This window comes from Lupinus angustifolius, chromosome LG10 (genome assembly GCF_001865875.1).
Source record: "Lupinus angustifolius cultivar Tanjil chromosome LG10, LupAngTanjil_v1.0, whole genome shotgun sequence".
Taxonomy (NCBI): domain Eukaryota; kingdom Viridiplantae; phylum Streptophyta; class Magnoliopsida; order Fabales; family Fabaceae; genus Lupinus; species Lupinus angustifolius.
The window spans coordinates 12743739-12806211 of record NC_032018.1 but is presented as its reverse complement, the minus strand read 5'-3'; the positions used below and the strand labels follow the sequence as shown (position 1 = coordinate 12806211).

The window sequence follows — 62473 nt, the reverse complement described above, 5'->3', positions numbered from 1 at the left end:
TATATATATATCCTTACTCGATTATTTTTAACATGAGTCCAACCTATTTCTTAGAGGAACATGTTAGCAGTGTGTATTTAATTATTTTGACACAAATATCCTTACTTGGTTAAGTCAAGTTAAGTTTTCTAGCAGGACTATTTTAATAAATAGCTTTAAATTAGACTATCATTCCACCCTAACCCTCCAAACCCATCTCTTCCTCCACATAGTGCATAAGAAGTCGTCCACCCAATCCCAAACCTCTCCATCCTCCTACATAGATCCTGGTCATTATCAACTCCTTCCACCTTCAAATCCCAAATTGTCCACCAAGTTCCAGGTTGTCATCTGTTGGAAGAAAAGAAAGAAAGTATGATTTTAACAAATTAAGGGAAAAAGTAATCAATTATCGAGAGATGAAAAAAAGGAGAAAATGAAAAATACTTCATATTATGTTATTTCATGTACAATGTCTTTTATAACAGGAATAATTGTATGTTTAACTGATTATACACACTATTAATCGAGTAACAAAACTAGATAAATGAATTACACTATTATAAACACTCTCCCTTAATTCATACTAGCTAGACTAATGACTCCAATCTTGTGTCTAAGTTCTTCAAACCTTCCCTTCTTCAATGGTTTGGTAAACACATGAGCCAATTGGTTTTCTAAAGTTGAGAATTCCAACTTTATCTTTCATTTGGTTACTTAATCTCTAATGTAGTAAAATCTAGTCTCTATGTCTTTGATTCTTCCATGAGCCACAAGATTTATTCCCAAGTTAATGGCAGATTTGTTGTCCATCATCATTTGCATTGCTTCTTCTATTTTTAGTCTTAGATCTTCCATCAAGGCATCTAACCACACAGTTAGGCAAGCACTCATTCTAGCTGCAATATACTCAGGTTCATATGAGGATAAGGCAACTACATCCTGCTTCTTAGAACATCAACTCACAAGAGCATTGCCTACATGGAATAAGTAACCAATTGTGCTCTTCCCATCTGATTTGTCACCACACCAATCTGCATCAAAGTAGCCAATCAACCTGTTGATGCTTCTGTTTGAACTTGCAGGATACATAATCCCATAGCCAGTTCCTTTCAAGTACCTTAACAATCTCTTCACTACACCTAAGGGTTAGTTTGGGAGTTGGATTTTGGAGGGGAAGGAAGGGAAAATGAAGGCTTGAGAGCCATGAAATACAATTGAGACTCCATAAACCTGCTTACTAATCCAACTCCATATGTGATGTCAGGCCTTAAATGGCACACATACCTCAATGACCCTATCATTTTCCTAAACAATGTCTTATTCACTTCTTGATCTGTTTCTCCTTGGCATACCCAATTCCAGCCTCAGCAGGGATTGCTACTGGATTGCAGTTCATCATTTGAAACCTCTGCAATACATCAAAAGTATACTTACTTTGGTGCATGAAGATTCCCTGCTTAGTTCTATTGAATTCTATTCCTAGGAAATAAGACAATTCTCCTAGATATGTTATCTCAAATTCAACCTACATCTCATGCTTGAAGTTTTGGATATTCTTGAGTTCTCCACCAGTTATGAGAATGTCATTAACATATAGGCATAGTATGGGAAGGTCTGTTGTGTAATGCCTCAAAAATCACTTCATAAATAATGTAATTAATATCTTATAAAGAACGATAAAATTTTCTTCTTCTTTTATGTAATATATAAATCACAAATTGTTTTCCTTATATCCGTTCCTTTTTCAAGACTTCAAATTTTTATAAACTGCGGAAAGTAAATAATTGATACCTAATGGTAATTGAAAATGGTACTACACTTTTCTCAATGCTTTTCATTAAAAAAAGACTTGACCCCACAACACACAACAAGGTGCTGCTTGGTCCAGTACAATGTGGTTACAAAATACAAGGTGAAATCTAATCATCGCCTAAACTGAAAACTGTAAAGTAAAAGTAAGCTGATGGCGTCAATATTACAAAAGTACCCTAATGTTGAAAGATGTTTTTTCTACTGTTTGTTTTATTGATGCAACAAGTTTTTGATTTATTTATTTAATGACAGGTCGATTTTATACTCGCCATCTCAGCTTTGTTGGAATGAAAAACTTAGCTTTATTGAAAAACTTAGCTTTATTGAATTATTAACAATTTCATATCAGCTTGGCTTTGTTGGAATAAATTCCAACACTGACATAATAATATGAATTTAGCAATTTAACACAAATGATAATGATTGATATTTATTTTTGTTTTCCTTTATTAACCAAACTACTTCCTTATGGAAGTTGGTAAAGAAGAAATAAATAAAGCAATAAAATTATAATTTAACCGTACCACTTCTTTCAAAGGGTTGGTATAAAGAATAAAGAATAAAACAATAAATAAATGTTAGTTGTGGAAATGTAAATGATAGAAAATAAATGTTAATTGCGGAAAGTAATTGACAGAAAGTAAAAGTTAGTAGTTAGATCACTCATTATAATTGTGTATCTTTTCGTTTCACAAAGATACAATTTATGAATTAAATTGCACTTTGATTCAAGGTTTCTTTCTTTGTCAACAAATAAAATTTAAAAGTTAACATTTTATTATTTTACATTTGCATCTCTTTCAAAATTCAATTGTAGTATAGTATAGGGTGAAGTCGAACCACAAGGAATTGCCTAATAGAAACGTACTAATACTTTGTATCTTTTATCAAAAGTAATAAACTAACACCTAAAAGTTTGTTTTGTGATTTTATGAACTAAGAAACATGAAAAAGTAAAGAACTAACTATTTACAAATTCAAGAAGTGAAAATTGATTTACAAGATGAAATTATTTCTTGACTCAAATGATTTTGAAAACATTACAAGTTATGTGTTATACTTTCGGTTAATTCCACACACCATTTCTAAATCCTTCATCTAGTGTCCTAGAATGATAAGATGACATTCAAACCTTATCAAATACACTAAATGATAGTTAAGTGCCACTCGTCGGAGTAGGTTGTCACACCCAACTTCAGGCTCCATTAACATCAATTAGCCTTCAACATAAGTTGCTTAAAATAGATGCTTGATGTGGCAAGTGAACTAAGGTGTAGGTTATAATTTTTAGTTCACTTGTCAACACTTTAAGAAGAAGCATTTTTTGTAAAGAACTTCTTAAAGAATCTAAACTTAACCAAAAATTAATAACGTGAATGCATTAAAATCAAAATACGATACAAATGAAAAGAAGAAATAACCTTACACCATAATCCAAATCAATATGTAGGAGCATGAGCCATCTATCTAAGGATGAGATGCTTTTGATTTCAAATGACGTTACAAAATCATGCTTTTGTACCTCATTGGCCAACTCCATTCCCTTTGAATTTCTATGAACTAAAAGCCTAAAAACAGCCTAAGAACACTTTCAACTGAGAGAGAACAAAAAATGAGAAGAAAAATGGGATGTACAATGATTCTTCTTTCCTTTGAGGTGCATCCTTTTTATAGGCCTTCTTGGACCTTGCTGAGCTGCTTGTTTCCACCACCAAGCTGCTGACCAAACCCTTCAGCATGGGTTTGGTCACTTGGCCAAGCAGCTTAGTCACCTGGTTGAGCTAACTCATCGAAGCTATGGTGGGCTACTTGGCTCAGGTATTGTGAGCTATCTCTAAAAAGCCTATGGAGGATACTAGGATTGAGGTCATGCATGATGTCATAGTTACTTGATGGCTAAGTCAACTTGACTAAGTTGCTGGGTGCACACCGCTAAGTGCCCATGTGGCACCGCTAAGCTGTCTGCTTGAGCAACTTTGACCGTGCTGGTGGTGATTTGGCTTGGTGCTTGCTGACCTGGTCATGTGTGTGGTTCCACGCATGGCGATCCAGGTGCTCTGCTAAGCTGTCTGCTTAAGCAGGTTGGCTTGTGCCAGGCTTATGTTCTGACCGTGCCAAGTTGGTTCTAACCGTGTAATTTTGGTCTGACCGTGCCAAGTTGGTTCTAACCATGTAATTTTGGTCTGACCGTGCCAAGTTGGTTCTAACCGTGTAATTTTGGTCTAACCGTGCCAGGTTGGTATCCAGGTCACGCTAGGCGTGGGTTTGGTCCAAGCCAAGCTGTTTAGTGAGTAGCTTCATGTTGACTCCACATAGGCTAAATTTTGATGAGTCATGCTTATGTGTTGAGCATTTTGGCCTATTTTGAGCACTTTGTATGCCTTTGATAAATTCTACTCTTTGCTATCTAAATCCTACAAAATATAGTACAAAAAATATAAAAAGCATATATACAAGATTGTGATATTTTATCCACAACGTGTTGAATTAAGTTGATTTTACATTTTTTGCATAGGATAAGTGCCATGAAAAATGTATGCAAATTAGTTATTTTTGGCACTTATCACCTACATAGGTATCACTATTCCAAAAAGAAAAAGAAAAGAAGCAACTCATAGCGGCTAGCTCCAAGAATAGCGGGGTACTAGAGCACTCGCTCGGATCCTCCTCAAACTCTGAGTCCGATGAGAGGTCTACTACCTTCATAGAGTCCTCTATGTAGACTAACTCCACACAGTCGTCGTCATCATTAACCTCACCCTATCAAATGGTAGCTGCTCTGGCAGGGCACCTCAAATCGTCCCTCCTTGATCCCATAGAGCTTGCCTCATCCTTCCAACTCATTCGCCTTCATGACAGTCCTGCAACATTGCTAGCCCTGATGGCCTCTTCAACATATTCCGACGATCGCCTCCCCTTTCACGGAGCCGGGGAGGAATGGTCATCACAAGATCCCTCAGAGAACCAAGGTCCGACAACAGCTGGTCTATACAAAGTCATAGACTGGATAGATGGATCAGCAGGTACGAGCCTCATGCCCAGTAAGGTGAAGGAAGTCTCTCTAACGACATGGTGTGCTAGAAAGCGCATAATAGAGTCCTCACACACAAGCTCCAGCTATAGGTCACATGGGCCGGTGTAGGTGTATCGCTCTTCATCAACTCTCCAAGTCCCCTATTGGGACATCGTGAATCGGTAATTCCAAATTATTACCGATCGGTCTATCTGAACAATGATGTATTCAAGTACACAAGAAAGAAAGAGAGGGAGTAAAACATCTAATAAATACTCTTCACTGACGAAAAACAAATACAAATATAACATGTTATCATACACGTATGTGCCGATGATGAATGATGCTTGTAACTCAAGATTTGGGAATAAATATCCACGAGTACAATATATGAATGCTATGTTTGGTTCATCCATCCTTACGCCAATATCCTCCCAATAAACTATTCGGAAATAACCGAGTGTACTGGTCCCATAACAACCCGATTTGAACGCACCAAATTCTTTCCTTGCAATGATATGTGATTGATCTGTTCCAACAGAAATGTCCATTTCAGGACAGTGTCGTATCAAACATTTTTTGAGCATCCTTCTCATCGATCCTGATTGCAAAGAGGTTTGTTAGAGATTGTCTAGTTGGCGATGTAAGAACTGTCTGATCCAACAAAATACCTCATCCAGGAATACAGGGGACTCGTCTCACCTAGACCCTCCCTCAAGGCTTTGCTAACGCATCACCGCCATCACAGACCTTCTCAAAATCTCAGGGCTCGTTCGTCTCCCGAAATTTTATTCTCCATTACTTCATTATTCATAATGAATATGCACACTAATCGAGGTTAGCAGATTATATATTTTAAGCATTCTTTTATAACGATCGACCTAGCCTAGGACATCTCCCATCACGAATGCTTCTAGTGGGACTTGATCTTAACATTTTATGCAACAGAGAAAAACCTCATCTCCACTACGAACCATCTCTGAATCACCCTGGACGGCCCAATGGTCAAGTCTCTTACGATCAGACGGTCTCGCTGCGTTGGAATAACATAACACTTTTGGGCCTAGCCCTTAACGATGTAACTTTTAGAACTTATTAGTTTGGTTAGACAAATTTCTTGTCCAAACTCCAAAGAATCTAGTGTAATTGTTCTTTCTTACGAAGTTTGTATATTTGAGGTGCATTATCCCTAATGAAGGAGTTTTATAGGTTTCATTGAAGAGGAATGCGATTGAGGAAATTGGAAATTGAAGAAAAATGAAACCTTGATAGAAAAGTTATCATTGGACTCTCGCCCAAGCGAGAGCTAGCGCTCAAGCGATAAAACAAGCCAATCCTCATGGAGACCTCTCGTCCAAGCAAGGTCTAGCGCTGAAGCGATAAAAATAAAACAATCCTCTTGGAGACCTCTCGCTCGAGTGAGGTCTGGCACTCAAGCAATGAAAATAAGCAATCCTCTTGGAGACCTCTCGTCCAAGCGAGAGCTGTCGCTCAAGCGATAAAAATAAGCCAATCCTCTTGACAACCTTTCACTTAAGCGAGAGCTGACGCTTAAGCGACACAAGATTGAAAACAATATAATTCTCCTATCTTACGGAAAGGTTTCCTCACACAAATTCTCACTCCTATTGAGGGGAATCCTAGATTTCAAGATCACTTCCCCATTGCTAGCACATGTTTTGAGGTCTTGAGATCAAACAAACAGTTCATACATATAAGCAACTAGAATAGTTATTTGATAATGTTCATCCATGGATAACCATAGCATTACTCCACACATAGACATAACTTAAATGATATAGCTTAAGAAACCACACATACTTAATCCAAACAAACAAACAATTGATTAAGTACATGATTTCTTAGTACCTAAGACAACTCCTTAACTTGTGAGGGAGATTAGGAGATCCTGATGTCATATCCTGACACCATTGTGTCACAGTGTTTTATGCCTCACCTGAGTATTTCGTGCAAATTGTTTCCTCGACATCAAGTGAAAGTAAGGTGTTCGGTCTCGTCTCAAAATCTTCATCACGACAACAACCAATATATACACTAATTAAAATACTTGATAATTACAATTCTTACATAGTGACACTTTATAAAAAAACAGAACTTTTAATCTAATATGAATTTAATCACTTTCATCCATCCGATTCAAGATTAAATATTCTTAAATCATCATTTATTATTGAAAGTCTTAAAAAAACACTTTAAAATAAAACTCTAAAAAAACTTTTACTTTTGAATTAAGACGTTCTTACTAAGATCAACATCTTAAAGTAAGATTATTAAGTTAAACTTACCCTTTTAAAGTAAGTCAACTTAAATAAAAATCAACACGTTAATTAAGACTTTTTAGGTCACACTTATCACTTCAATGTAAGCTAATTTAGCCAAAGTCAATACTTTTAAATCAAAACTTTATAAGTCAAACTTACTACTTTAAAGTAAGCTTATCTTAACAACGTCCACACTTTAACTAATTTACTATCCATGACTTCATAACACTCTAAGTTTATAATGTCAAGATTTTAATAAGTCATCTTTTATCCCAAATCATTACTTTAACTTGAAAATCAAAGGATAAAATTTACTAATTAAATCCTTAACACATAATACTTTAAAACAACACCTTTTCAACAAAAAACTCATCATTTTCCTTAATATGGTTCACAACTTCACCAATGTGTCCAAGGGATGTCATCAGTCAACATTACATTCTAGGTAATCACATGGCTTTTTAGTGTTAATAACACATCCATTAAGCACACTAACAACACTATTTTAACACTTTAAAACACACTTAAACTCATAAACATTTTGGATTTCAAAAATAGAAAATAAACTCTTCCCAGACATTCAAACACATTAAATGTTCATTTGATGTACAAATTATCACCTTTAAACACATTCAAACACCAATATTAATTTTTTCCAGCATTAAAACAGAAAAATAAACTATTCTAAACTTGTCCAAGAATATAGTTTTTCAATCCAAAAACAAGGGAAAAGATTCAAGTTTTACATAATTCAAAAATCTTTAAAGGTTCACTTGATTTCATTATCATTCCCTTTAACGATGACCAACAAAAATACTTAAAAAATACATAAACTCAATCCCATGAACAACATACTAAGAGATGATAAGTATCTCATGGTGTATGTGTGAGATATTGAGAAGAAAAGAAGAGAAAATTCCCTGAAATTTCCTTAAGGATGCTTATGGTCAAAGAGAGATAACGAGGAGAGAAAATTGAGCTCCCAGAAGGTCAATGGGTTCTCATTTTAAGGATGGAAAACCTGAATTGGGATTGTCAAGGTGGATGAGTCAAAGCATGATGGTGTAAGAGGTTAGGGTGAGTGAATAGTGAGATATGAAACAATTTGCTTTTACTTGATTGACAAACAATTGACTCATGATGTGACCAATACTCCAACTTGATTGATATGACGAGATTTCATGATTAATGTCGTTCCCAAGTATTGTTGGGTAACTTCGTCTGGGGATGCATGATCTCCCGATTTAAGCTTTTCTCTCGCAACGCCTAAACTTGAATTTGAAGGTGAAAAATATCAAGAGAAGATAGGTTACGGACAAAATCGGTGTCTATTTTGACTCTAAATAAGATTTCAAAGTCAAAGAAAAAAATCGGAATTTGACTCCAAGTTACGGAACTCAAAATCACGTTTTCTCTGGTCGAAACTCAGCAAAACGGCCCGAAATCATCTCAGCGTCTTTTATTCTCCAAAAATCTTGAAAAGTTAAGGTAAGCAAGAAAACCATAATACAAGACTAAAACACAACTGAGGTTTAGCCTAAAACAATGCCGATTAATTTCTAGAATTAATCCGTTAATAGTTAATTAGTGAATTAAACGTGAACATAAAAAACACGGTGTTACATGTGGTGTGCTTTCCCTTCAGATATACACCATGTTCATTTATGCAATTTTTGAATCCTAGTTGTAACAAGAAAGCATATATTCTTTTGATCCATGCTCTCAGAGCTTGCTTCAACTCATAGAGAGCCTTATGCAACTTGTACACCATTTTCTCTTTGCCTTTAGCTTCAAAACCTAGCGGTTGAGTCAAACATATATTCTTATCTGTGGTTCCATTATGAAATGATGACTTCAAATCCATTTGATAGATCTCCTAACCATTGTAGATAGCTAGGCTGATCATAAGTATTATTGTCTTATTCCTAGCAACAAGTGCAAATACCTCATCATAGTTAAATCCATGCTTTTAAAAGAAACCATTTGCTACCAAACTGGCTTTATGTTTGGAGACTTCACCATTTGGATTCAGTTTGGTCTTAAAAACCTTTTTCACAACTATAGCCTTCTTTCCACTTGGTTGATTTGTTAAGGTCCATGATTTGTTTCTCTCAATCGATCTTAACTCATCTTCCATAGCTTCAATCCAGTGTGATTGTCTTAGAGCATCCTCCAAGCTTAGTGGTTCCATTTATGCCAAAAAGGCCATGCATACAAAATCACCTGCTGTTGTGATTATAGAGTCTGAAAAACTTCATAGTCCTTGAGCCTGGATGATGGTTGTCTCATCCTTTGAGATGTCATTGTGGTGCTTGAATGTTGAACCTCAATAAGGTCATCTCCTCCAACTAAGTCATCTTCACCAATGTTATCCATCCTCACTTCACTTTCTCCAGGTTGCAGCCTAATCTCATCAAGTTGCAGCCTTGTTTTAACACCAGGATTATTATCTTCCTGGTTCCATCTCTAGCTTTGACTTTCATCAAACCTCAGATTCCTACAAATCATGAACTTATGAATTAGAGGGTCAAGAACTCTGTATGCACCATTAGCGTGATAACTCAAGAATATCAACTTCTCACCCCTATTTCTTCTCCTTTGCCTTTTTTTCTTGATATATATTAATTGATGATTATGATTAAAAGTTAATTATTGTTCATATGACCACTTCATTGATGATTATCATTAAAAGTTAATTATTGTCAACTTGGATCATTTATTTTAATCTTGATCATTCAAATAAAATCAAATAATCCATATTAACTTATTCTTATCATATATTCTCATTTCTCACAATAATAATTGTTGCCAGATACTTACTATATATAAGTAATTCATCAATTAAATAAATCCAAATGACATTGTTGGATTATATAACAAAATAAACTCATGTTACATCATTACTTGTTATATGTCACCTTCTCCTTTATTCTTTCTCTCCTCAATGGTACCATGGTAATAACATGTAACTTCTCATGCTATATTTTTCAAATCTTGATTATAGTAATAATTTAATAAATAATTATTACATTTCTGATGGACACACCTTAAATTGCATTTACATTGTTATTGAGATTCGTGACTTTCTCTTTGTCTTCCAACAATTTTTCTCTTCCAACAATGTTCTTTTTCTCTGGTTTCCTTTTATTTCATTATGTCTCTTTATTATCGTCGTTTTCTTTTTCTTCCAATCATCCTCTGTAAAGTGCATTTTTATTTATTTTGTAGAACTATTCTTATTTTGTAGATCTGATATTTAAAGTACATTTCCATTATTTTTTTGGTTTATTTTGTAGATATGTTCTTATTTTATAATTGATTTTTTTGTTTATTTTTCATTGATTTCCTTATTTTGTAGATGTGTTCTCACTGATTTCATTATTTTGTAGATCCGTTCTTCCAACATTTCTCTTCCCTAACGTCTCATAAGTAAGGGTATTTTCCTCAAGGAAGATCAAACATTCAAAGCTTATGGTATGTACCCAATCTCCATTTTTATATAAATTCACTTACAATATTACATTTATTTGTCTATTTATTTTTGTTGTTATATATATTTATCTCCTCATCTTATCTTACGGTTATCATTTTCTATATTTCTCCCTTCATTTGGTTCTATCTTGAAACATCTCTGCATGTTAATTTTCTCTCTTTGCATTTCTTGTTTTATTTATATACTTTTTTATTCAAAGAATCTTTATTTTAACTTTTTGTTTTGCATGTTTGAGAAACAACTAGAGTGTATCATCCTCTAAAATAAGGTAAGTATCATGATTAGTTATTAATACCTTCATTTTCGGCTTTATGGCTATGTATTCACTGACTTATTGGATTTGTATTTTATTTCTTCGATTCCATGATTTTCAATATATATATTATTTAACACACTCATTTTGGCTCAATATTTGTGCTTTTGGAAATTTTACTTAAACCTCATAATCTCATTTTATTGTTTGTTTAGAAATTTGTATTGTTTGGGCTATCTACAATACAATATAACCATCTTTGTTCTTTATTTCTAGATTTTTCGCATTTCCATATATGGAGAAGAATAATGTCTTTATTTTTATTTGATTTATATTTTGTTTAAATTATTTATGAATTTCAAATTTTAGACAATCCTCATTATGGAGATAAATTTTGCAGAATTATAACTATTAAATTTTAATAACCAATTGATTTGATTTATAATTTGTTAAAATTATTTATGATTTCCAAATATTAGGCAATGCTTATTATGGAGATAAATATGTAGAATTATAACTAATAAATTTGTGGAATATTAATAATTAATTCCATTTATATTTTATTTATTTTAAAAACTACAAATAATATAACATATAATTTAAAATTCATGAAGAAATATAATAGTTGAAATTTTGTGTATTAGTTATAGAAATAGAATATAAATTTGCAGATCAGTTATAAATTGGAAAGAATAAATTATCAACATAAATCAAAACATATAAAAAAGAATAACTAAATTATAAATCATAATGTAATATAACATAAATCATGTGTGATAACTATGAGTTAATTATAAAAAACAAATTTATAATTAACATAATTTGGCGGATATCCCTATTTTACTTCTCCATGCGTTATCAAATCTTAAGATAGTGAATATATAAGGAATCTTTTTATTAGGAATATAAAAAAATTATCAGAACAATTAGGGAATATATAAGGAATCTTTTTATCAATTATGAAATATATAACGTAATTGAGGAATATATAAGGAATTTATAATTATATTTTACTGATGCAATATTAAAATAGTAAGAATAGGAAATATAACATAAACAAAATATTAAAGATAATTGATTAAGAAAATTAAAAACCATTTTAATATCTTTAATATTTTGTTTAAGTTATATTTCCTATTTTTACCATTTTAATATTGCAAAAGTAAAATATAATTATACATTCTTAATATATTCATTAATTATTGTACATTCTATAATTGTTACAAAGATTTGTTATATATTCCAAAATTATTATGATATTTTAAGTTCCTTTCACAACATGATAAATAGTAACTAAGATATATTTATTATTATGATTTTTAATCTTCTTAATCTACTATCTTTAATATTTTGCTTGTGTTGTATTTGTTTCCATTTTAATATTGCAACAATAAAATATAATTGTAAATTCCTTATATATTCATTAGTTATGTTATACATTCCACAATTGATACAAATATTCCTTATATATTTCATAATTGTTATGATAATTTTTTATATTTCTAATAAAAGGATTTATTTTATATTCCTTATCTTCAGATTTGACAATGCATGGAGAAACAAAATAAGGATATCTGTCAAATTATGTTAATTATGAATTTGTTTTTTTATAATTAACGCATGGATATATCACATGATTTATGTTATATTATATTTTGATTTACAATTTATTTGTTCTTTATGATATGTTTTGATTTATATTGTAATTGATTCTTTTCATTTTGTAACTCATCTATAAATTTACCTTCTATTTCTGTAACTGATACATAAATTTCAAAATATTCTATCTCTTCATGGGTTTCAAATCATATATTATATTATTTATAATGTTCAAACAAAATAATATATAAATGAAGTTAATTATTAATATTCCACAAACTTATTAGTTATAATTCAACAAGTTTATCACTATACTGAACATTGCCTAAAATTAAGAAATCATAAATAATTTAAATAAAATATAAATCAAATCAATTGGTTATCACAATCAAAATTTATTAGTTATAGTTTTTCAAATTTATCTCCATAATGATGATTGTCTAAAATTTATAATTCCTAAATAATTTAAACAAAATATAAACTAAATAAAAATAATGACATGGGAATGACAAAATCCAAAAACAAATAACAAATATATTATATTATGTTGTTGATAGACAAAACAATACAATTTTCTAAGCAAATAATAAAATAAGATAATGATCTTTAATTAAATTTCCAAAAGCATAAATATTGATCGAAAAGGAGTGTGTTAAACATCATATATATTAAAAATCATAAACTAAATAAAATAAAATACAAAACATATAAGTGAGAGAATAACTAACCATGAAGCTAAAAAAGAAGGTGTGAATAACTAACCTTGATACTTACCTTATTTCAGAGGAGGATGCACTAAGTGTTTATGAAACATGCAAAATAAAAAATTTAAATATTGATTCTTTGAATAAAAAATGTATACATAAAATAAGAGATGCAAAGAGAAAAAGTTAATCTGCAGAGATGCTTGAAGAAAGAACCAAGCTGCAAATGAAGAGAGAAAGATAGAAAATGATGAGGGTAAGATAAGATGAGAGGATAAATATATTAATTAAAAAAATAAATAGATAAATAAATGTAATATTGTAAGTGAATGTATATATCAATGGAGATTGAGTACATACCATAAGTTTTGAAGGTTTGATCTTCCTTTAGGAAGATACCCTTGCTTATCAGACACTAAAGAATAGAAATGTTGGAAGAACATATCTAAAAAATAAAATAATCAGTGAGAACACATCTACAAATAATGAAATCAATGAAAAAATAAACAAAAAAATTAATGATAAAATAAGAACAAATCTACAAAATAAAAAAAGTCAATGAAAAATGTACTTTAAATATCAGATCCACAAAATAAATAAAAAATACACTTTAAAAACGATAAAAAAGAGACATAATGAAATGAAAAAAAAGACGAAATGAAACCGGAAAAAAAGAACATTGTTAGGAGATAAAGATTGTTTGAATAGAAAGATAAAGAGAAAGTCATAGACGTTAATAACAATTCAAATGGAATTTAAGGTGCAGCCATAACAAATGCAATAATTATTTATTAAATTATTACTATAATCAAGAAAGGGCAGATATAGTGTGCGAAGTTACATATGATTATCATGGAACCATTTAGCAGGGAAAAAATGAAGGACAATATGACATGTGATAAGTGATGATGTAGCATGAGTTTATTTTGTTATATACTTAATATTTTAGAAGAAAGGTAGATAGTTCACAAGTATTTACGTTCCTAGAATTAAGGATTTTGGAGCATTAATAACGATGATTTCGTTTCTACTTTAAAATTATATTTTAAAGTTGTTATGAAACTGTGAAAAAATATTTTAAAAGTACTTAAAATAGTAAATGAAATATGTAGCAATTACGCATTGAAATAGATATTAAAATGTTCTCAATTAATATCATTTAATCATTTTTTAAAACTTAAATAACATGAATCTAATCTTATTATTAATAGAAAGAATGAGCTATCATATTACAATTAATAAGGAAATCTGTTGTTATTATTTCTGATTTAAAAATGATATCTATTGAATTTATTTCATAAAAATAACAATTTTTAATACTAATTACTTAAATAGATATTAAAATATTCTCATTTAATATGATTTACTTATTTTTAAAAACTTTAATATCATCAATTCATTCTTATTATTAATAGAATGAACTATGATGTTACAATTAATAAGGAAATCTATTGATATTTAATTTATTTCATAAAAGTAATTATTTTTAATACTAATTGTTAGGTATCAGTGGCCTAGGCACACCTAGAAGAGGGTTGAATAGGTATAGCGGTTATTAATCACCGCTTCGCACACCAAAACACAGTTTTGGAAACAACCCAATTAATCGATTAACCAGTGAGCTTAATCGATTAACACACACAGAACAGAATGATCAGAGCAGCTAATTGCACAGTTATTTATAACCAAATAAGCAGAGATAAATGAGATATTTTTAGGCAATATTAACAAGTATATGACAGGGTACAATCATGTAAAATATCATCTTCTAACTCGCATTAAAACAACAAGAAATGTAAAGAATATTAAGAGAGAACAGCGTGCAAAGATGGATTTTTATCCTTGTTCATTTGCGGTCCACTACAAACTACATCCAGGCGTCCTCTTCTGATCTTGGGAGATTTTCTTCTTCACTATATTGAAGACAAGTATAATCACATACACAAATTCAATTTACAAAACATAGGACGCTTCTTTCTTGAAATTTAGAACATCTAATCCTTGGTTTGACTCTACCTATCGCCTGGGAAAACCTTTCTCGCGAACCAGCCCCAGCCAAGATTCTCGTTCTCAATTCAAGACCTCCTAGTCTTGGTGAAGAATCACTCTATCTCTGTGGTGGTAAGACACCAAGAGATCAATCCAGTACAAACAAAAACAGATTACAAAAGCAAGGTATTATAAGCACAATAATGCTCGAAATATAACAATGAAAGATCTTAAGACTAACCCACTCACAATTCACTCAAGCCATCATATACATGTGATTTAATCAAAAACAGTAATCACAAGATATCTCTCTAAGAATCTTTATCAATAATGCATGAACATGTGAGCAAGATAAGGATGAGACTACGCATATGAAAAATAGTATGCAAATAACAAAGAATCAATATTCAATATGACATGTTAATCTCTCTTCCTCACCCATGTAATTCTCTCTACAAAACAGAATGTAAAACACGAAATATGCTCTCTAAATCAGTCCTATACAATAGAATGCAATGCTACACTTCTATGGAAATTGCCTAAACTTAGACAAAGCAGTTTTGACAGTTCAAATCGTTGCAATCAGTTAAACAGTTAAAACAGAAAACAGTTATAACATAAAACAGACATGTTAATCGATTAAGGTACCACGTTAATCGATTAACCAATGCAACATGATTAAAATAGAAACCAGTTGCAACAGAAAAACTGATATAACAGGAAAAAACAGTTGAGTTAATTGATTAAGTCACCACGTTAATCGATTAACCAGCATGTTAAAACATGTGGTTCAAAAGGTAAACTACTTATATGTTATGCTTAACTTCTATACATGTTTTAGCAATTATATTATGCCTAATATGCACATATAACATGGATGATTAATGCATGACCATACAATTAACTAGATAATATGTCTCATGAATGTAATATGACAATTATAATAGCTTGAGAGACTTGCATCTAGGTTCACCTCACCTATACTCACTTACTACGACACACATCCCAAACTACATATAATAATGACTCAATTTATATATCCTAGTCTAGATATGATCAATGAGCTCTATGCATGTTGTTTGTTGAGCCATCATCAAAACATAGGCAAAACATTGCTAGTGCAATCCTTGACACTTGACACTTTCACTAAGTAGAAGAAAAATTGATAGTTCTCAAATGCTTCATTTCCTAGAATTAAGGAATTGTGGGCATTAATTATGATGATTTAGTTTTTACTTTAAAATTGTATATTAAAGTTGTTATGAAACTTTGGAAAAATATTTTAAATATACTCAATAGAATATATAGTAATTACACATTTAAATAGATTTTAAAATATTCTCAATTAATATCATTTAATTATTTTACATGTCATCTATCATTCTTTGCATATCATTGAAAGATTCTTGTGTAAAATTGTATGGATGAAGATATATAATTTACTGACATATAATCAAGACAATGATACAGTTTCAAAATATTATAATAAACTATTGGTAATTGTACATACACACTCGCACAAAAAAAATATAATTCTCGTAACTATTGGTCTGTATTAGTTCAAATTATACTAATTATTTTTTCTTTACAATTCTCATAACTATGTCATTCCCAACCTAATGAGATATATATTTGTTAATTTTGATATCTTAATAGACGTCATAGTTCAAAGTACTTATCCAAATCTATAAGAACACTAAAAGAATGAAGAGTTTTTATAAACAAAGACAATATTTATATCAACTATTGAAATTATTGATCAAATAAATGAATATGTTTTGAGTTTAATTCTAAGTAAAAAAGTATTGATAATTCAATTCAAACAGTTATTAAGTTGATACAAATATTTTTAAACGTAATAATATTATGTAATGAAAAGGAATACAAAAATAAAACTAAAAACTGATCCAAAATAGACCGAAACCACAAAAACTGAAAGTGTTTGGATTGTATTTGAATTTTTTATTAAAGAGCCGGTTTTCGGTTCCACCTCTTGGATCCAGTCCGGACCAAAATTGTTTAAGCGTATATCCTTATACGTATCTTCCACACTTAACCATATGTCCAACTCTTAAATTGTTCCTCATTGTCTAAATTATTTATGTCTTATCTTGCTTTGTTGTCGCAACTTCTACTATTATTGTTGTTGTTATTTACTTTATTGTTAGAGTCTTGCTATTTTTGTTTTGTTGTTGTTTACTTTTAATATTGTTTGACACTTTTTAATATTGTTTTATGTTGTTGGACACTATTTTTTTGCTATTGTGTGCTTAATATTTAGTAAATTTTATTAGTTTTGAGTGTATGTGCAATTTTATTTTTTTATAAAAAAACGATCCAAAACCGAAACCGCATATAATATTTGGACCAAACTGGATCAAACATCTTAATATAAATATTTCAGACGGACCAGACCGTAGGTTAATTATGTGTTTGGATCAGATGATTTTTTGCTTAAAAACCGATCCAAATGGACCGCGAACACTCCTAATATGTAATGTTATTGAAGGCCAATTATTTAACATATTAAATCATCAATTTTTATATTCATCTACAATTTTTGGTCTTTCACATCTTAAAATCAAGTTCTTCTACATTATGATATTGTATATATTTAAACTTTGCAAGTTAAATAATGAAGAACATTCATGGATATATCAATTTCAAAATAAAAAAATTTGAAAATAATTATTCCTTATGGCTTAGAGAGACAAATTCAAAATACATTACCCCATGTAAATGAATGAGGATTCTACTAGTTTACAATAATAATTGTTGTCGGTCACTTACTATATATAAGTAACTTACCGATTAAATAAATCCAGATGACATGGCTTATGATTATCTTACTTTTACCATGTAAAAGTTAAATATACAATAACAACCAAACATTAACTCCAAATTGAAGAGGACATATTCTTCAAAAAATTGATTACACATGTAAGTGGGTTTCATGCGTAAATCAGTGTGAAATCGATGACAAAATCATCCAATACTTTGTGTCCCATATAGCCTTTTATTATTCTTCTGTAGTTTGTGTCTCACTGCTTTTTTCTTGTCCTCAGGGCTAAGCAAAGAATCAAAATTCATAATCAGAATGAAGAATAATAAAATGGCACCTTTTATTTTGCTTTCAGATCTAATTAAGTGGAAAAAAATTATGGTTGCCTTTCCATCTTATATAATATCAACAATATGCTAATTTTCTAATATGGAGCACATGTGAAAAGTTCCAAGAAAAAGCGTTATAAGTAGGGCTATAAGTTTAAATGGTATTAGAAAGTTAATAGAAGAATAAATTCAGCAAAGTTTAGTTTACAAGAATCCATGCGGATGGATTAGCCAACCGAATAAACTTGTGTGGGTGAACAACAGCTTTTTGTTTGGAAATAGTTTTTCCAAAAGACACAGTATAAAGTCATAAAAGTAGCTTCAAGAAAAGCATAATCACAAGGTTCAACCAACCAACTATAACTGGCAAACATAGAAAAGGTGTTTTGTGAACTATGCAAAATAAAACCCTTATATTTTAACATGAAAAATATGTAGAGCAATAGCATCACATCATGAGGGTATATATATCAACAACTATAAGATCATACACTACAGAAACATATCTTGACACAAGTGCAATTAAAGCACTAGATTTAATTGCTCACTGAAGATCTTATACAATTCATTTTTTCATTTTCCAAAATGCAGAAGCAAGAGACCCAAGTTAACAAGCCTCCACCAGGTTCCCTTATACACACAGCACCACTTTCTCTCAATATATATATATATATATATATATATATATATGCACAAACATGGCCTATTTAATTTGAATATCTTACAGAACTCATTTTTTCTTTATTGTTCTTTGATTTCAGGATACCCAACTGAGGATCCTCCCACCAAAAGAAAGTTTTCCTCTAGTACTAAGAAGAAAGGAGAGAGGGGTTTCATTGAGGGATGGTAAGCATCTAGTCCTTAATGATTATTACAAGGGAAAGGCATAAAGGAATATAAGCATTTATAGAGTTTATAATAATTAACTAAAACTTGAATTGATCACAAATTCAATGTTTTTTTTATTGAAGTTATTAGATATGATGAAAAGCTTTTACTTAGTACTAGAGATATTCACTAGAATACTAAACAATGACTTTGATCAGCATAATATACTCTAGCCTCTCAATAAATTTATTTGCATAGATACTAATCTTTATTTTTCTGTTGAAACTTCAGCCTATTTGCTCTGTGCTGCTGCTGGCTCTGTGAGGAATGCTGCTGAATTACAAGGCTGGCATAAGACTGATATAAGCATAGCATGATTGTTACTGCTTCTCCCTTAGGTTGTTGGGGTTTGATTTTAATGTCTTTGACTAGTCACACACTGTATTACTTATTATGTAACATATAATCTCAGTGTTGTAAACTTGTAATATTTATCCTGGTTTGTCTGTGTCTGTGCTACTTAATGATTATGGTTTTCGGCTTTTTGCAATAAAACTAGATTGCTTGGTTTTTCATATCTGCTTTTACTTTTCATATTGATCTGTGTAAGACTGAGATGACAATTAAGAGGAAAGTGAATTAGTTGTTTAAAAATAATATGCAGAAATAATCAAATAAATGTAAGGAGATAAAGAGAAGAGAGTACACAAATGTTTTTATATTGGTTCACCTTCTTGTCCATCGAAGGCTACGTCCAGTACTCTTGCAGCACAAGAGATTTATTCACTAGATATTAAGAGTAGTAATTACAATTTCTCACCCCGAGATTCCCTTGTACCTTACTCACTCTCTATCACCTATACCACTCTTTGGAAAACCTCATTTCCAAGTGACTTTATCCCCTTTCTTATCACACCCTGTGAAAGAAAGTAATTCACAACTTTGAATGAAGAATATGTTTAACAATGACAATGAATTACCTTTACAAGATTTTGAAGTTATAAACTCTTGCAATCCAATAACTCAATATATACTTTAGTACTAATGCTCACAAGGTTTGAATAACTTGCAATAACACTTAAGGCAACTTTACAAATCTAAGTTCTGAAAGTTATGAACAAGTTGCACTATAGGGTAGAACAAGTATTTCAGAAAATTGTAGTTTTAGTGAGTGATTTCAAACTGAATTATGTTATGAAATTGTGTACTCTTGTTGTTTCAAATGAGTTTCAAAGTCTTTATATAGACATTTCAATCAACCAGAATACCTCTATAAAAAGGTAGGATTCTTTTAGAATGAAACCATTTCGTTTGAGTTGAAAGCTGTGTGGTTTGAATATGAAAAACTGGTGTAACAACTCTCAGTAATCGATTGCTTAATCGATGTAATCAATTACCCAAACTTACTGTCCAACTAAGAAATTGATGTTAACAGGTAGTAATCGATTACTAATAAGGTGTAATCGATTACCCAACTGTTCTGTCCAACTAGGTAGTTATTTACCGTGTTATATAATCGGTTACCCACATGGTGTAATCAATTATCCTGATCATTTTTTGTTGGATAACTCGTTTCTCATACATGTAACCTGCTACTTAATAGAGCACAATGCGGAAGCACAGGATTGAATCAATTGAGAACAAAAGAGAAGCAAGTAAATGATAAAGAAAATAACACACAAGATTTAACGTGGAAAAACCCCTCAGTGTGAGAGGAAAAAAACCACGGGCGATCAAGAGCAAAATTCCACTATGTAAAAAAGAAGAGTACAAGAAATCCTCTTATAATGATGAGGACAAATGACAATATTTTTTCTCACAAATACTCTCTCAAATGGAACAAGAATTCTCACCAAGAATGCACTCACAATATATGTGTAAATGAAAGAGATGTTGTGTGTTGTGAAGATGATTTTGAAGCTCTCTATATGTGTCCTTTTATAGGCAAGCAAAGTCTTGGTATCTTGGATATGAAGCATTGGATGCTTGGAAACAAAGCCATAAAAGTGACACAAAATGTCTTTAGAGAGAGCCATAAAATAGTCATAAAATTCTTTTAAGGCATAGAAATGAGAGACATCTAACAATATTATATCAATGTGTTTGGTCTTGTCATGATAACGATTATTCCTGGTCAAATGAATAGCACTTTGACTATCACAAAACACTGTAAGAACACCCTGTATTAGACCAAGTTCATTTACCAAACCTCGGAGCCAAATAGCCTCCTTCACACCCTCCGTTGCTGAAATATATTCTGCTTCAGTCGTAGACAATGCAGCAATGGACTGAAGAGTAGCTTTCCAGCTAATAGCACTATTACAGAGAGTAAAGATGTAACCAGAAAGAGACCTCCTTCTGTCAATATCACCACCATAATCCGAATCAACATAACCTACAACGTCATCAGTTGTAGCCTTGTTTCTGTCAAATACCAAGCCAATACCAGAAGTACCTTTTAGATACCGAAAAATCCATTTTACAGCACTCCAATGATCCTTTCCAGGATTATGCATATATCGACTTACCATGCTAACAGCATATGCTAAATCAGGTCTAGTGCACACCATAGCATACATAAGACTACCAACTGCACTAGCATAAGGAATATGTGACATACGCTCCATCTCTTCCTCTGTATGTGGGCAAAGATCTAAAGATAACTTGAAATGTGCAGCAAGTGGAGTAGAAACAGGTTTACAATTATTCATATTAAACCTTTCAAGCACTCTTTCAATATATTTCTCTTGGGATAAAAACAATTTACCAGCTTGACGATCCCTGTGAATCTCCATACCAAGAATTTTCTTGGCTGCACCTAATTCTTTCATCTCAAACTCATTATTGAGTTGAATTTTCAATTTCCGGATCAAAGACTTGTCACGTGAAGCAATTAGCATATCATCAACATACAGTAACAAGTATATGAATGATTCATTTGGAAATTTCTGGAAATAAATACAGTCATCAAATTGACTCCTGCAATAACCTTGCCCAATCATAAAAGAATCAAACCTCATGTACCATTGTCTGGGAGCTTGCTTAAGGCCATATAATGATTTCTTCAATCGACAGACAAGATGCTCCTTATCAGGAACAATAAATCCTTCAGGTTGTTCCATGTAAATTTCTTCTTCCAGCTCTCCATGTAGAAAAGCTGTCTTTACATCAAGTTGCTCCAACTCCAAATCAAATAAAGCAACAAAAGCAAGCAAAACACGTATAGAAGTATGACGAACAACAGGTGAGAATATCTCATTAAAGTCAATACCTTCCTTTTGATTAAAACCTTTAACAACTAGTCGTGCTTTGCATCTTGGATCTTCAACCCCGGGAATACCGTCTTTCTTCTTATAGATCCATTTACATCGTAATGGTCGTTTGCCTTCGGGAAGCTCTGTCAAAGCCCAAGTACCATTCTTATGAAGACTTTCAATCTCTTCATTCATAGCCACTAGCCACTGTGACGAATCAACACAAGAAACAGCTTCTGTATAGCTGGCAGGTTCAACATCATCATTTACCTCTTGTGCAACTGACAATGCATAAGCAATTAAATTATCACCATCAGTGTATCTAGCTGGCCTTTTAATTAGTCTTCTGGTTCTGTCTCGAGCAATACAATAATCATCTTCTTGCTGATGAATAGGAGAAGTTGTACTGTCATCACAATCAACATAATGATCATCAATGCTAGATTGATTTGTAGAGGAAGATGGAACATCAACATTAGGAACTGTAGGTTTCACTATCAACTCCACCTTCTCGCTAGTACCCTGTAGATTACCTGTACTAGTAGAAGAAGACACAATAGATTGTTTTCCAGAAGATAAAAATGCATCCTCATTAAAAGTCACATCTCTGCTAAGAATTAATTTCCGTGACTTTGCATCAGAATACCATAAGCGATATCCTTTAGACTCAGATGCATAACCAAGAAATATGCACTCAACAGCTCTTGGAGCTAATTTACCATCATTAACATGTGCATAAGCAGGACATCCAAAGATTCTTAAGTTAGAATAATCAACAGGATTACCTGACCAAATTTCTTCTGGGATTTTGAAATCAAGTGCTGAATGTGGAGAACGATTAACCAGGTAACAAGCAGTAGATGCTGCTTCAGCCCAAAATTCACGCCGATGCCATAACCCAGCATTTGAGAGCATACAACGAACTCTCTCAAGTAGAGTCCTGTTCATCCGTTCTGCAACACCATTTTGTTGAGGATTTCTTGGAATAGTTTTGTGTCTAGCAATACCATTTTTTGTGCAGAACTCATTAAAATCACCATTGCAGAACTCTAATCCATTGTCTGTTCTAAGCTTCTTCACTTTCTTCCCTGTCTGGGTTTCAACAAGAGTTTTCCACTTCTTGAAAGTGGAGAAAGTCTCATTTTTATGCTGCAGAAAATAAACCCAAACTTTGCGAGAAAAATCATCAATGATGGTCATCATATAGCGACATCCTCCATGAGAAGGAAATTTAGAAGGCCCCCAAAGGTCAGAATGAATATAATCAAGAATACCTTTGGTACGGTGAGTTGCAGTGGAGAAACTAACCTTTTTCTGTTTCCCAAAAACACAATGTTTACAAAAATCCAATTTACCAATGCCATGTTTACCAAGATGACCTTGTTTGCTTAGAAGGTGCATACCTTTTTCACTCATATGGCCCAGGCGCATGTGCCATAATTTGGTAATGTCATTATCATGCATTGAAGAAGATACAGCTGTTGAACCTGTCACAACAGAACCTTGCAAGACATATAAACTACCAATCCGGTTAGCTTTCAATAATACCATAGCACCTTTCAATACCTTTAGAACTCCACCTTCAGCTGAATACCTACACCCGAGAGACTCTAGGGTGCCAAGAGAAATTAAGTTCCGCTTCAAATCTGGAATATAGCGGACATTAGCCAAGGTTCTGACAACACCGTCATGAGCCTTGATCTGAATAGTACCTATTCCTGCAACTTTGCATTGGGTATCATTGCCCATCAAAACAACACCACTGTCAACATGTTCAAAAGTGGTGAATAAGTCCTTATAAGGACACATATGAAAAGTACATCCAGAATCAAGAATCCATTCTGTTTTACTCCTATTATTATAAGAGACAACAGATAAAAGAATATCACCGTCAGAATTGGCTTCAATATTAGCAGCTTCAGAGGATTGTTGAAATTTTCCCTTATCTTGTTTTTCTTGTTTTTTCTTTAAGATAAAACAATCAGGAATGTCATGCCCCGGTTTCTTGCAATAGCGACAAGTTTTGTTGGATTTGCGACCTCTGGATTTGGATCTGAACTTTTTATAATTGGTACTCCCTTTTTCTTGAGTTCTACCTCGAACACTTAAGCCCTCACCCTTGTCCACAGAATTAACTTCAAGATCAAATTTTTCTTTGGACAATAAATTAGATTTAACATCTTCAAAGGATAAGGTATCATTATTTCCATACAACATGATTTCTTTGAAGTGCTTATAGGTAGAAGGTAAAGAGACAACCAACAAAACAGCTTTGTCTTCATCTTCAATATTAATATCAATATTTTGCATATCCATAATAATAGAATTAAACTCATCAAGATGAGTTTGAATAGGAGTACCTTCAACCATACGAATGGTGTATAACCGTTCTTTGAGACGAAGCTTGTTTGCGAGGCTCTTGGTCATGTATAAAGTTTCTAACTTCAGCCACAAAGCCGCGGCGGTTTCTTCATTGGCAACCTCACGAAGAACCTCCTTCGACAAACAAAGTTGAATTGTTGAAAGCGCCTTTTCATCCAACTCGTCCCATTGATCATCGGTCATGGAAACTGGTTTCTTTGACTTCCCATCTAAAGCTTTCTTTAATCCGCTCTGGATAAGAACGGCCCTCATTTGGACTCGCCAAATAGAAAAGCTAATTTTGCCATCAAACTTCTCAATGTCAAATTTTGCAGACATTTTGAAATTCTCAATTTAGTAAGAGCTCTGATTCCACTTGTTAAGGTTAGAGCACAATGCGGAAGCACAGGATTGAATCAATTGAGAACAAAAGAGAAGCAAGTAAAGGATAAAGAAAATAACACACAAGATTTAACGTGGAAAAACCCCTCAGTGTGAGAGGAAAAAAACCATGGGCGATCAAGAGCAAAATTCCACTATGTAAAAAAGAAGAGTACAAGAAATCCTCTTATAATGATGAGGACAAATGACAATATTTTTTCTCACAAATACTCTCTCAAATGGAACAAGAATTCTCACCAAGAATGCACTCACAATATATGTGTAAATGAAAGAGATGTTGTGTGTTGTGAAGATGATTTTGAAGCTCTCTATATGTGTCCTTTTATAGGCAAGCAAAGTCTTGGTATCTTGGATTCCAAGCATTGGATGCTTGGAAACAAAGCCATAAAAGTGACATAAAATGCCCTTAAAGAGAGCCATAAAATTGTCATAAAATTCTTTTAAGGCATAGTAATGAGAGGCATCTAACAAATATCTTATTTCTATTCTTATGATGGACAAAAATAAGAAAATTTAAAAGGCATCACCCTTCGTGAAAGAGAATGCATGTCTTATAAATATGGGTTATGGTTCCCAATTGTAGACACAACAGAATCAACTCTATTCTCTTCATCCCATTGGAAGAGGAACCAAAGACTAAGGGTAGTCTACAATTGGAAGGCCAAATAACCTACATGCTCTATTATGAACATGCATTTGCATACAAGAACAAATGATATGGAGTTTGTGGATACATGATGAACGATGATATAAAATTCATTCACCATATTCTCTATGAATATATTAAGGTACATTTCTGCTCTAATTTTATATATTTCATCCTGGTGATTTGACAAGAAAGACATTGATTATACATGATAATAGTTGTTCATCATCTTTAATATGTATTTTGTATATTTAATGAATAAAGTCTCACCATCAATTAAAGTCTATATTAAAAAAATTTCTTACAAGTGGTATGAGAGCCACTTTCATGTTATATTATTAGGAAATAAGGTTTCAAGTTATCATGTAATCATTTTGAAAATTTGGTATGAATTGTCTTTCTTTATTCATTGCAATGCCCTAAATGGGATGGCTTGGATTAAAATCTCTTGGCATCACATTGTGGATATTCAGAATTTGTGAAATTTTGCATGGACGTTACATTTAAATAATGTATATGGTCACATGACAAATTATCATGTTACAATATGGTGTGGTTAAATAATTGTTAATGTTCAAATTTAGTCTATTTCATGATGCTTGAGTTCCATAACGCAAGAATACTTTTTAATTTCTTATATCAATGACCCTGCCTCTGTCTCGGGCTGGGTGTTAGTGCATGAAAATGCTGGTATCTAGTTCTATATTGTGTTGGCATTTGTTGATAAATATTTGAATAGATGTTAGTTTCCAATAGATACATTGGTTTTCTTGGTTAGAGATGTTAATGTAACTGTATGTTGTGCATGTGGTTGTTGGATTTGCAACGAATAGGTGTCTTGTTTTGGAATTAAATGTTGTCTAATGTTTAAATTCATTTTAATTGCCAAATGTAGACAATAGTTCATAACTAGTTGCAGTGGTTAGCCGGTGTCTTAAAATCTGTCTGTGTTGGTCTTTGGTTTTACACTCCCCTGTTTTTGTTGGAATTTAATTGCTTGAAAAGTTTAAATGCTAATTAGTTGTGAAACCAATACATCAGTTGGGCAGTAGTTGTACTGTTTTGGATTTTTTTTTTCTTGAGGTGGGTCAGGGGCTTGCATTCAATACCCACTGCAAACATTGTTGTATTTTTTAATTGTGTTTAGCAACTGTTTAAAACTTTCAATTCGATAAAAAAAAGGACATGATGGCAAGAGTACTTTGAGGGGGATTTTAACCAAGTTTGGTTTATTTGATTCATGAACTAAGTTTGTCGAACTAAATAAGGAATCGAGTTTCACTATACCAAATATCGTAATAAACGACGACCATTCAACAGTGCAATTTTGAACGACGCTGTTAAAAATGAGGCGGAAGAACATCAACAACGCATAATAAAGCAGGCGCTATCAATTTGTGTAACTTCAACAGCACATTCTTGACAATGTGCTGTTGAACATCAGTAACGTTAGCGCTGATTTGAATGATATATTTTTAACAGCGCGCATTTGATAGGAAGCGTTGTTGATATGAATAAATGCAACAACGCATATTTAAGGAAGCGGTGTTGAAGATGACATAGTAATCGCGCTTGCTTAATTATGCATTGTTGATGTTTTACGACTTTTTAAGCGTCCGAGAAATTAATGGTGGAGTAGTAATGCGTCACTTCGTTTGTTGAAATATTAATGGTTGAGTGGTTATGCGTTTCTTGATTGTTGAAATATTAATGGTTGAGTGGTTATGCGTTTCTTGGTTGTTGAAATATTAATGGTTGAGTGGTTATACATCTATTTGTTTGTTGAAATATTAATGGTTGTTCATCTATAAATATTGTATTTACTCAATGTTCTAATTCATCATAAGTTAAGAGCCTAAGAGTATGTTCATGAAGATAGGAGGAAGAAAACACAAAGTAGTAAAAAAAAGAGCAATACTTCAAAGAGTGAAAAAGAGAAGAAAAAAAACACCCAGATTTGTATAGAGGAGTCGAGGAAAAAAATGTATTTCTGTTTCAGAATCATGTCAATGAGGTCTTTAACATGTTTTGATTTTGCAAAAGGACCCAGATTTCAGAAGGAAGGTAACTATCATACAAGATTTGTGTGAGATCAAGATTTGCAATTGAAAGTAAGTAAAAGGAAAAGGGGAATGAATTATTTAGTTCATTAAGCTCTTTCAATTTTTATTGATCTCTTTCAATTATTTTTCTTAATCATCTGCAGCAATTCCTTAAGTTCATTGATTTCCTTCATTTGATTTGTTACTCAAACTGAATTACTCCAAATGGGTTAAAAGGTCATTTAGTGTGTCATGGTATTGTTCAAAGTTATACATGTTGGACAAGACAGGGTGAGACGAGAGACGTTATGGATTGTGATGATGAGATGCATATGAAAGACAACTACCCAAATGCATATGAAGATGATCGTTTCGAGGAAATGGCAAACGTTGTCGAAGAGGATCTTCAGGATTATCCTGAGATGTTTCAGCGGTTGATAAGTGATACTGAGAAACCATTATATGATGGTTGTACTAAATTCACAAGATTGACAGCTGTGTCAATGTTGTATAAGTTGAATTTTGTTAATGGATGGATTGACAAGAGTTTCACCGACTTGCTTGCACTTCTGAATGATATGTTTCCGGAAGATAATGTGCTCTCTTTTCGAACCTATGATGCAAAACAAATGATCTTCAGGATTGTCCTGAGATGTTTCAGCGGTTGTCCTGAGATGTTTCGGTGAAACTCTTGTCAATCCATCCATTAACAGATATGAAGATGATCGTTTCGAGGAAATGGCAAACGTTGTCGAAGAGGATCTTCAGGATTGTCCTGAGATGTTTCAGTGGTTGATAAGTGATGCTGAGAAACCATTATATGATGGTTGTACTAAATTCACAGGATTGACAGCTGTGTCAATGTTGTATAAGTTGAATTTTGTTAATGGATGGATTGACAAGAGTTTCACCGACTTGCTTGCACTTCTGAATGATATGTTGCCGGAAGATAATGTGCTCTCTTTTCGAACCTATGATGCAAAACAAATGTTACGCTCCATAGACATGGACTACACTAGGATACATGCTTGTGAAAATGACTACATCTTATTTTTTAATGAGTATGTTTCATTAAAGTTTTGTCCTAAATGTAATGCATCACGATATAAGAAGGAAGACTCAATTGCCAAAGAGATTTTATGTATTTTCCCATCAAAGAAAGATTCAAGCGTATGTTTAGCAATGCCAAAGATGCAAATAAGTTGGCATGACATGATGAAGAAAAGATTAAAATGATCATGACTATCCTAGTTTTGGTCAAGAATTAATAAATCTACACCTTGCATTGTCAACAAAATTAATCATGACTATCATAGTTTTGGTCAAGAATCAAGAAATATATGCCTTGCATTGTCAACGGATAGAATTAACCCACATAATGTTCAAAGTTCCTCCCACAGTACATGATCAGTGATGTTGGTGATATACAATCTATCTCATTCTTTATGTATGAAGTGCAAATATGTGATGTTATCTATGTTAATTTCTGGACCTAAACAACCAGGAAATGACATAGACATATATTTGGCCACATTAATGGAAGACAATAAGCAAATGTGGGAGACATGCATAAATGTATATGATGCGTATAAAGAAGAAAACTTCAACTTGAAGGCTTTGTTGTTCGGCACAATCAGTGATTTCCCTACATATGGTAATCTGTCTAGATATAGTACAAAAGGACATTTTGCATGTCCTGTATGTGAATACAATACTCATTCAATGAGGTTGAAACACTATAAGAAAAATGTCTTCCTTGATCATCATAGATTTTTGCCTTCAGATCATCACTATCGGTGATGGAGAAAAACATTTGATGGAAACAATGAAGAAGGTCGTGCTCCTTTGCCGTTAAAAGGTGACCAATTATTTCAAAAGCTAAAGGGTTTGAATACTAACTTTGGTAAACATTTTTAAAAGAAATTGTCACAAGTGGAAAAAAATGTCAATCTTCTTTGAATTGTCCTATTAGAGTTCATTATATGTAAGACATTTCCTCGATGTTATGTATATTGAAAAAATGTGTTTGAAAGTCTCTTTGGTACCTTAATCATTGTCCCTGGTAAGACCAAAGATGGCTTGAATGCAAGGTAGGACTTGGTTAGTATGGGAATAAGAAAGGAATTGAGGCCGATAATGAAGGGAAAATGTACATTTCTACCTCCAACAGCTTATACTTTCTCGAGGAAGGAGAAAATGGAATTTTGTAAATTTATTCATGTTGTTAAAGTTCCAGAAGGGTACTCTTCCAACATTCAGAATCTCGTATCAATGAAAAAGCTCAAGTTAAAAGGTCTTAAGTCTCATGATTGTCATATACTTAGGGATAGGGGTGTAAAAATTCGGTTCGGTTCGGTTTTTGGTGCATTTTAGTGATCGAACCGATCAAAAACATATGGTTCGGTTCTACTCAATTAACCGCAAATTTAACTATAAGAATCGAACCGAACCGAACCGCTCTTGAATGGTTCGGTTCGGTTCCACGGTTTTTCCATTTACTTTTTTATAAAAAATCTTGCATCAATTAAAAATTCAAAATGTATTACAAGAGATATTATTTATCCATAAATAGATAAACATTACTACTATTATTATAAAAAATTATGAATCATAAATAACAATACAATTCATGATTAGTTATATATATCAATTAGTAAAATATATAATAGTTACATTTATAACCTTACATTTCATAATTAGTAACACATGTAACAATACATGTATAACAATATATGATACATGTTAGTTTCAAACTCAATAATCACATAAGTTGCAAAATATGTTCCAAATCATAAGACACTAGGAAACAATTTAGTAACTAATAACATATATAATATTAACTTAATAATATTTTAGTAACATATATAACACTACAATTCACACAAAAATTGATAATTTAAGCTAGAAAATTGGTTGAAGAATTTAAACAATAATAAAACATTATTCTCTAATCCCTAGTATATATTTATTTAATATGCGGTTCGGTTCGGTTCCAACGGTTCCTAAATTTCTAAAACCATAAACCGAACCGAACATAAACGGTTCCTTAAAAAAATAACCGAACCGAACCGCGAATCCGAACTGAACCACATTTTGCGGTTTGGTTCGGTTCGGTTCCATCGGTTTTGCGGTTCAAACCGGAACCGCTTACACCCCTACTTAGGGAGCATTTCTTGCCTATTGGAATACGGTCAATTCTACCTAAAATAGTTCGATGAACCATAACTAGGTTATGCTTCTTCTTCAAGGCAATTTGTAGCAAAGTGATTGACCCTGAGAAATTACCTGCATTGCAAAGACAAATTATTTTGACTTTGTGTGAGCTTGAAATGTATTTCCCCCTTCTTTTTTTGACATAATGGTTCGTCTAAGCATTCATCTTGTTCGAGAGACACAACTATATGACCCTTTCTATATGAGATGGATGTACCCCTTTGAGCATTATATGAAGACATTAAAAGGGTATGTGAAGAACCAATCAAGACCAGAGGGTTGTATTGTCGAACGATATGTTGTTGAAGAAGCTCTTGATTTTTGTACTGGATACCTTACCGATGGTGATTTCATGGGCATTCCAAAGCCTCGATATGCAAAACAATATTTGGTGAATGTATTACTAGGAATGAAATATTGATTATAACAAGAATTGAATTGGAGCAAACACACTTATATGTTTTACATAATGTCGACGAAGTTGAGCCATATGTTGAAAGACACAAGGAGATGCTAAGGAAGTGTTACTCAAGTAAGAATGAAAATTGGATTTCCAAAGAGAATAATCGGTGTTTTATAAAGTGGCTAAAAAATCAAATTGATGAGGAGTTGAATATAAATGCACATTCGGTTTCTGAAAGATTGAAATGGTTAGTCAATGGTCCAAGCCTTCATGTCTTATCCTACACTTGTTACCTGATTAATGGGTTCACATTTTATACGAAAAAACAAGATGATCAAAGTAAAATGCAAAATAGTGGCGTGACTCTTGTTGCTCGAACTTTACACATGTCAAGTGCAAAAGATAGAAACCCAATAAATGCGAACATGTCATACTTTGGAGTGATTGAACAAATATGGGAACCCAATATATGCGAACATGTCATACTTTGGAGTGATTGAACAAATATGGGAACCCAATATATGCGAACATGTCATACTTTGGAGTGATTGAACACCAGGATATAAAGATGAGGCATTTATTCTAGCATCACAAGCTCAACAAGTATTCTATGTTAGTGACTCAACTGATATGAAATGACCTATTGTTCCTTTAACTAACAAAATAATCGTCAATAATATTGATGACCAAGAATATGAAGATATTGATGAAGATGATCTTTTTTTGGGACATATCAATCGCGTGAAAGCGGACCAACTATGGATGATGATTTATATTCAAGAGATGATCATGATGAAGGGCTTTGGGTAAATTAATATGCTCCTCCAGACAAGGAGGACCCGAAAAGACAAAAACAATCAAAGAAAATGAAAAAAATAGATGCAAATAGTCTTTGTATAATTTTGATTGTTTGTAATTTGTATAATATTGTTTTTTATAATTTGTGTAATTTTATTATTTGTAATTATGTACTCTGTCAAAACATGATTGACATGATATTCATTGTTTGTATTTTGTATTGTATTGATGTTTAATAAAACAAACTTGTAGCCTATATTAATGATTGTTCAGAATATATAAATGTCTGTGATGTTGAGAATGTATGTTCTGCTAATAAATGTATATGCATGTATTAATTTATACAAATCAACAGCAAATTCTAGGGGAAGCCCTAACATGCGTTGTTGTAAAGGGTAACTACAACAATGTTTTTTATAGAAAGCGTTGTGGTACATTATTAATACAACAGCGCTATGCATGTGATGCGCTGTTGTATTAAGGTGTTGTTTGAGAAAATTTAAGAATAATACAACAGCGCTTTTATGTTATTGCGTTGTTAAATATATGAACTTCAACAGCGCAGCAACAACAAGCGTGGTTAATAAGACCTATAAAATGTGTTGTTTATTTAAGACTATATGACAGCGCTTTGTGGACGAGGTGTTGTTGTATTAATGCACTATATGACAGCGATTTTTATGTGTTGTACTGTGCTATATAATCAATACAACAGTGTTTGTAAAACGTTGTTAATGATGACCATATACTACTGTAGTCAAACAGAAAGCGCATGAAAGCGTTATTATACATCTAAAATAAGCGTTGTTGAATAGCAACTCTGGCATAGTGTTTTGAACGAATAGCAAGTTGATTCGATTCATTGTCACCCCAAGATTTAAACAAAATTAGTATATAATTTTTTACTCATTTACATTACTTGTATTTAAAAATGATAATTATTAAATGTGGATTTGAATAATGTTGGAAGTTACACTATATACTTTTTCTTCTTCTTCTTTGTTTTATGCCTGGTGATTGTATTAGGAAGGATAACAGAAATGAAAAAAGAAAGAAGGCAAGAAAAAAAGGAAAGAGAAAATGAACTTTTAGGAATCTTTCCATTTTAAAAAAAGAAGAGAAATATTCCAGAATATTCCCACGAAAATTAATACTTTTATTATGAAATAAAAAAATTGAAACACTTTTAAGAAATAAAGTACAAGAAAATCATTTGATAATTAAAATTAAAACTTGTAAATATTTAAAGTTTTTAGTCAATGAAAACTAATGATTTTCTAGAACTTTGCTATTAAAACGCAAGAGTATAATATCTAGATGTAAAGACTTATATATATCCATTACATCATGTATAATCTATTTGTATTATTTTTTGAAAAGTTAATGATAATTAAATATAAATATTGGACGATACAATGACTCATTATATAAAATTTATATGTTGTAATGCATACATTTGTTATCAAAACACAAATATTTCTTATGGGCTCCTCAAGTCATACCCAAATTCGAGAGAGAGGATGAAGATGGTAATGGTAATAATGAATGGTAACTTTGCTTTCGGAACTAAGGGTAAGGGGCAAATGGTAATGAATGTAGAGGGGCTAGAGTAGTGATGGTTTCAGTGTGAAGGAGATTGTGACAAAGGTAGGAGGAGGAGAAAATGAAGGGGAACATATATGCTATCCCACTTTTTGTATAGAGTACTATTATCAATTGGTTGGGAAAAACTAAATTATTTAAGTTAAAATTGCAATTATTAAATATTTTTATGACCAATCATATCTCATACTACATGGAGTAACACAAAATGCATTGAACATTTAAGAATTTTAGTTGTTATTAATCTAACCAATTTCACATGGAATAACCCACATTCTTACTTTTTAGCATTGCACATTTAATTTTTATATATTTTATTTTTGTACATGATATTATAATTTTTTGATAAAAATATAAAAATGAATTGTGATATTATTAAAAATTACATCGGTAGTTTGATATATTTAGTGGATGTAACTTCCTCTATCTTCCATTTATATTTTTTTATTGTATAGAAAAATATTATAATAATTATTAATTATAAGGTCAAAATAGTTAAGTCAAAATTATGACATATAGATAGTTGTAATATATTTTGGCTTTATATATAGATAGATAGTAATAAGAAAGATAAAATTTATTATGTTTTTACCGAGCTCCACTTAATTCTACTTAACACAAAAATGATGTAGTTTTTACCCTGTTTGTTACCATAAATTGAGTTAGGGATGAACTTGACAAATAATTTATAAAAGTGGAGGACTAAAATGAAAAAGGAAAGTGATGGATAGTTCCAAAACCGAGGACCAAAATGACATTTTAGTTTAAAAAAACCACTAATGATGATCCACTTCGTATGGTCGTTGACAACTGGTTTTATTCTGGCCACACGAACTCTACCATTACCAATGCCAAAATCCACTTTTCTCTTCTACCTTCTATAGTTGTATATATCTTCTTGCTTTCTGCTATTATTCCTTAACTTTTTCAAATTATTTGTTGCTATTTTCATGCTTTGTTTTCTCCCCCTTCATCTTCTCTATTATGGTAAGCCATCAACTCTACCTCTCTCTTTACCACACCACACTAGTTTTTTCAGATTTTGATTGCTATAGTTTCTGTAACTGAATATTCAAACATTTTTAAGGAAGTTGTTATTGTTCTGTGTTGTTTAGTGTGACCCAGATATTGTTTTGAGTACTTTTTTGGAGATTTGTTAAGGATTTTGTTGTTTGCGAGATTTTATATGGTACCTATGGATACTTTGGTCAAAACACCTAACAAGCTTGGATTTTTGCACCCACTTCATGGTTATTCGGAAAAGTTGAGTAATCTAAGTTACTGTACTAAGTTGCAAAACCAGGAGCTTAGATTTGGTTCCAAGAAACCAGTAGTGAAATGGGGTAGATGTGGTGTTTTGAGAGCTAGTAGTAATGCCCTTCTAGAGCTTGTTCCAGAAATTAAGAAGGAGAATCTTGATTTTGAACTTCCTCTGTATGATTCATCAAAAGGAGCTTTGGTGGACCTTGCTGTTGTGGGTGGAGGCCCAGCGGGGCTTGCGGTTGCGCAGCAGGTTTCTGATGCAGGGCTTTCAGTTTGTGCTATTGATCCGAACCCGAGATTGATTTGGCCGAATAATTATGGTGTTTGGGTTGATGAGTTTGAAGCAATGGATTTACTTGATTGCCTCGACACCACTTGGTCTGGCGCCGTTGTCTACATTGATGAAAAAAGAAAGAAGAATCTAGATAGACCTTATGGTAGGGTCAATAGGAAGCAATTGAAGTCAAAGATGCTTCAGAAATGCATATCAAATGGTGTCAAGTTTCATCAAGCTAAAGTTATCAAGGTTATTCACGAGGATTCCAAATCTATGCTGATTTGTAATGATGGTGTAACTGTTCAGGCTACCGTGGTTCTCGATGCAACTGGCTTTTCAAGAAGCCTTGTTCAGTATGATAAACCATATAATCCAGGTTACCAAGTTGCTTATGGGATTTTGGCCGAGGTTGAAGAACACCCTTTTGACTTAGATAAAATGCTTTTTATGGACTGGAGAGATTCACATCTGGATAGTGACATGGAACTGAAGGAGAGAAATAAAAGAATACCCACCTTTCTATATGCGATGCCCTTTTCATCGACCAAGATATTTCTGGAAGAAACTTCCCTTGTTGCACGGCCGGGATTAAGTATGGGTGATATACAGGAAAGAATGGTTGCTAGGTTGAAACACATGGGCATCAAAGTGAAAAGCATCGAAGAAGACGAGCACTGTGTCATCCCCATGGGTGGCCCTCTACCGGTTCTTCCCCAAAGAGTTATTGGAATTGGTGGTACTGCTGGGATGGTGCATCCGTCAACCGGGTATATGGTTGCAAGGACACTAGCTGCAGCTCCTATTGTTGCCAATGCTATTGTGCGATGCCTTGGTTCTGATAGGGCTCTTTCAGGAGATGAATTATCTGCACAAGTGTGGAAAGATTTATGGCCCATCAAAAGGCGGCGTCAAAGAGAGTTCTTCTGTTTTGGTATGGACATCTTACTGAAGCTTGATTTACCGGGCACAAAAAGGTTTTTTGATGCATTTTTTGATCTGAAACCTCATTATTGGCATGGATTCTTATCATCAAGACTGTTTCTTCCTGAACTACTATTTTTTGGACTTTCTCTATTTTCTTATGCTTCTAATAGATCTAGGTTAGAGATTATGGCAAAGGGGACTGTTCCTTTGGTAGGAATGGTCAAAAACTTGATACAAGATACTGAGTAAGATGACTATACAGTAATCTGTTGTTTGCTATTTGTGTCAATGGTCTCTACCTGTAGTTTGTTACTGATCATATAGTTTTCCAAGTATATAAACATAACCCCGATTGTTCTTCGTGGTTCACAATATTATCAAACTTTCTACAATTAAACCTTATTACTATCTACATTTGGCACACCTTTGATTTTTATATGGATAAGAGGAAAATAAAAGTTTTGGTTATCATTTATGATTTATCTTCTTGAAAGAATCTCACACTTGTGCTGAATTTAGAGAATGCTCTGGTGAAAGTTATTAAGTTATGTATTCTCAATAAACTACATTGGTGATTACCATGATTCATTGCATCACATGTTGGGATGAATACCAAATTCTTAAACTTTATATGGATGTAGAATAAAAAACTTAAAAGAACTAACTATAAAGTTAGTCATATTTACATGAACAAAAAACTTATTTAAACCTTTACTTTTATTTTCTTATTTACTTTTTATGTATATTTATTTCAAAAACACATACTGACCAATGCAACTTAGACTTTGCTTTTATTGTTTTATTTTGAGAAATACAATAGCAACCAAATCATAATTCTACCAGGTTGAGTCAGCTAAAAAGAAGTCTGCACAAAGTTGCCGTACAGTGTGGTTCCAAGAGGGTAAATATACCCAACATTATCATCCCAAATAAAACTACTGGGATCCAAAGAGAGTATATACACATTATCATCACAAGCAGAAATGTTGGATTTAAACTGACGATATTCAAGCCACAGCACAAATAATTTTATCATTACACCTATCCTTACCTTCTATATAATCTTTTACTACGTCTTGATGCACTTTTTTGGATTAAACTTGAAAGGGAGTATATATAATAAAAAAATGGTTTGTTTCTCACTTTTTTATAGGCACGGTTTTTTACCAGATTGAAGAAGGAAATTATGTAGCTATTGAAATTTAAACTCGTGCTTACACTTTTATGTCATAAAACTCTATCAATTGAGCTGTATTATTTGAGTTCTCGTATACGAGTGTCAATTGGTCAAATAGGACAAATAAAAAGAGAACAAATAAAGTTTGCTAAATAGCCAAAGGCTCCCGCAAGATTAATCATCTCAAAGAAGAGCTCTAAGTTAAGATACTATAGCCAAAATACTAGAAAGTTGCACTAAATCAGCTTGTAGGTTTAAACAAGTAAAATGATCATGTTATCCCTAGACTTAGGAAAGCTCTTTGCTGCGCTTAGCAGCAGCAACAACAGCATTCATCAGTGTTCCTCGGAATCCACCTTTTTCCAACTCATGAACACCTGAAATCGTTGTCCCACCCGGAGAAGTAACATCATCTTTCAGCTGTCCTGGGTGTTTCCCAGTCTGAGTGACCATTGATGCTGCTCCTAATACCTGGAGAACACACATAGACAAGTTAATCAAACATCTATAGGAACAAGCCTTTCAAATGTAGGTAATGTGTGCCTATGAATGCAGATGTTTCTAAAGATGCATCCACACAATTTCAATGCTCTAGTGTAAATATCTGATTTGGCTTTCTAAGATCCGTAGGATGAGGAAAATATAAACTTGGTGTTTAAATTGATCTGAGGTTACTTGCTCAACCTGTCCCAGTACACACTGCAAATAGCTGACACTTAAATCAAGGTCGCCCAGTACAAGAGGTCCTACCTAGTGGACTATGGGAAGGATAGATGTACACAGCCTTACCTCACAACCGGAGAACCGGTTTCCAGGTATAGTGCACGAGACTCTCATCAAGTGGGTTCTGGGAGGGTAGAAGTATGCAGTCTTACTCTCGCAAGTGAAGAGGCTCTTTTCAGGATTTGAACTCAACCTCCACGAACCATAATATTCTAAATATTTAACAGAAGCAAATGATAGTAAAAAACTTAACCACTGCTCAGCGTACTTATTAAACTCAGCAGAAGTTCTAATCCTAGCAAAGTGGATGCAATACAAATGTGAAATACGTTATAAGTCACTCTTGTAATAGTAAAATAAAGACCAAGTGCAAAATATTTATCATATCTGAATTATACTTTTCTTTATAATGAGACAAGACAGATTGAGAGGAAACATCAGATGAATTCTAAACAGTGGGAAAAGCGAAGTATGAAGTTCCATTATTAAGTGGTCAATCTATACAATTTCACTTCACTTACCGTCTGAGAAGCTAGACTAAATGCAAGATCGCGTGGCAGACCAGCTGCTACTCCTCCATCAGCCAAAGCCTCAATGGCTAAATAAACATAAGCAGGACCACTGCCACTGAAAAAATTAAGAAAAATAAAACAAATTTAATGAATATAAGAAATATTTTTCCAAATAGATATATCTGCTGAGTATATATGCTTGTCTAACTTAAGGGCTTTTCGGAATGATGCAGTATAGACATGGTCAGAACTCAGAAGCTACAGCAAGGCAAAAATTCAAGAATCACTTGTACAGGTGAAGAGGAATCAACCCAAAATGCTAACTGGGATTGGAAGTACAAGCTTTTCACAGAGGAGAAATGGAATTAAGTTTGAAGCTCAAGTTCAATTCCCATGTATACACACATAAAAATGGATAGTGATTACCAAACAGAATATTCAGATCGCAGACACTCTTTAGTTGTTCTCTCCAGTGTTGTTAAAAAGCCACCATCCGCCATATGGCCTTGTCCGCCATTTACACGAAAGTGGCGCCATGGCGGTATGGTAGTGGAAGTGCCATGGCAAAAAAGGCAGAACTCAATGTAAATGGACTTTTCTAGGTAGGTTTGTTGAAATAAATAGCGGACCGGTCAGGTTTTTAGGCCCAATTCTAGGTTAAACCCTATATTCTTTCTATTTTCAGAAAAACTCTTTCCCCCTCTCTGCCATCTCTACAGTCTACGACCAGCTTCTGCCTCTGCTGTTAGTGTTGTTGTTGTCACTGGCTGCAGTCAACTACCCGTTGTTGTCCATGGTCTCTTCGTTTTCCATTTTCTTTATTTTTCTCAACTATTATATTACTTTTATTTTATAACTAATACTCTATTTTTTTATGAACTGCAGTTTTGATTTTTAGTAAACTTTTCATTTTATTAAACTGCTATTCTTATTCTCTATAATATATTTAGTTAAATACATAATCTGTATTCCCTGTTGTTTTTTTTTTTCCGAACTGCAGTTTACTTTTTTCTCAACTGCAGTTTATATGTTATTTTGGATTGTAGTTTCTATTTTTTATGGACTGCAGTATATATATATATATATATATATATATTCTTTCTGAAATGCAGTTTATGTTGTCTATTGAGTTATATTTTTAAATTATTTTTTGTCAAATGATGATGTCCGCTATTTGGCTGCAATGCTATGATGGCGGAATTTTGGCAACCGCTATGGGCCGCCATCCGCCATGGACAACACTGGTTCTCTCAAAATGTAAATATCTAAGAACTGTATGAGCATAGCAGACCAAGACTTAACCTCTGTCTTTGTACTAGTTTCATCTCTTGCCTATAAGAAAAATTTTATCAATCAAAAATAAAATATTTTTTCATGTGGGTTTCTAAGATAATATCCAAATATTATATCTTTCTAGAAAAAGGGATATAGGATACACATACCTCAGGCCAGTTACTGCATCAAAATACTTTTCATCAGCTTTCCATATTTTGCCAACTGACCCAAATAATTTGGCTATAAGATTTCCATCTTCTTCTGTAGCAGCTCCCCCTAAGCTCATAACTGTCACAATTGAAGTTAATTTATTTTTAACTCCATAACGGTCAACAACTCATAAAAATAACTCCTTATATTTATAATTTTATATAGAGAATATAGAGGTGAGGTATTATCCAATACAATTTGAATTTTATTTATTGAGTTATTTAAGAATCAAATATTTTCTATAATCACATTTTCAACAAATAAATGCTTATACAAACTCATTTATAATTGTTAATATTCTACATATACACTCAAAAATCAATGTTAATATTGCACCTATATTAATGGGAAATATAATGTTTCAATACATGATTTATTGATATTATAAAATATATGTATATTATATTTGCATTATGCATAAACAAAGAAGCGACTCGTGCAAGTGCACGGGTACACTGCTAGTTGATGAAAAAAGAAAGGAAATAGGAAATATATGTGGTTTTCTAGAATAAATGAATAATACACAAAATGGCATGATTTTTATTGATCTTGTAATTTATGAAAGATAGCCCTCTTCATAATTGACATTATTATTTATAGATGTATTCTACGCATCAAGAAAAGAGAAAGGAATATAAACAAATGCTGAGACTACAAGATCAAACTGCAAAAAGTCTACACATCGGATACTCCAATTAAAAAATTCAACATACAAAATATAAAATGTCACTGTTAGGAGCCTTTCAACCCCACCAGTCTCAAAAGTGAAAAACAAAACCACTATCTTCATGTGTAATTTCCAACATTCAAAAAAGCCTAATTCATCTACCTGAGACTCACACTCAGATAATTGGTAATCATCTTCCTCTCATTATAACAATGAGGATCAATATAAATATTAAAGACTAATTGAGTTCCAAAATGCAGTTGCCATGATAAGCTGTAGACTCCACAAGACATTGGGCATTAGCTTATCTTAAAATTAAGTAAGCCTTTTAAGGTGACCCTAAAAAACAATGTCTTAAATCCATCAGGTATAAGTTAGCTGACAGAAACCATGGCAAACAAGAGGGAAAAGAGCAAGTACATTTTACCATATTTTTCTTCCTAAGTTAAATAATTTTTGTAGCTGGAAGTTGAAGATCTTTTCATCAATCAAGTTCATTCTATCAGAGCTTTCATGTTGCTCATCAAAATTGACTTTTCAACCAAAACTTTTGAACACAAATTGTTATTAGTACAAAACATAATTTCGAAATCAGAGAAGGTCAAATCTGGAACTACTAAGTTACAAAAATAAAGCACATGCATATATCTCAAATCTCTGTATAAAGAAAGTAACTGAATAACAAAAACATAACATTCTCTTAAAGTATAGTTTAAAAATAAAGTTGATACCTGATGCTGCCTGACCAACAGCAGCAGGAGTATTAGGCATTACCCTTATGAATCTGTCATGCCCAGCCCATTCCTACATTTTATGAAACAACCATTACCATAATGCAAACTACTTAAATCGGCAAGGCTAAAGAAAAGGGAAATATATTCGTAAGGGAAAGCTACTTGCACAAGCTATGCGAGGTATAGGTATGCCAACAATCTGAAGTTTTCAACTATTCAGCAAGTGTTAAAGATGGACAAGATATCCTGTGCAGAGTTTGTGATGTATCTTACTCAATAATAAACGAGTTACAAGTTATAATATGTATGACAACCATGAGACCACACACAAGTACAGAACTAATACAGCACACAAGAAAGATGTGAAGACCTAATTTGGCTTTCATAAAATTAAGAACCCATTATTTTATTTATTTTTTAAAGTTTCTTAATTATCCCACAATCAGTCATGAATAAGGACAATTTCACATAAGTTTTTAAAAATTTAAATTCCAACAATAACAAACTGCCACTTTCAAATTATACTCCAGAAAAATATATGCACAATAAAAGTAGTAACTTTCATTTTTGTCTATAAAATCGTAAGCACTGGTCATATTCAAGGATTTCTACCCTTTAGGACTATCAAATTAGTTCTTGAAATTACAAGCATTCCTCACATTAGTCTCTTATGACAAATTGACAACCACTGTTTAGTCAAATTGGTCCTCAGTCCATAAGTACCAATTTGATTGACGAATTATATTTTCAAAGACTAATGTATTAATTTCGTAATGTTAGGGACCATAATGAATAGTTCTTAAACCTAAAATTCAGCTTTTACAAAAAAGCTAAAATTTCCGAAACCATCTTTCTAAACCTAAATAAATAAAACACATTGAAACCTGAAGATCTTTCAACTTGAGACCAGCAGCAACAGAGACTAGAAGCTTGTTCTCAGTTAAAAGCGGCCTCAATTTCAACACCGCGTCTTTCACTGCAACAACACAACACAACGCATTTCTTCAAAACACAATTCAAAATTCTCAGATCAATATTCCAAGTGGGAGAGGGAGAAACAATGGAATTACCAACTTGAGGTTTAACCGAGAAAACGACGACGTTGCTTTGTCGAACCACCTGCAAAAGCGATTAGTTAACCAAAATAAATGAAGGGGAAATGGAAGAAGGGATTAACAGTAATAACAATGATAACAATACGTCGTCGTTTGAAGGGAGTAGAGTGACACTGAGAGATTCAAAAGCGGCGCGTCGAGCGGGGTTGGAGTGAGCGGTGTAAATACGGGAAGGTGGTAGGACGCCGGAACTGACGACGCCTCTGACGATACTCTCGGCCATTTTGCCGGCGCCGATGAAGCCCACCGTATAGGTATCGGTGGGGATTGGAATTATTTCCATGTTTTGTTTTAGTTGAGGAAGATGCGGAGAAAAGAGAAAGATATCAAGTTTTATAGTATTTCAGTTATTGTTTTAGTTTGAGCCGTTACGGAAGCAATGACTTAGGTTTGGGAAGAGGCTCGAGGCTTATTACTTGGCCCAGGTCATATTTTGCACCCAAAATAGCTCTTCTCAACTTCTTACTCTACCTAATACCAAAGTACACTTTTCACTGTCCCAAAAATATCATTTACTCCGCACTTTGGATGGAAAAAATGTCTACTAGGAGAGTTAACCCTACGTAGGTATTGATGTTCGTGGTGCGGACATTCAGTGCAAAGATACCTGTGGGAAACCAAAAAAATAATATCATTTACTCTCCCCCTCCCTTTTCATAATCTGTGGAACCTAATAATTTCTTAGTTTATCAACCTTATATTTAGCCCGGGTTCGTCTTCTTCATCAAACTATAAACTCTGTCACCTCAAACCAAATATCATATCAGCCTCCATAATCCTATTTTTTTTTTCATTTTCGTTCTTAGAGTTAGTTTTCGTAAGTTACATTTTACTTCTCACCAATGTTGGAAGTGAACAAATTTATGATACTAGTTAGTTGGATTGTTGGAAGTGCAATTTAAAAAAATCACTTTCGAAACATGGTTATTAAAACAAAATACATTATAAAATTGATATTAAAATATATTTTATTGGAAAAAATATACATTTTGGCACTAGTTTGTCACAAACACAGTGTATATTTTTTATAAAAAAAAAGTTAATTATATGACAATATTATCAGAAACATATAAAGTCAATGAGAACGAAGCATAAAAAGGTCTTAGATATATGTTTCAAACTACTTTTTGATGCACAAGTATGACTTAGCACTATTGTAACGTATGTAAAATCTATGTGTAAAATCTATGTATTAACGGTATAAAAATTTATAGATATGTACCCTAATATATAATGTTCATTTGGATTAGTTTTTTTAAAAATTAACAATAATTAAATATTATTAATGATGGATAATATAAAAATAATGTATAAAACTCATATATTATCAATGCATATATATTTTTCTGTTTGTAACAAACATTTAACACAGGTTTAGATTTAGGTTTTGTGGTGTAAATCTTTTAGATAAATGGCTACTTTTTATTATTTTTTAAAAGTCAAGTCACATTGGTAAGCATCTCATATACGTTTTTGAATGTGGGGTACACGCTAGCTATGTCCCACACATGATTTGCACATGCCATTGTATGTTCCACTTACAGTTCATTTGTCATTTGCTTTTATAATGGATGTGATATGCACTAATGATTTTCTAGAGGATTAGTTCCCAGACCTATAAATAGAATTTTTTGCCCTTGGCAAAACACACCAGTTAATATGCATTTTCTCTAATCTTCTTCTCTCCATTTGTTTTCTCTTCTCTGCCAAAGCATTTATGTATTTCTTTTTGCATCACATGTATTCTCTGTGTGGCATTAGCCATATCTTTGTATGGAAAAGCCACATTTATAAGTGTAATTCTAGAACAGTTCCACAATATAATAGTTGTCGAAAATAATGTCCTAAACTATTTAATCCAATGAACATTATGATTGATAGTTTGCTTGTATATTTTTGACAGACTCATAAAACTTCTTAAAGAGACCTAGCATGTGACTAAACCTATAAATATCTTTAGTAAGATATTCAATCCTTTAATCCATTTTTAAAATCTAATAAAGGAAAATTAAAAGGATTGGGGTTATGATGACTCAGATGGTGATTTGATTTGAGGTTAAGTGGTTTGTGGTTTGATGAAATAGAAGATAATTGAGAATAAGGTATGAAGTTGAGAAAGTATGATGAGAATATGAGGTTGAGGAAGTATGAGGTTTGGGAGAATATGAGATTTGTGGTTACATGGTCTTAGAGAGAATGAAGAGTAACGGGTACTTTGGTGTTTTTAAAAAAAAAATATTGGGCCTTGAAATGAAAATGATCGGCCCAAAAGTGTCTAGATTTAAAAAAATAGGTTATCTAAAAGATTTATTAAATCCAACGATTGAATATATTTAATTATATTATACATTTAAATATAAATAAATTATTATGAGTGAAAATTAAATACACAAAATATAATTTAATTATTGGTATTAGATAAAAATATAAAGAATGTGAGTCTATTTAATGGTAAACTCGTTTGCATATTTAAATGCCTAATATCATAATAAACTTTTAAATAAACTTACAAGCTTATAAATGTGTTAGATCTAAGCCTTATAAAAAATTTAAACAAATAAACATGTCAACCCTAAGATATGATATGTTATAAAAGATTAGTCAATTTAAGGTAAATTTTGAAATATCTTATTTTCACCTTAATGTTACGTGAATAAGTCGTTGAGAAATTAAGTTTCTATATGTAAGTCTGACATTTTATCTGAACTGAAATGGACCTGAATCATGATGTATCTCAAATACAAATCCTTGAACAATCTGCTTTACCAACTTTATTACATATCTACTTGATTCATGACAAATATTACAAGTATGATTGTTGAACCATTTAGGTTATGAGTAAGAAAGACCTTATATATAAAAAATGTTAAATAACTTAGTAAAATATAAATATAAAGTTTTTTTGTAAATAGTAAAGGGGATGAGATAGTATAATTGCGACAATTTGAACCTAAGCCCTCAAGTTTATGTTACATAACACATGAATACAAAGATGTAAGATCCTATTCTCATGACATTTACAAAATATTTTTAACAATACTATAGAAAATATAAGGTAAACAAATTGTTGGATATTAGTATTTGTTTAGAGAATGTAGTTGATCAATTATATGTATTCATTTTGATGATTTTTTTGTTATTGTTATCAATAACCTGTCTATAATTAAAAGCTTAAACTTATCTCACGAGTAATGACATTCCATATTTCTTTTTTCCAATTTGTATTCACATATTTAATAAATTCAACTATATTTAAATTTTAAATTGATAACAGAGTTTATGATAATATGGGAGTGGATGGACCGAGTACTTATATGCGTTGAGCATTCTGCCTAATTATAGAAAAAAGAAACACTACATATATGATTAGGTATAAATATGGGTAGAATTCTTCCTTGCAAAAAAGTTAACAATACGTCTACAATGATAGCCCATAATACTTTATGATGAGCCTCTCTTGTATGATATTTTTGCCTTCACAATTGCTTATAAACTTAGAGGAATATATTTTAAAGATTGCATATTTTCTAATAGTTTATAATGTATTGTGAATGATTTTCTGATATTTTATAAACAAATGAAGATATTTTGAATATTTTCTAATTTTCAATAGCAATATTTAACCCTCCTATTGCATTCAAAATTTGCTAATCCAACTCATATAACATACATATATGATTAAATAATTACTTATAAACTATAACATACATGATGTGAGGTTTTCAATTTAAGTGCTTATAACATTTGAATCAACTTTAAAACTACCAAAGTTTTCATTTATTATTGCTTTCATAATTTCAATATTGATATAGAAAAGAGTAAAATTAGGATATAAAAATCATATATATTCAATTCCTAATTATTCCTTATCCATGTTTTTTTTCTATATAATAATAATAGTATACAAATTCTATAAGATAAGTCGAAGTTTTATATTTTACAATTTGGGACAAATCAATCCTATTGATATTTTATTCTTAAAAGAATAACAAAATCCCAAAAGTATCCTCCTATTTTTGTCTTAGTGTAGAAGACAACAAATGACTGACGTGGCATCTGATTCTCCCAATGCAAGTTGAGAAGTGTGAAATCTTCTCACATGCATGTCCTCATTGTATATGTTGAAACTTGAACTCCAAATTGCTACCCTCCAATGAGCTGAATCTGATTCTGCACTTTGCATATGTAAGTTGTGGGAATCTTCTCATGTCACTCATTTCTTCTAATTGATTACTCATATATTAGTGTTATATAATTAAAAAACTAAAGAAATTTAAATATAAGGCTTATGTTGAGAAGAGAAAATAAAAAGAAAGAAAAGTTTCGAAAAGAAAAAAAAAAGCAGAGAAATAAAATAGATTTTTGTTATGTTTAGTATAAGAGAAGAATGAGAGAAAATAAATAGAAATAAATATTTTCTTTTCTTTCTCTTTGTATTTGGTTGGATAGAAAATAAGAAGTGAGTGATGATGTTGTAATTCAGAGTATAAAAATGTCTCTAAAATAAAGAAAAGTGATAGAAAAATATTATTTTATTATTAATTAAAAACAAATGTTATAATTCTAAATTATAAATTTTATTATAATTTTAATTAACATTTTCAATTGTTATGATTTGAGACATAGTTTGAGACGTGATTTGGGACAACAGATTCTTGTCCGGGTAAAGTTTTTCTTTCTCTTCTCATAAGTGGAGAGAAAGAAATTTTGTAGGTTCACCCACTTTTTTCATCTCTCCCTTCTTTCTCCAATCTCAATCAAATAAGAAAAATTTCTCATTTTTCTTCAACTTCTCCCTCTCTCTTTTCTCTAACTCTACCTTCTAAACAATGCTAAATGTATTTTTTTCAGCCTTCAACTCTTGTTCAGATGAAAGTAACCTTCAATTTTAAATTGTCAAACTTTTCTATTAGATAAAGTGAAAAGTAATTTGCGGAAAATATCAATAACCAAATAAGTTTGATAATCAAAATATCATAATTTTTTTGAAGGAGAATATCTCCACATAATATTTAGGGACGAAAAAGTGCATTTAAACTTAATGAATGTCTCCTAGAATATCCAAATCCTCTCAATTGTTAGTAAAATAAAACATTAACATTATCATCTTTAGACATTTGACTAAATACTAAGCCAATAAGTCAAAACTAATACTAGGCATAATTTGGACATAAAAATGATTATTTTTTCAAAGAGTATATGGAATAGCATCCTATATCTATTCTTATACTCTTGAATTTGCGACTCAACATTGAGAGAGAAAAGAGAAAGAAGAGAAGGAAAATCTATTTGTATATTTCATCAAGAATTAGTATATTACAAAGAGAAGAAAGAATGCTTAAATACAATAAACATAACTTTCCTAAAATAACTAACTGACGCTAAACAGAAAATGGAAACTAACTAAAAAAGGCTATTGGGCCTGAAGGAAAGAGCCCAATACTAAAACCAGAAAAACAATAAAGCTAGGCACACCAAAAACACTTTAGGGAACCCGATGGAGAATAAGAAGGAGATGAATATGATCTTGATGATGAACATGTAGAAGACTTCAAGATCGTGATATTCTAACACCCCCTCAAGTGGGACGATGCACATCCAAGAGGCCTAACTTGGAAATACATTGATGAAATGACTTGGTTGCAAGAGGCTTAGTAAAAGTATCACCAACTATTCTGAAGTAGAAATATGAAGAAGGTGGACAATACCTTTCTGGATTTTTTCACGAACTACATGGTAATCAATCTCGATATATTTTGTATGTTCATGAAAACAGGATTGTGAGCCAAATAAGTGGCTGATCCATTATCACAGTAAATAGATATTGGTTGTTATATAGGGATTTGCAGATCATCAAACAAGTAGTTTAGTCATTGAATCTCATAGATCAAACTTGCCAAGGCTTTATATTCTGCTTTTGAGGAAGAACGACTCACAATATTTTGTTTCTTGGTTTTCCAAGAAACAATGGAATCTCCTAAGAAAACACAGAATCAAGGGATGGATTTTCGGCTATCTAAGTAGCATACTCAATCAGAATCTGAGAAAACAGTGAGCCTCAGAGTAGATGTAGAGGAGAAGAAAAGGCATTGAACTAGTGAGGATTTGATATAATGCAGAACTTTGGTAGTTGCTTTGTAGTGAATGTCAGTGAGTTTATCCATGTACAAGCTCAATTGTTGGACAAAATAGGAGAAATCAGGTCTTGAGAGAGTGAGATATAATTGTCGACCTACCAATCTTCTGTAGAAGAATGGATCTGCAAGAGGTTGTCCTTGTTGGAGTTGCTACTTGGTTGAAGGGTCAAAAGGAGTTTTGACTAGTTTAGATGCAAGATAGCCTGAATCTTCAAGAAGGGATATGGTATACTTCATGTGGTTTAGATGAATTCCCTTGGTTGATCGAGCTAGTTCAAGACCTAAAAAGTATCTTAGGGGTCCTAGGTCTTTTATTTTGAATAATTTGTGTAGAATTGCCTTGACATGGTTGATAACTTGGATATTGTCCCATGCAAGAACTAAATCATCTACATATACTAATATAATAGTGAAGGAAGTAGGAGTAAGTTTATATAAATAAAGCTTGGTCATCTTGTGAATGTGAAAAGTCAAGAGAAATAAGAGTAGAGGAAAAAATTGTATGTCATTTCTTACTTGCCTGTTTTAGGCCATAGAGGGATTTGTGCAACTTAAAAACCAATTTGGAGTTGGAAGAGAGAAGATCAGAAGAATTGTCATATATACCTCTTCATGTAAGTCTCCATGCAAGAAGGCATTATTTATATTACATTATTCAAGAAACCAGGATTTTGCTGCAGCAACGGCTAACATAATCCTTATAGTAGTTATCTTAACCACAGAGAAAAAGTTTCAAAGAAATCAACTCCTTCTAGTTGCTTGTATCCTTTTACCACTAACTTGGCTTTATATCTTTCTAGAGTACAATCGGCATGGTATTTTACCTTATAAATCCATTTGCAGCCAATTGGGTATTTATCTTCAGGAAGGGGGACAAGAGACCATGTGCTATTTAGTCTAAAGCTTGTAGCTCTTTGTTCATGGCTTCTTGTCAACATGGAATTTGGGATGCTTGCTTGTAACTAGATGGCTCGATAGAGGTAAGGTAGTGACAACTAAGCAGAAACGTTTATAAGATGTAGAACAATTATCATAAGTGAGGATAGAGGATAAGAGGTACTTGTTACCCGATGATGAATTGGTAAGACTAGGAGAGGTGGCAGCAAGGTTACAATGATAATCTTTGAAATGAGAGGGCGGTTTCCTAGTTCTTGAGGGGTGTCTATTGTGGACATGAAGAGTAGTTGGTTAGGATATAGATGAGTTAGGAGGATTGGTGGATTGTATGTCATGTGAAGGGGGCATAGGTGAAGATGCAGGTAAGGAGGTAGGAGAATTGATGGGCTTTATGTGATGTGAAGGGGAGGTTGGAGGGTTGAGGTAGGATTCTGGTTGTAAAGGATTGACAAGGGGAATTGTAGAGTTTAAAGATTCTGTAGGTGGCCTAATGTAAGATGAATGAAAAAAGAAAGATGTTTCATAGAATATGACATTTCTTGAAACAAAAATCTCAATGTATTGTAAGTCATAAAGTATGAACCCATTTGTTCCATCTTTGAAACAAACGAAGGCAGCTTTCCTAGCTCTAGATTGAAATTTGGTTCTCCCTAAAGGGCTTGTGGTGGCAAAGGCTAAGCAACCAAAGATTTTGAGGTGATCAAGGGAAGGCAACTTATTAAAAATCATTGGATAAGGACTATTATTTTTAAGGAATGGTGTGGGCAGTCTGTTTATTAAATAGACAGAATGCATGATAACAAAATTCCAAAGAGATGATGACAAATTTGATTGAAAATGGAGAGCTCTTGACACATTTAGAATATGTTGGTGGTTCCTTTCAACAATATCATTTTGTTGTGGGGTTTCCACACAACTTCTTTGGTGAAGAATTCCTTTTGAATGAAGGAAGTCATGCATGAGGAACTCTACTCCATTGTCACTCCTTATGCACTTTAACTTGGTACTGAGTTTAGTTTCTATATATGATAGAAAATTAATTATGTTTTGTCTAGTTTCAGCCTTAGTTTTCATGAAAATAACCCAAGTAAAGCGACTATAATCATCAACTAAAGTTAGGAAATATTTGTCACCATAAACACATGGAGTAAAATATGGACCCCATATATCAGCATGCAGTAAATCAAAAAATTTGGAAGAACAAGTTATACTAATAGGGAAAGACAATTTCTTATGTCTAACAAAGTGACAAACATCACATGGCAAAATCTTAGCATGTTGTTTGGGCATAAAAGGAAAATAAACAACTAGAATATGTAAAATAGGTTGTGGAACATGTCCAAGGCGCATGTGCCATAGTGTATTACTACAAGTATGAATATTAAAACTTTGGAAATTGAAACTATATGAGGCATATCCAATTGGTTTATCTAGATTAATCACAAATAACCATTGCCTTGTCCTAGTTGAACCAATCATCTGCTCTAAATTGTTCTACAAGATAATACAAGAATGTTGAGAAAAGATCAAGTGACATTGTGAATCATGCATTAATTTGTTAGCATATACTAAATGGACATGAAACTTAGGTACAATTAACAAATTAGTTAACAACAGAGTATGACTAAGCCTAACAGATCCTGCAATGGAAGTGGAGACTTTATTTCCATTTGGAAGATTGATAAGCATTAGAGAAATAATTTGTTGGTTGGAAAAATTCTTTGAATCAAAAGTAATGTGGTTAGTAGCACTAGTATCTAAAAGCCATTGTAAAGACAAATTACGTGAATAAGATGAAGGTAAGGTAGTGTTGACAACAGAGTTAGCAGCATGAGTGGAAGCATTCTTGAACTAGTCCCTGAATTGTTTCGTTGTGAAAGTTTGGTCATTGTATTGATTTTCATCTGAGTCTTGAGAGTCTGCTTTTGCATCAGGCATAAAGGTTGTGTCCATATTATCAAGAGCAAATCATGTAGTGTTGTTGGCCATTCTGTTAGGTCTTGAGGACTGGTATCCTAGAGGATACCCATGTTTGAGGAAATAAGTATCAACAATATGGTTGGTCCTTTCATAAAAGGTGCAAAACTTATTTCCTTGGCCTCTACCAGCCCTATTGAATCTGCCTTTTCATACTGTGAAGAAGATCTTTGCTCTTGACCTTGACACGGTTTTGATGAAGACACCAACATCACCAAAAAGAAGAAAAGGAAAAATATTTATGAAGACAAAGAAGATTAAAGCTTCAAGATAATTAGATTAAGTCTCTATAGGTACTTCTATCCTAAAACTCTTGAATATACAAAGTAGTAATGCTCAAACTATTTTTAAAGAAAGTTGAAACACTTTAAAATACTTAAAACAATTTTCAAAAATAGTGTGTAATGGGTTACTTCATCTAAGTAACAGGTTACGTGTGTGAGAAAAGAATTATCCAACTTAAAACTGTTCAGAGTAATCCATTATTTGAGTAACAGATTACCAGCTTTGAAAAGTTGAGTAGCCGATTATCCAGATTGTTGTAATTGATTACTCTAATTTAATTTTAAATGAACAGTGGACAGAGAGTTTGGGTAATTGATTACCCACTGTCAGTAATCGATTACTGAGAGTTGTTGCATCAGATTTCAGATTTCAAAATGAAATGTTCTCACTCCAAACGAAATCTCTTCACTTCAAACAACTCCTACACTTTCAGAAAGGAACCATGGGTGTTTGGAAATTCTATATAAAGGCTTTAACTCTCACAACATAAACACACAACAATATACAACAACACACAACTCTTATACAATTTCCAAAAGCTCTTAAACTTATTCTGAAATTATTTCTCTACACTTTTTGCAACTAGTCCTTAACTTTCAAAGTGTTTTTCTGAAGTTGCTTAGAAGTGTTTCAAAGTTTTCCAAAGAGCATTATTACTTGGTTTACATAAAGAGTTGATTGGATTGCAAGTTATACTACTTTCATACTTGTAAAGACAATATGCCATTGTTTTACATTCTTCAATATTGTTGCATAATACTTTCTTTCGCAGGGTGTGAAAAGAAAGGGGATTAGAATCACTTGGAAAGGTGTTTTCCAAGAGTGAATAAGGATTAGGGAGTGTGTAAGGTACATAGAAATCTCGGGGTGAGATATTGTAATTACAACTCATAATTCTTAGTGAAGAAATCTCTTGTGCTGCAAGAGTACTAGCCGTAGCCTTCAGTGGAATAGAAGGTGAAGCAGAAAAAGTGACCATAATTTTTAAGTCAACTAATTCACCCCCTCTTAGTTGCAACCTCGTTCTTACACATACTCGGGGACTACCTCTTCTACTAAAGCCAAAAAAATAGGATTTCCATTTATGCTTCTGTATTGGTTGGTCTGTTGGCTATTAACAAATATATTTTTTTTGTTCTAGTTCAGGATTTGAGGGATGTTCAAATTGCATTTCTTGTTGTATGACCATAGAGAAAACCTTACTTATTTATGGAAATGGTTCTAAGAGCATAATATGTGATCTCACTTGAGCATATTGCTCATTCAACCCTTTTAGAAACCTAATAACGTGATCTTGCTCTCTATAAATAGTACATTTACATGTTCCAATCGGTCTGAAAGTTTCAATTTACTTCCAGATGGTTTGTAATTGAGTGTAGAAATCAAAGACGTTGAGATTACCTTGGTGTTGCCTATAAAATTCTTCTTGTAGTTCTACTACTCGAAATATGTCCCCTTGAGAAAGTCTTTCTCGCAAATCTTTCCAAACTTGGGCAGCAGAATCCATCCAAAGGATAGACTTGACAATGAATTTTTGGATAGAGTGTTGAAGCTATGATAGCACCATGGTGTTGTACCTTATCCATGGTCTATACAGAATATCATCAATTGGTGGTTTTGGGAGACTTCCATCTATAAACTGAATCTTGTTCTTAGATTCTATGGCAAGATTCATTCCTCGTGACCATGAGTGATAGTTCTTGCCATTAAGCAATGGGCTAACAAAGACCAATGTTGAGTTTTCACTTGAATGTAGAACGAAAGGATTCGTGAGATTGGTGTTGTAATCGCTTTAATCGCTCTGACTCATGATGAGTTGAGACATGGTAAATGCAATTTCTGTGAGAAGAAGGAAGTGAGTTCCAGAAAAATAACCTTTGATGGTTTGAGAAGAAAGTCGAGAACAAAGAAAGAGAAATAAAATGGCAGAGACGAATCAGAACAAAATTTGTTATAATATCATCTTAAATATGCGACTCAACATTGAGAGAGAAGAGAGAAATTAAAGAAGGAAAATCTATTTATGTATTTCATCAAGAATTAGTATATTACAAAGAGAAGAAAAAAGACTTAAATACATTAACCATAACTTTCCTAGAATAACTAACTGACTCTAAATAGAAAACTGAAACTAACTAAAAAGAGGCTATTGGGCCTGAAGGAAAGAGCCCAAGACTAAAACTAGAAAAACAATAAAGTTAGGCACACCAAAAACACTCCAGGGAACTCGATGGAGAATAAGAACGAGATGAATAGGAGCTTGATGATGAACATGTAGAAGACTTCAAGATCGTGATCTTCTAACACATACCATTCAAAAATACTCTAGCACTCTAATGAGTGATCCTCAAACCAGTTCAACCCAAAAATAACTCAATTACACCATTGCTCTAGAATAATTGACTTTTTAACTTACCTACCTTTTCAATCTTCATCTAATTTTTCACCTTATAGTATATTCATGTTCAGTGTATTATATTTGATACAATTTTAAAACCATCGGTCCGTTTCATTCATTCATTCATTAATGTGTTCATCATTTGCATATAGAAAAAATATGATAAAGTTGAGATATAGAATTACAAATGTTCAATTACCTAATTTTCTATTATTCATGTTTTATGTAAAACATTTATAACATAAAAAAGTTGATATCATTTCTTTCTTAAAAGAATATCAATTATATTCTACCAATTTTTATACTATTACCATATCATCCACATTCATCATTATTGACTTTTCAAAAAAGTAATCTAAATGAAGGATAAATAATATTATAACTATATATAAATTTTTATACAAGTCGATAGATATTATACTCTATGAATGTGACTGTTGATTTCCATTCATATGAATTACCTTTTGAACTCAATTCAAAATCCTTCTCCAATTTGATTGGGTCAGTATGGGACCCCATATCTACCGTATTGCAACTTGCCATGCAAGGAAGACCCACAAGAGTCTCTATTAACTTTATGTTGAAGAATCCAAATTTGTATTGTATTTGACTATTGGTCGAGGATAGAGTGTATGAATCGAATAATATCATGGTGCATGTTACTAGCAACTTATAAATAACCCATTCTGAACTTATATATATGTACATATTTTAACAGGAAATTGGAGATCATATTAAGTAAAAACTTGAGGAAGAGAGAGAGATGGCAAAGCATTTTGTAAAGCAAGCAAAGCAATATGCAGATACAAGACCAAGTTATCCTCCACAGCTTTTCCAATTTATTGCTTCCAAGACTCCTTCTCACCATCTTGCTTGGGACGTGGGCACTGGAAGCGGTCAGGCCGCCAAATCTGTAGGTTTTCCCCCTCTTTTATCTCCATCATATTATGTCTTCAGTCTTCCCCTTATTTTTATTCTTTCCATGTAAACTAAGTTTGAAAAGTTTGTGTGTCTCCATGGAAACCACAATTTGAACATTTTTTCTCCTCCAATTATTCATAACATCAAAGTTTTGATCATAGTTATATCGTTCTCTTATTTATCAAACATATTATGTATCGAATTCACTATACCATATTGTATCAAATTTGTCATTAAAAAAGTCTTATTATAATAATATTCGTTTCAGCATACAACAATCTCACTCTCTATATCTTAATTACATATATTTTAATTTCATGACAAATACTGGAAAGTTTTGTTTTTGATATGACCTATACTTTTGTTCTAGAAAGGCAATGCTAATATAATCTTTTGAACATTGACTTAACTTAGTTAATTATTTATTGGAAGTAATATCAAAATCATGATCCTGCAAAAATGTAGAACTAAATTGAAGATATTTTATTTTTAACATTTGAGGGACTAGAATAATATGGATTTCCCAGGAGTGACTAAATTGTTAACACCTTTTATTATTATATATCGAAAAAGGTTGTGCACTAAAGTGAAAAAGTTTCTTATATTTGCATCTCCTTAATCTCATTTATAAATATTATTGACTTCTAAGAAAAAGTCTTATATGTGAGATAATATGTTGATGGTGTTAAACAACTTCAAATATTATTATGCACCCATTGAACTCTAATATATGTTATTGTACAACAATTATCCCAAACTCCTTTGGTTCTAATGAAAAGTAATTTCTTCAGATAGCTGCAATATACAAGAATGTGATAGCCACAGATGCTAGTGAAAAACAACTTGAATTTGCAGCCAAGCTCCCTAATGTGACATACCAGCACACCCCTTCAACAATGTCCATGACCGAGCTAGAACAAAAGGTTGCACCTCAAGGAACCATAGACCTTGTGACCATTGCCCAAGCCCTCCACTGGTTTGACCACCCAACCTTCTACAAACAAGTCAAATGGGTTCTCAAGAAACCTCATGGAGTCATTGCTGCTTGGTGTTACAATGTGCCAAGACTTAGTTATGAAGTGGACAAGGTGTTTGATAAGTTCTATAAGAATGATTCAGGTCCTTATTGGGACCCAGCTCGTAAATTGGTTGATGATAATTATAGGAACATTGATTTTCCATTTCAACCTGTGGATGGAGTTGATCACACAGGACCATTTGAGTTTGTTTCAGAGGTTGTGATGGATTTGGAACATTACTTGGGTTACATAAGATCATGGTCAGCATATCAGACAGCAAAGGAGAAAGGAGTGGAGCTTCTTGGGGAGGAACTTGTTGGGAAATTTAAGGTTGCTTGGGGTGAAAATGAACCAAAGGTTGCTAAGTTTCCACTTTATTTGAGAATTGGAAGAGTAGGGGATGCATAATAGTTCTTGTCCCAAGCATGCAACATATTTTCTCCATTGATTAAATAATTTAGCTACTATATGATATGCTATTTTGAATAATTGGGTGGGTGAAGTAAAAAGAATGAAGTCTAGAGGTGAAAACTACTCGTAATGTTTCTTAAACAAGTTTAGCATCCTCTGCTTATGTTCTGATGTAATGTTGGTTATTGATAATGTGGTATTAACAATTTTTGTTGTTTTATGACTTTTATCCATTGTAGTGTAGCAATCAAATTTTGCTCACTTTTGTTGTATCTCTTTAATCTTTAATCAAAAATTTGGTTTTGGTTTTGATATACTTCTACCTAGACTTTCATAAGATATTAAGGAGGAGGAAAATACTTAGAATCTTTCTAGGAATTTAACCAGAGCACACAAATGAATAAGGATATGTCTATTTTCATAAATTATAAAAGATTAAAAGTGAAATCTATATGTTTTTTAAAAGGGAAGGGTGTAATCTAATTATTGTACATGAGTGATGAATACTTTACTCTGATTTTAATATCAAAATTTATATTATTTGCCTATATTTTTTTGGAAGGTTGAAAAATGAATTTTGATGAGAAAACATATTTCATCATATCTTAGAATGAAAAATATAAAAATTGACTTTTTAATTCATAATCTCGTACCAATATGCATACACTAAAAAATTATTTTAATATTGTTTATTTTTTATAAACTTACATGAAGCCAAATATCTTGCGAGTCTTCTCACACAAACAAAGAAGAGTATAAATGGTAAAAGAATGAGTAATAAATAAAATATATAGGTGAAAAACAAAATTACAAATGTTTATTAGATTCTTAAACCATAAATACATGAAAAATAAAATAAAATATGAAAAGGAGGAGTAACTAATTTAAAAATAATAATTAACTTTATTAAAAATGACTCCAAAATCCCAAACCTATAAATAAGATGTAACTTGTTAAGTCATAAACACTGAGAGTGTGTTCTTCACCTAATTCCAAATGGACGCTAAGATCGGAAGCTTCTTCGAATCCATCGGAAACTTCTTCAGCGGCGGCGACCAGATCCCTTGGTGCGACCGTGATGTTATCGCTGTAAGTCCCCTTCATTTTCCTCTTTTGTTTCTTCCATTAATCTCAATTCCATTTTTTCCTTCTGATTCTTTGGTTTTCTATATTTTAAAACCCTAGTTTTTCGCTCAGAAAAAATGAAACATTGGGGTCATATTTTCTATTGATTCGTGATAGGGAATTCTAATGAAAGCATTGATCAAGTAATTTGAGTCCATTTCTATTGAATCATGGGATGCGTTAAATTGATATTATAATGTTAAGATAAACTCAATTCATTGTGATTTTTTATATGTGACGAAGCACCATTTAATTTCGTAGGATGGACATATTCAATTTTAGATTATGGTTTGAATGGTAAATTATATGATGTCATGTATAGGGCTCATCAAGAGAATGAGTTTATATTAATTTTACCCAAGTTCGTATGTTAGTAGTTTGGCAACCATTTTTTGTGGGGAAATTACATTCAGTTGTGAGATTTAGCTCTAATTATACTAGGTTTTCCTCTTGTTTCAAAAGCTATGCTCATCTATACTAGGAGAGTCAGAGTAATTTTGAGTTGAGGTAAGTGCGATGATAAGTGAGTTGTCATGGGAGATTATTGTAGCTTTTGGAACAAGAGGGTGCGAAGAGGTCAGTGTAATTTCATTTTTTTTTTTTTTGAGTTTTTGCTAATTGCATTTAGGGAACCATTGTTTAACCACATAGAAGGGGGAAATTGCCAGTTGAGAGGAAGTAGTGAAGAAAATTCGATTTATTATCTGGGTGATGACTTATTACAGTAATGGATGCTTTGGTGATTGAAAAAATGCACTGTATGAATGCTTACCATATGTTGGGTATTGTTTTTGCTGTGATTTACTGGCTTGCATTAGGTGTGATTTACTGCTATTTGCTTTCATGCCTTCAGTCTAAACTATTTTGCATGTATTCAAGGGCTGTGAGAGAGAAGTTGCTGAGGCTTCTAATGGTGACTCTGAGGAGCGGAAGAATGAGAGCATAATGAGGTTGTCATGGGCACTTGTTCATTCAAGGAAGAAGGAAGATGTTCAGCGCGGGATAGCCATGCTTGAGAGTAATAAAACCTAAAACATTTTTTCAGTGCTTTGGATTACTTTTTCAATTTACTTATGTTTTTATTTATTTATATTGCACTGTGGTCTGCTTTGAAGTTCGAACAAAGAGTTGTTTTATGTAGTGTTAATATTTATGTTTCCACCTTGTGGCCATAGCCTTTTATGAACACTTTAGAAGAAATCATTAGATATCCGTTTCTTCAAAAATGAATTGTATGTTTTCATTTTCGATTCTGATGATTTTATATATGTATAGTGTGGGTCCAGTTAGAAGGGCTTAAAAGACATTGTATTACTTTTATGTTTTTTATTCATCCAAATGCCCTACCTAACCCAGCCTTGCTGTTTCTTGACATTATTAATGTATTAGCCTTAATCATTTTCATCCTCTCACATGCATATGCAGATATGCCCGCCAAGTAGGATTTCTCAGTTGATCTATGAAGCACGGATACGGATATGTGTGTCAAATACGATACATATTCGATACGTCAAGACACATTTTTTTTGAATATAGGATACGATACATTCAAGGATACGTGTATAAAATAGTAAAAAATACATAAAATATGATAAAATTATAAGTGTAAATCAAAATATCTAAAGTGGAAAATATATGGAAATTGTAATTCATTGTCCTCCAAAATTCCAAGTACCAAAACTAGAAAATATAGTAGAATAATTCATAAAATTGATAAAACGTATCATCTTATCCTATTTTTTGTTGAAAATGTATCATATACGTATCTCCATCTTTATTTTTTTTATTCTCTTGGATACTCTAGGGATACGTATCCTTCACGAATCCGAGCGTATCCGTGTCGGATACATGTCCGACACCGACGCGTGAGGGTGTTCAACATATCCGTGCTTCAGAGCTACTGATTATGACAAAACTAATGTAATGATTTTCAGAGCATAAAACAACCCATGTGCATTATGAGTTAGATTGTTTTTCCTGCCTGAATGAAGAGTTGGAATTTTTCCAAATGAATAGCATATGCCAGGCAACTATGAATGGGCCTTCAGAGTCTCTCTAAATTTGCCATGGTGTAGTTCTGGGTTTCTGTGATTATCATGCAAATTTCATTGCAAGATGATGATTTAAACTGCCATTTGCTAGGCATCTCCCAATTTTCCTTCAGCTACTCCAATTTGCTCCAAATAATTACCACCAAACATATTATTATTTCATGGTCTAATTGCCTTGAGCAACGGAAATCAGATTCATTCTATGAAAGGGATGCATATTTTAGCATTTTAGACGTTCTTCGAAAGGAAAAATGGATAGCCTGAGTTGCTTATGCTGCTGATAAAGGCAACTGCACCAGGACTAAAGACCTAGTATTTCTTGCTATTGTTTTTGTTATATGGCCCTAACAAGATGTTTGGTATTGAAGTATTTTGACCTTTATATGCATAGCTAACCCTGTACATCCTTTATTGTGATTTGCAGCTTCTTTGGGCAATGACAAAAGTCCTTTGCATCAAAGAGAGAAAATTTATCTTCTGGCCGTTGGATATTACAGGAGTGATGATTATGGCAGGAGTCGGGATCTCGTGGGACAATGTTTGGAGGTTTGTCCTTTTCACTTACAGATAGATAGGATCTAGATACTCTACTTTTCCTGCTTTTCCCATTTCCAGTTCATCAATTCGAATGATGCCTTATGTTTGTTGGCTGGTTCTTTTGCCCTAAAGCTTTACATATGGATTTTGGTTTGTGTTGGTTTGCTTGGAGCCTAGAAATATTAAGACCCTTTTATCCTAAGAAACTATCCATTTTTCACTTATGGATAGGATTATTTTGTTCTTTTTAACTACTAGCTAATTTCTTTTTCATTTTTTTGATACTTAATCTATCTATAATTTGCGTTTGTCATACACTATGTATGTCAATTATGATGATATGGATGTTGTTATCATCTTAGAAGGGTTTTTTATTTCAAATTAATAGAATTATGTGAGTCCAATGGTGATCAGTGGATTTAATTTGGATCCACTCTTAACTGTTAGTAAAAATCATAGTTGTGACACTTCCCTAAATATTGATAGCTTGAAGAGTTTTGTGCTAACAATGAGTAAAATTAAATTATAGCATGACCACATTAATTATTTAAACTTGATCACTATCCCCTTTTTAGGACACTAGATTTACATCCATGTTTCCTTTTGTCTCCATTTTTTGGGACCTTTTATTCATGTAGATTGCACCTGATTGGAGGCAAGCACAGTCCCTCAAGAAAATAGTCGAAGATCGAATTGCTAAAGGTAATATCTGGCTTGTTTTTAAGCTTTTACCATATCATAGCATTAACTAAAGGAATTGCAAATGTCATATCTTTCTATGCAGATGGTGTTATAGGAATCGGCATCACTGCAACAGGTGTGGCACTCTTAGTTGGTGGCATTGCTGCTGCTTTAGCTCGGAAGAATTGAGTCATAGCAACATGCTTGCTTTTTTATCTTGTCCTCTTGTTTATTTTGTTTTCTTCTTGAAACTTGTTAGGGTCAATGGGAAATAAACCTCTGTTGACAAATACGGCTTTTGACTTCTGCATTTGTTAAAAGGAGCATTTTTACTGAACAGCTGGTTTCAGATTTCCATTGTGCCAATCATTTTATTGTGTAAAACTTTGGGTCACTCAAACTTTTGCATGTCATTAGAGACATGCATCTTTTGTCAAAATTTAATAACCCGGGTTACTTTAATGGTAAAGACAATTTTATGGTTGTCATTGAACACCTATAATTTCTTATAGTTCTTATTTTCTTACGCACAATCAAATAAAAAGAATAATAGAATCATAAATATAATTATAAATAGTTCGACCTAACTTGGTGCATCAAAATAAATAACATAAGCAAAACTCACTACATCAACTAAGGGATTGTAGGTCCTATCTGCAAGATATGCCAAAGTCATTCTGGAATCAATGATGGTTCCACTCTTGAATGATGTTGCAAAAATAGCAGGATCAGTTTGCAACATGTCACCATTGACAAAAATGCTCTATAAATTTAAATTGTAATGAGACTTTAAATAATTTCATGACAGCAATTAGTCTAAATGTTTCCCATACCAAAGATTCATTCAAATGATTCTAGTAAGTATTATTTTTTTGCAGTAACATGTTTAATTTAACTTAATTCAATTCATGTCAATTATTGAAGGAAACAATGATGAATGCACACCTTTGGTGAAAAAGACAAGACAATAATCATCCCAAGTGACTTATAATTTTATTAATTTGCTTTTTTAGGTCTCTAATGCCGAAGGCAAGAAGGCAAACTGTTCTTTACCAGAACACAAAGATACGGACTATGATGGATCAGATGTTGATGAAGGGGTAGAAGGTAGTCGTCAAGGCGATAGGAGGAAGCAAGAGAGTTGGGCCCGCCGGTGGAGGTACCTAAAAAGGTTCTCCGACGATCAAGTCAGTATATGAACTAGAGAGAGTGAGTAATAATGGCAAATGGCAATAGGAAGAGTAATATTAGAGAGTCAAGGAGTTGAGATTAAGATACTTCCTGTTGGTGGATATCCCTATTTATAGAAGGGAGAGTTGACATTGGGCTCTTGGCTGGTGGTGCAACGTGTGGCCGACCAAAGGTGTTGT

The 62473-nt window shown here is 32.5% G+C and overlaps 4 protein-coding genes and 1 long non-coding RNA gene across 6 annotated transcripts; 4 read left to right on the top strand and 1 right to left on the bottom strand.

Moving 5' to 3' along the window:
- On the top strand, nucleotides 18677-19640 carry LOC109357831. Its single transcript, XR_002108891.1, has 3 exons — nucleotides 18677-18863; nucleotides 19000-19084; nucleotides 19358-19640. It is a non-coding gene; the product is annotated as an uncharacterized LOC109357831 (long non-coding RNA).
- LOC109358646 (lycopene beta cyclase, chloroplastic/chromoplastic) lies at nucleotides 34574-36625 on the top strand. The gene has a single exon (XM_019603002.1). The coding sequence runs from the start codon at nucleotides 34974-34976 to the stop codon at nucleotides 36498-36500; it is 1527 nt and encodes a 508-aa protein (XP_019458547.1). The 5' UTR covers nucleotides 34574-34973; the 3' UTR covers nucleotides 36501-36625.
- Nucleotides 37292-43035, bottom strand: LOC109358917 (pyrroline-5-carboxylate reductase). Of its 2 annotated transcripts, XM_019603413.1 has the most exons (8): nucleotides 42750-43035; nucleotides 42620-42668; nucleotides 42434-42525; nucleotides 41547-41619; nucleotides 40106-40226; nucleotides 38673-38778; nucleotides 37717-37899; nucleotides 37292-37302 (listed from the first exon to the last, which is right to left on the bottom strand). In XM_019603413.1, the coding sequence occupies exons 1-7, from the start codon at nucleotides 42945-42947 to the stop codon at nucleotides 37717-37719; spliced, it is 822 nt and encodes a 273-aa protein (XP_019458958.1). In that variant the 5' UTR covers nucleotides 42948-43035; the 3' UTR covers nucleotides 37292-37302. The 2 variants fall into 2 exon arrangements, with proteins under 2 accessions (XP_019458958.1, XP_019458957.1); XM_019603412.1 differs by lacking the exon at nucleotides 37292-37302 and having other exon boundaries at nucleotides 37560-37899; nucleotides 42750-43034.
- On the top strand, nucleotides 54967-56829 carry LOC109358760 (putative methyltransferase DDB_G0268948). The gene is made up of 3 exons (XM_019603191.1): nucleotides 54967-54988; nucleotides 55077-55271; nucleotides 56071-56829. Exons 2-3 carry the CDS (start codon nucleotides 55122-55124, stop codon nucleotides 56704-56706), a joined length of 786 nt encoding a protein of 261 aa, XP_019458736.1. The 5' UTR covers nucleotides 54967-54988; nucleotides 55077-55121; the 3' UTR covers nucleotides 56707-56829.
- Nucleotides 57655-61452, top strand: LOC109358761 (mitochondrial fission 1 protein A-like). The gene is made up of 5 exons (XM_019603192.1): nucleotides 57655-57798; nucleotides 58714-58852; nucleotides 60310-60431; nucleotides 61061-61124; nucleotides 61207-61452. Exons 1-5 carry the CDS (start codon nucleotides 57706-57708, stop codon nucleotides 61290-61292), a joined length of 504 nt encoding a protein of 167 aa, XP_019458737.1. The 5' UTR covers nucleotides 57655-57705; the 3' UTR covers nucleotides 61293-61452.

What these genes read in the sequence shown, in the direction of transcription:
- LOC109358646 (XM_019603002.1), top strand. Translation starts at nt 34,974, where the DNA reads ATGGTACCTATGGATACTTTGGTCAAAACACCTAACAAGCTTGGATTT.
- LOC109358917 (XM_019603413.1), bottom strand. Translation starts at nt 42,947, where the DNA reads ATGGAAATAATTCCAATCCCCACCGATACCTATACGGTGGGCTTCATC. An exon ending in TCAAGTTGAAAGATCTTCAG is followed by an intron (nt 41,620 to 42,433) that starts GTTTCAATGTGT and finishes CATAAAATGTAG; the next exon opens with GAATGGGCTGGGCATGACAG. An exon ending in TTAGTCTAGCTTCTCAGACG is followed by an intron (nt 37,900 to 38,672) that starts GTAAGTGAAGTG and finishes TGTGTTCTCCAG; the next exon opens with GTATTAGGAGCAGCATCAAT.
- LOC109358760 (XM_019603191.1), top strand. Translation starts at nt 55,122, where the DNA reads ATGGCAAAGCATTTTGTAAAGCAAGCAAAGCAATATGCAGATACAAGA. An exon ending in GCGGTCAGGCCGCCAAATCT is followed by an intron (nt 55,272 to 56,070) that starts GTAGGTTTTCCC and finishes TAATTTCTTCAG; the next exon opens with ATAGCTGCAATATACAAGAA.
- LOC109358761 (XM_019603192.1), top strand. Translation starts at nt 57,706, where the DNA reads ATGGACGCTAAGATCGGAAGCTTCTTCGAATCCATCGGAAACTTCTTC. An exon ending in GCGACCGTGATGTTATCGCT is followed by an intron (nt 57,799 to 58,713) that starts GTAAGTCCCCTT and finishes CATGTATTCAAG; the next exon opens with GGCTGTGAGAGAGAAGTTGC. An exon ending in CGAAGATCGAATTGCTAAAG is followed by an intron (nt 61,125 to 61,206) that starts GTAATATCTGGC and finishes CTTTCTATGCAG; the next exon opens with ATGGTGTTATAGGAATCGGC.